Genomic DNA, 72,089 nt, shown 5'->3' with positions numbered 1-72,089 from the left:
TTTATTTATTTAGCTCATTTCATAGACAAAAGCAATTCAGTGTTCTTTACATAAATAAAATAAAATCCATTGGTAAATAAAAACAAGGTGCTTCAACCATAAAAATTCAATACATAAAAAAATGCAATCAAGAGAAAGCACAGAGTACGTTAATACATTATAAAAAAGGGTAAAATCATTTTCAAAATATATTAGAATGACTAAAGAAGACATAGGACTCCAGACTTACAGACTAAGATACAGGGTTCATTCATAGGCTCATGAATAGAAAAGTTTTTCAACCTGGACTGAAAAAGGTCTGCATGTAGGAGAAAGAGGTCTAAGAGTCCTGTTCAGTTTATATTCTATACATATCCCAAATGTACATACTGCCATTAATATTCTAGAAAGGTCACAGTCAGTAAATTTCTCAGAATTTGCACAGATGGAAGTCTCACCTGGAAAAAATATGGCAACACTCATTTTAACCCCACAAACATAATAATCCCACAAATGTAATAAGCCAAAAACGTAATAAAAATGTGCAGCTTTTAACGTAATAATCCCACAAATGTAATAACTTTCCCACAAGCGTAATAACAGTTGCCCACCACAAATGTAACACCTAATTACCCACAAATGTCATAATTATTACTTTTGTGGAATGGTAAAAAGCTTGAGTTTTCAAAATTATAACAACTTCCCCACAAATATAATAAATGAGTACCTCACATACATTTAAGTAATGCATGCAGGAATAGTCATTCATTTTAACATTTATTCTTGTTGTTTGGATACTTGCCATTTTAGAATGATCAAATGTTACAGTTACACCACATGGTACTAATTCCAGATTAATAGATGTTTAATTACAAATACAAGTGGAGGAACAAAACAGAATGGACAAAAATGTTGTCAACGTTTTATTATACCAGCTTCAACATGAACTGGATATTATTTAGTCTCATTAAATATAATAGAAGCCTGTGTTTGAACCATGTAAATAAAATGTCTGGATATAATTATGATAACAATGGAGAGGGTAGGAGAACACTGTGGGAAAATTAGGTATTATGTTTGTGGGAAAGTTATATTTGTGGGATTCTAACATTAAAAGCTGCAAATTTTTATTATGTTTACGGTTTATTCCATTTGTGTGGTTAACAACTAATTTCTAATAATATAGGAAGATGTGGTAAGGTCATCAGAAGAGCATGCATGAACATTTTGCATCCATCCATCCATCCATCCACCCATCCACCCATCCATCCATCTTCGGTCTTCGGTCTACAGAAGAGTCTACATTCCATGCATCATGAAAAGAAAAATCTGACTTTTAGGAGACATGTGTCTGGGATCAAGTTCAATATGTATATGTTTTCTGTCCTATTGTGAATAAATATATGGATTCATGAGATTTGGAAGTCATTGCACCCTGTTTTTATTTACATTTACACAGTATTGGAACCTTTTTCAACCTGGGGCTGTAAATTACACAATGATCTACCCATACATCAGCTATTATAACCTTCAAAAATAAACTGTATTTTCTCTATGCAAAAGCATGTCACCATAATGATAACATTTTCAAACCACTTTACCAATTATATTCCTCTGCTCTGATCTCTAAGCTTTTTTTTTATCCACACCATCCTCCAATTAGGTTTTTGTTTTTCAGTATATTCCCAGTTTACTCTCGGTCTATTATCAAAATGTCATTGTGTTTAATTACCAAATCCATTTATTTAATGCAAGATCAGTTAATAACCTTTATCCTGTTGTCTTCAGAACAACATTTCCAGATTCCAAGGGTTTCCATGGAACACTTTACCAAGTCATATTAGAAACTGCACCTGCTTAAATTAACACAAGAGGCAAACCACGGATAAACGGTATTGACCCTCAGGGGGAAGTTCACTAATTCACTTACGGGTGTTTTTGCTTCTTCCTGCACTTTTCTTTTTGATGTTATTTGTTTAACTACAGTTACTGCATTTATTAAGTTTTTCCTACAGTTCCGATATGTATTATTTCTATATGCAAGTCTAAAATGAATTGTGGGCCTAAACCATTCAGTGATTTTAGAACAGAAGCAGTGTAAAGATTTCAGAATTGGAGTAACATGCTTTATTCTCTTAATCCGGGGCCAAACCTTTGAATGAGCTGCAGATGCTTTATGTTCTTTTTGGAAAGTCCAGTTAGAAGACCATCATAGTAGTCGAGTGGATTCAACATGAAGTCTGAACAAGCTTTTCTCCACTTTTTTAGGATGTGAAACTCTTAATTCTGCTTAAATTTTCTAATTTTATTATGAGTGGTATTCCAGTGCACTCAATGGTGTAGTGGTCCCTGGAGAAGTAGATATACTCTCAATATTTGCCTTTTCTTTTTTCTTTTTTTAATTAAGTAGTCCACAAAAGACACCCTGTTTTAGAAACTGTGACATGTAAGACTATTTAGTTTCCCCAAAAATCTGTCTGTAGTGAAATATTATTTTAATTTAGATAGTTGAAGTCTTAAGTTTAATCACACATTAGTCAGTAGTTAATGTTTTAAGATAGGATTCCTTTGTTTCACTTGAGAAGGTTCTTAGGATAGTATGGGTCACATCTTAATCAACACAGGACTTAGGTTTTACCTTAGGCACATTCTTAAATACACATTCCCACATAGGATTGTAAATCACAGGAGATAAGATGTAAACACACTGTCAATATAGGGTTAAATAAAGCTGTAGTATCACATCTGTTTGACTTTAGAGTCTGGTAACACCAGCCCATCTTTGGTGACCCAACCCACCCAGCCCATAGGATCAGGCCATAGGTTGAAGATCAGTTTACAAGGATTATAAAAATTATGTGTGTTGGAATGTCTGGATCCATTTCCTCCTTTGTGTGAATCCTTAGTACTAAGTTATGCTTTGTTTATGATTAGATCAAGTCAAAATAAATTTATACAAATGAGACCGAGACGAATCCTGACTTATTCTTGGAGCTTCCAACAAAAGAACATGCTAACAGTTGTATTTTTGTAAAATTATCATGACTCAAGCAGGAGGAGTTTGTAGGTTTTACTGGTCACACAAGCAGCTGCATGAATGCAAATGTATTCAACATGAGGCAAACGGTGGACGGACGTTTCGGACTTGGACGTTTCGGCCTAGGACGTTTCGGCCTTTTGAGGGTTAGGGTTAGGGTTAGGGACTGCAAAAAGTGCAGTCCGAAACATCCTTGTCCGGAACGTCCTAGGCCGAAACGTCCAAGTCCGAAACGTCCTACATTCGAGGCAAACATAGGATAACGTTAGCCTTTCATAACGTTAGCCTACTCTCACAGTTTAACTATTGGTGACAAAATCTCTTCTCTAAATGTGCAGTCAAATGCTCCAGTAGTTTAAAACAGTGACTCATTCTGAAACCACTTTACAACTTACCTCAGAATTATGTATTCCAAGAAAAGTAGGTTCTCTCTATATGTGTCACTCTCTGCCAAGGAGGTTATGTTTTTGCCAGCGTTGGTTTGTCTGTCTGTCTGTTTGTCTGTCCATGTGCAAGATAACTCAAAAAGTTATGAATGGATTTGGATGAAAATTTCAGGAAATGTTGATACTGGCACAAGGAACAAATTATTAAATTTTGGTGGTGATCGGGGGGACCACTGATCTGCCTTGGTGGAGGTCTGCGCTCTCTGAGTGCTTTTCTAGTTTTAAAGATGTTTATTCTGCCTTTCTCGTTTACATTTCCAACTAGAAAAGCACTTGGAGAGCGTAGACCTCCGCCAAGGCAGGTCAGTGCCCCCCCCCCCCCCCCCCCCCCCCATCACCACCAAGATTTAATAATTTGTTCCTTGTGCCAGTATCAACATTTCCTGAAATTTTCATCCAAATCCATTCATAACTTTTTGAGTTATCTTGCATGCGGACAGACAGACAGACAAACCAACACCCGCAAAAACATAACCTCCTTGGCAGAGGTAATAATCACACATTTTTCAACAAGACGTGCAGTGACCTGTCAATCAACTGGGTTGGCACTGGCACCTGAGGTGTCCAATCAGGTTCCAGAGAAGGCTAGCACTAGTTAGCAATATTTTCCTCGGCATGACCCACCCTATTCTTCTTCTGATTGGCTCATTATTCCTCATGCCTGAAGTTAACCAATCTAATCAGTGAAGGCAGCGAGTACTAGCCAATTAGAGGCAGGGTAGGGCAGGTCATGGGTTCACCATCCTAGGAGAAAAAATTTGCAATTTGGTTCTGATGCTAGTGAATGGTGCACATCGGGGGGATTTAGAAGTGGGTATATGCAATGCTGACCAAAAAATAAGTAAGTATACATCTTATACTGCTGTATACCCTGGACTACACCACTGAGTGCACTCCTTTTTTTTTTTTTTACAGCATTACTTTTCTAAAGACTGTTTCCCTTACCGCTTTGACTTTACTGATGTGAAATTTCTCTTAAAAGTTCTGTTAGCAAAGTTCCCACCATTTTATGAATCCATTTTAATTTTTATGACTACTCAGGTGTTTTTTTCTAACTGTAAAGTCAAATATTGTCAATTTCATTTCTCCATTCCTGATGTAAATATGCGACAATCTGCTGGAATGTCCTGTTAATAAAGATCTTAATTTTACACAGTCGTGCCACCAGGGATGTAGACTCTGTTATTGGCACTCTAAGTTATTTATTTTTCCATTACCTGGTAGTGTTCATCTAAAAGTAAACAGCCCAGTGTGACTGAGAGGATTTTTTTAATGGACTCTAATAAAATGTACCTTAAAATTGGATTAAATGTAGACAGGATTCAAGTGCAAAATGTTTCTATGCATCAAATAGTTTTATCTAATATAACATATTACAAATGCAGATCCCATGATGCACTATGCATAAAAGCATAGGCTCTTTTTTTTTTGGCTTTTGACAAGGTGAAAGCTCTGTTTGAAAATGCAAATTGAACTCCGGGATTGAAAGGATGAATAAAAAAAAAAAAAGCAATTTACTCCATCAATTTACTGCAGTTTTGAGAATATTATTAATCAGTACAGCTTGGGCCAGGCTCCAGTAACAGGGCAATATTCTGAAAGTAAACAAAACTAAATAAGACATCATCACCCTGGCATCCTGCAGCTGTACAGTAAAGATTGTGAAGAGACCCAAGTGACCTCTGCTCCAGCCAATTTCAACACTGTACCTCCACGTCTGAGTGGAATTATAATTAGTGAAGCAGATGCAGCGGTAACTGCTGTGTCAGGTTTGTCAGATGGTTTAGGAAGAACGGGGTCATGCGGTCGAAATTAATTAGATTATAATTGGAAATAAAGATGTTTCACTGATGCTCGGGATACTTAACAAATCTACATAAAACACACAGTAATCAGGACCAACATCATCGAGGTTGCTATCTGGAAGTTACAGCCGTAATTATAGGATGTGTAGTAGCACAGCCAGACAAGACCGAGGCAAATGGTGAAGTGCTTCATCATATTTGAGGGAGCTTCTTGTGAATCCCAGACAGCCTGTGCTTCTACATTTATTTAACATGTTTGCTGTAAAGGTTGAGCTGCTCCCACAGATGTGTCAAGGATGGTAGAGACAGTAAAGATTCATGACTCTGAGATGTGACTGGAAAAAAAAAAATCATCTAACTGGTTTTGTTAAGCTGTCTCAACAATTTACCTTTACCATCATATACATAAGCCAGTATAACCCATAAAGACCCAAACAGCAACTAGTGCCCAAAATCATTTACTGATAAAAAATGTTTAATAATGTCTGATCCACGTATCTTATCAAAACATGTAAATAATTGGTGTGGAATGCTGTTTCTCATCTTTTCATGCTCATCAGATATGACACATTTGGATGTTTAGAGGCTCTGTAGCGTACGAGGAAATACTGTCATCTTGTACAACATTGATTCACCAGTAAAACCCATGGAGTTTAACAACTGACAGTGGTTGTAGATGCTTATTTTTGTGTTCCGTTATTGATATCTTTGCTTAAAAATTCACTTTTTTTTTTTTTAGTTTTCTTTGTTTTTTAACATGATAACCCTCAACTTTAATCTGAGCTTCCATGAACATCTACATAATCAGTAAATTAAATACAGGAAAATACATGATTGTCACCGAAAAATACAAAATACATAGGATACTATTATAATATATGATGGTAAAGTGTTTAAGAAAGGTTCAATCTAGAGGAAAATTTATTTGGGAACTGCCACAAAAGTAGCACTGGGTCTGTATGGGATAAGAACATACAACAGTGTCTGTACGTCTCTGTATTAAAGGGGCTACATGCAATGTCTCTACTTTCAAGTATTTAATAAATAAATAAATAAATATATAGAATTAGACTGTTTAGATTTAGTGTTGAAGTTCTGCCAAATATGCCAGTGTATTGGGTTGTAGAAATATGAACGAAATGTATTACTTCACAGTTTGACCGATTTATGTGACCACTAGAGGGAGTAGTAGTAGTAGTAGTAGTAGTAGTAGTAGTGAGTCACTCTATGGGTCTCCCATGGTGACAAAAGCTAACACCATTGGGTCTTTGACCAAAGTGTCAAAGTGACCAAATGGGATGAGAACCATGAAGAAACAACTTTTAGAGTCAGTGACAGTGGTAAAAGCTCCACTGTAACAAATTTTCTGTGGAATTTACAGTAAACATCAGGCAAAAAAGTTGCCAATAAAGTGCTGTAAAATTGTTTGCTAATTACTTTAAAAATAATTACAGTATATGACTGGATATTTTTTACAGGGTTTGGTTGTTTATAAATTACAGCAATGTATTGTTGTTTTACATTAGAAACAGCCATTAATTTTATTTTAGTTTTTTTTTTTTTTAGTTTTGACTGCTCCAGTTCAGCTGTAGCTGGGCTAACGGTGCTAACAGAGCTAACGGAGCCTGGACTATCAGAGACATTTCTGAACGGGGCTAATGCAAGCAGCTAACGTTAGCTTAACTTAACCAGATTTTTGCCAGCTAACATTTTCTAAAATGATGCATTCTGAGTCCCATAACTCGTATATTCTGTATGAAACACAACTAAGATAAATAAAAAAGTGTGAAATATCGTCACTCACACAAATAAAGAAACATTATTCTCCCTAAAATGCTGGTTTTGACATGTCTACATTGCACACCGAGTTAAAATAGACGTCTACATGGTCAAATTATGTCGGACAAAGTCACTACTTGAATCGCATTTTAATTTCGTGGGCTAATAATGTCTTACTTACACTTTATTGAGTGGATGGATGTGGGGTTCGCTCCCTTGTGTCTGCCTTCATGTCCTCTTTCGCGTCTTCTAATACTGACAGTGTGTAATTGTGATTTGTATCGTTTACAGGCAGGACCAAGTGAAAACACAAGCATCCTGTAATTTTACAGTGTGATACTGTGAACAAATGCTTGAGGTTAGAGAACAAGAAGTTACTATAATTTTTTACTGTAGAAATCACAGAAATTTGTTACAGTGTAAAAGCACTGTTATTTTCACCACTGGACACAATTCTAAATTAAAAGAATGGAGTTTGATGCTAAATCGCAGTGTTTCGTCTTCACAGGTGAGTTTGATTATGAGGTTTATGAAGTTATTACATGATGTTATTGTCTTCACTAAGTTTGCCATGTATTGATCCACAGGTTAGATTAAACTGTGACAGTTCTGACCTTTGGATGATTCCGAACAGATCTTTATACAGGTATTGACAACACAAACCATATAGAAAAACTGAAGTGATCCGTGGTTTTACTGTGGCTGTTTTCTGTCTAAAAACAGAGCTAAGAAAACAGAGCTATAATGTAAACTATCAGCTGCAGCATGTGACGATTGTAAGACAAAGTGTTATTTTTACCGACTGTCAAAATGAATTTGTATTTGAGGAGAACTTGATGATACCATAATAGAGATGTAGATAAACAATGAGCTTTATACTTTTTTCAGTGAGTGATACAGTGAGTGGACACACAGCACTGATTCATTGGTTTTTGTAGTTATCATAAGTGTGTTCTGGTACATCACTTCCCCCTGCTGTTGAGAGTTTAAAATATCAATAGTACATATCACCCTTTTAAGATTATCACCACAAAATCAAGAACAAGCTTGTGTTTTATTCATAAGCATGAACAGAATAATCTGTCTGGGGCATTAGGGCAAGGATTTGGTCTGTCTTTGCTCCCTCTCAGATCCATGAATACCTTTAGGAATATATAACAAGACAAGCGTGCATCTGAAAGGTGTTTGACGAGACAAGGCCACATAATTACTTAAAACCTGTCTTTGTTGATAGTTATACAATAGAAAATGTGTGATTAATTAAATGAGCAGCGAAGTGAACCTGAGGTCTCGGATGCCCTGCGGTGTCTGAGAACTACACACAATCCAGCTAATATAACAGCAAACTGTTTATTTTATTAAACATGTTTTTTTTTTGTTTTTTTCAAGCCCTCATGAATGAAATAGCACTCTCCCCCTGTAGGATGCATTCAGATACCTCCTATTGAAGTGACGTGTGAAAAACATGGATTGTCATTTTTTCCCTGTACATGGTTGTTAAATATGTATGGGAGGAGAATACTGGAAGTCATTGAAATTCTACTTTGGCAAAAAACCGAAGAGGAAAAAGCCTGAGTTTTCTGTTTTCAAGGACTTACAAAATATGACACTGAAAACTATCCAGATGGACTGGAAAACAAATTAGGTTAACAAGCGTTCTATCCCAGATATAAATGAGTAAAAACAAATACAGTACGTGTGTGTCTCTGCTTCACTGATGACAGAAAATAAAAATTAGACACAAAAATTGTTTTAACATCTTTTTTGAGGTTAACACATCAAACATGGGTGTATTTTATCTTATTTTCAGTTACTTCCAGCCCTTGATTTCACATTAAGAAAATACATTTCTATTTTTTGTACTCTCTGCACACTTAACTTAAAATATTCATTGGTTTTTGTTGAACAACAATCCAAGAAACATCCCGTCTGCCCCACGGATATTTTCACAATTCACATTCACCTACTGCTGATACTGTTTGATTTATGCTGTGCTGTATGAAGCTACAAACACATCTAAAAGATAAAGATAGATGTCACTGTGGAGGAGGATGGGAATCCCAGAGTTAGATAATTTCTATTGCATTGTTGAGCCTCTGCAGGCAGCAAATGTTCAAACCTGTATCCTCAAATGAGGTCAGTCTGTCAGTGTTGCGTGAATGTTGCAACACACCAGGAATATCTTAAGATCTGCAGATACATCACAAGGGCAGCGCCGCTTATAATGAATGAGACATGATGGCACAGGGTTTCTGATCTGTGGCACAGCAGTGTTTTCTTACTGTTTATCTATATTTAAAGTACATTGAGTAAATATCAAATAAGTTTAGTTTCTTCAAGACATCACCCCACACCTAAAATATAAGAGACGCACAAATAATCACACAATATACCTGCATTCAGGACTTATTTGCAAACTGTTTCACACTTGAAATATCTCCTAAGTTTCCAGGTACAACTTTCCACCTTATCCAATCTACATTTATACGTCCTTATCGTGGCCTAACCAGTGCGTACGTTTATGTTGATGAATGGCTCGGAACATAAATCTTGGCGTACACAATAACGTCTCCAAAGCAGCGTCGTAAACACCTGTGACTGCTCCTTACTCTAAACGTGAGCAGCATGTGGCTACAGGACACGGACGCTGAACAGGGATGAGCATCTGTGAGTATGTGTGAAATCCACATGAAAATATGTTGTGGAGTAAATAAGTTTTGACACTCTAAATGATACTGCTCATTTACTTAACATATACTGACAGAGTATAAAAACAACACCTATTTTTTTAGGTAGTTGTTGAACAGAAAGTTTGGAAACTATAGGAGGATGCATTAGTTTATAAACACAGTAAAGAAGGATTCAGTAACAACTGAAGATCTGCAACTCTTTCTGACATGACTTCCCTGCATTAAACCTTTCTTTGGTTTCATCACCCTTTATCACCCCACCCCCTGAAGGGGAGATAAGGGGTATTGTTTTTGGTTCAGTTTGTTTCTTTGTTTGTTAACACTCTAGCAGCAAAACTATTGGTTGAATTCAAACCAAATTAGGTTCATAGATTGCCAGTGACTGAATAGATCTGATTACATTTTGGGAAAAGTAGGTCAAAGTTCACAATTTTTATAAATTAACCCTTTCATGCAAGAATTATGAGAACTTTAGTTGAAATTTTTGTCCTGAGTGTATTTATTCCTCTTTAGGCATGAAAAAAAAAAAGTGATTGAATTTTTTTAATGAACCTATTTTTCATGGGGTTACAAAAATGTCCACTTAGCTGGACACCATGAGTTTAATTGTTAAAGCAAAGAAACATGCATTTAAAACTCATCATCAGAAAGTGAGATAATGTGTGAACACTATTAAATAATCTTTTAATGCTGTTAATCTGACGTTTTCTCATATTGTAACATATTCTAATACTAGTTATTACTCACTTCACGGACATAATATAAAAAAAACTTTTTTGTTTAAGAAAACTGTTAATTACAGTTTTATAACAATTAGCAACAGATTTACACTCAAACATGTTAGTGCAGATCAGGTTTATCAAGAACAGCAAAGTAGCAGTAATGGTATGTTCATGTATGGGATGGTGCATGTGTTGGCTGATATAGAACTAAAGCACAGGTGTCAAACATACGGCCCGGGGGCCAAATCCGGCCCGCCAAAGGGTCCAATCCGGCCCATGGGATGAATTTGTGAAATGCAAAAATTACACTGAAGATATTAACAATCAGTGGTGTCAAAATCATTTTAATTCAGGTTCCACATACAGACACATACAGTCCAATTACAGTTAAATTTCAAGTGGGTCAGACCAGTAAAATATTGTCAGAATAACCTATAAATAATGACAACCCCAAATTTTCTCTTTGTTTTTTTGGTGTAAAAAAAGTAAATTTACATGAAAATGTTTACATTACCCAACTGTACTTTTATAAAATATGTGAATAACCTGAACAAATGGAAATGTCTTAAGAAAAGTAAATGCAATTTTACCAATATTCTGCCTGTTACTAAATGTTTTATGCAATTGTAACGCACATGCGTAAATGATAAACTGATAAACCGAGGCATAATATTATTAAAATTGCACTTGTTTTTCTTAAGAAAATTCAAGTTGTTCATGTTATTTAGATTTTTAAGGAAACTTTGTAGATGTAAACCTGATCATAATATAATTTTACTTTTTTCACTGTTATTATTTTACTGGTCCGGCCCACTTGAGATCAAACTGGGCTGAATGTGGCCCCTGAACTAAAATGAGTTTGACACTCCTGAACTAAAGCAACAAATATATAAGAGAACAGCTGTAGAAAAGCTGTCCACTGTGGTGACCACTATGAATGAAAGGGTTAAAAAAAAAAAAAATCCCATGTTCTTACAATGGGCGAAATTTCATATGTCTATAAAAACATACATTTTGTTTCAATTTACTTCAAACTTGGCACATATATAGAGGCAATTCATATGCTGACATCAACACACACATAGACATGATGACATCAGCTGGATCGCGGCCAAAATAAGCTACAATATGTGCAAGGGGCGGGGTTTGTCGTGCCTGGCACTACTTATTATCCTTTATTATTGCAGTTTTCAATAAAAATCTGGTATTTTCCTATATTTAATTTACTGATCATGCAGACGTTCATATCAGCTCTTAATAAATTCAAAAGACATTACACATATCAAATCAGAGAAAACTGCAGAAAAGGTGTTTGTTTTTTGTTTTTTTCTCAGTAAAATACATTATCAACTGAACAGAAAAATTATTCCGTAGAACAACTGACACCTGTCAAATTACATGGGTTTTATTTGTGAATTAATATTGCAAAAAATTACAGTGTTTTGACGTTTACTACAGAGTCTCTGAACAGCCCAATGGGTCCTATCTGATGATAATGAAACACTGAGAAACGGCATTTTAACTGAATCATTTAAATGTATTATTGGCTATGAAACATTTTAGATCAGTAGACAATGTTTAGGTGTTTGGGGGTTAACACATTTTTTTCACCTCATCACTCAAACATATAATTGTTGACTTTCTAATACATTTTTAAGGCACATTTCAGATTCCCTCTCTTCATAGATATGACTTTCTACACCTCAAATTGACCGTTTGACCCAGTCTCGGTTGACAGATCTCATTGTATTGAACCGTTGCTGGAGATGTTTGGATGACTGACGTTCATCCTTCAGGATCCAGATCCGGTGCTTTGACCAGACTGAAGCAATCTGAATCGATGCCAGTGTTCCTCTCTGCTTGCATCAGCCCATGGTGTTTTTACCTGACAGTGATGTGGATCATTTCATGAGCTTTACAAACAAACCCGACTCCGTTCAAAAATGGTCAGAGAGGACTGTGAGCTCAGAGGATGAGTTGAAAATTCCGGGTCAGACATCAGATAGTGTTTTACGTTGAGTACCGAACCACTGGAGCTAAACAAAACCTAAAAAAATTGTCATTTGGCAGATTTTCATCCAAACTAATAGGCCTGATCCCCAGTTTGAGAGCATTTCATGTACACTATATGGACTAAAATATCATGAAACATTGAATTCAGGTGTTTTATTGCCAACAGGAGGCTGGAAAATCAAACAGACAAATATCACATTATTTTATATTACAATAAATATCCTTGCAATAACAGTTTTATTTCATCTTTAGAATTAAATTTGTTTACATTGTCATCTGGTTCAGAGTTTTATTTTACTTAATTTTTTAACAACATAAGTGTTTAACCCATAAAGACCCAGTGCTAAGTTTGTGGCCATTTCCAAATATTTTTTCTCTGTACTGAACCTTTTTTAAGTGATTTATCACCATTTATTGTAATATTATTCTCTGTATTTTGTTTTTTTTTTTTCTATATTTAATTTGCAGATGATGTAAATGTTAATTAAAGACCAGATTAAAACTGAAGGTTATTATATCAGAAACAGACAAAACTGAAGAATATGTGACTTTTCTGTAAAATCTATCAATAACTGAATATAAAACAAGTGTCTCCATCAACTGTCATTGATTCAACTACATGGGTTTTACTGGTGAATCAATGTTGTAGAGCAGGGGTGTCAAACTCATTTTAGTTCAGGGGCCACATTCAGTTAAATTTGACCTGAAGTGGGCTGGACCAGAAAAATAATAGAATAATAACCTATAAATAATGACAACTCCAAATTTTTGTCTTTGTTTTAGTGTAAAAAAAAAACAAAAAAAACATTAAATTATGAAAATACTTACTTTTTAAAAATATTTAAAAAAAAAAAAAAAAATTAAATTAAAAAAAGTAAGAAAATTTAGTGCAATTTTAACAATATTATTCCTCAACTTATCATTTCTACATGTGCATTATGGATCAGATCTACAAAGACACTAAACACTGAGGAACAGGCAGAATAATTGTTAAAATTGTGCTTAATTTTCTTTAGACATTTCAGGTTGTTCATATTTGTTCAGGTTATTCACATTTTAGTGTTACAGGATAGTTTGTAAATGTAAATATTTCCATAATTTAAAGTTACTTTTTGCACTAAAACAAAGAAAAAAAATAAGATGTTAATTCTAGATTTTTTTTTTTTTTCTTTGGCTTAATTCAAGATTTTTTTTTTACTTAATTGAAGATTTTTTTTTTTTTTTTTTGGCTTGATTCAAGTTTTTTTGGTTTTTTTTTTTTGGCTTAATTCAAGAATTTTTTTTTACTTAATTGTAGATTTTTTTTTGGCTTAATTTAAGATTTTTTTTAACTTAATTGAAGATTTTTTTTGACTAAATTCAAGATTTTTTTTTTAATTAATTGAAGATTTTTTGGCTTATTTCAAGATTTTTTTTTTTTTGGCTTAATTGAAGATTTTTTTTCTACTTAATTGAAAATTTTTTTTTTTTTTTACTTAATTGAAGATTTTTTTTTTTACTTAATTGAAGATTTTTTTTTACTTAATTGAAGATTTTTTTTGCTTAATTCAAGATTTTTTGCTAAATTTGAGATTTTTTTAGCTTAATTGAAGATTTTTTTTACTTAACTGAAGATTTATTTTATTTTTTTTTTTTTTTAGTTAATTTAAGATTTTTTTTTTACTTGAGTAATTTTTTTTTTTTTTTTTTTGGCTTAATTCAAGATTATTTCCTTAGTTCAAACTAAATTTTTTTTTTTTTTTTTGCTTAATTCAATTCAAGACTGTGGAATTTTTGCACTTGGCAAAAACATCCCAGGGGCCGAACTGGATCCTTTGGCGGGCCGCATTTGGCCCCCGGGCCACATGTTTAACACCCCTGTTGTAGAGGATGACAGTGTTTCCATGGAAACTACGCTGCTGCAACTGCATTTTACACCAAATATTTTACATGTATTGACAGGATTAGTGGGTCAACAGGTAATAAACATTTTACACTAGATAGTTTTGGTCGACAGCGGATGTTTGGGTCTTTATGGGTTAAAATGTTCTACCTGTAGATTTCTGAAATTTCTGACACATTCTAATCATAAATTAAATAAATAAATAAATAAGACTAAAACAGACTCAAGCACAGTTTTTACCCACAAGTGGTTAAATGTGCCCCCCCCCCAAAAAAAAAACTGAACAATGTGTACTCCAGAGTAAAGGACAGTGCAATACTCACCCTATCTCAGTGCAATAGCCACAACACATGCACCTTACTCCCTGTATACATCCTATTAGTTGTACATACCTCTTATCTGTAGAATAGAATTAGCTTTGTATATTTCTTTTGTATATTTTGTTCATTTCAGAAGTTCTAGTAGTACTTTAGTAGCATATGTGTATTAATATTTTATTCTGAACCCTTGCACATTCCTACTTTTGCTTAATACTCTGTGGAATATTTTATTCTAAAACAGTCCCTTTTCCACTAAGTGTTTTGCTGCTAAATTGAACTGAGATGCTCAACTTATTTTCATTGTTCCTTTGACAGTGATAATAAAGATCTATTCTAAGTCTAATTCTAATTCTAAATAAACATTTGATAACACAGGTAACTGTTTGGTTTCTTCAACTCTGAGGAAATATCAGCCTTTAGACTGAGAAATACTGATCTGGCTTTTATTAAGATAATTATTATGTGTATATATTGTGTATATTATTGATAATAATGGGAAATCTTACAAGCTGTGGATGTGATGTGTCCCAATATTATTGTCCATACAGCGTAGGTTTATTTTCATCAGAAGAATACATGAGGTGCATTTTCAGTTCTTTGAGTATATAAACACAGGTTACAGTTATCTCACCGGACATACAGCAGAGATCTCAGGTGAAGGATCCCTATATTATTTTTACTTCACCTTGAGTACTTATACGGCGTTGCTATTATTACCTCTGGGCAAGGTAAAAGCATTTATATAGTATAGTACACAGAAATTATGCTGCTCTGTGCTTTGGATATACAGACAGAGTGAGACTGGTTTTGTTTTTTTCAGATTTCACTTCCGCTCCTCTGTCTTTTATTGGGTACCATCATTTTCCTTAATTATTTGAAGTTATTTAAAATGTCAAACAAAAAATTACTGCTTTAAACTGCTGTCGGAAACGTCCTCGTGATGTAAACCAATTATACAAAATGAGACTGGAAATAGTTTAATCTGTTAAGGCACTATTCTGTAATCAGCTTCCCACTTTGACAATCAGTCTGAGTGTTAACAACGTACAGAAACGTTTTGCCTTTTCTCCTTGATTGGAAGAGATTCTCAGCTTGATATGAAGATGTGATGAAAATATGATTTACAATTTACAAATGTTTTCTTAAGTGTTAAACTTGGACTATTAATAATTAGTGGGTTTTTGTGGGCATTTATTTTGTCAGAATTCAGCCTTTTACCATTACTTCTCTGATTATCCTTCCAAAGGTGCTAAAACCTGCAGGAACCATGTTAAATCCAGAGGCAACAATGAAAATAATAGTTTAAAAAAACTAACAGTTTTTTAACAGTTCAAGTTCAGTATCTATGCGTCTCCCCCTACTTACCCCTTCTCCCCCAATCTCTCTCTTTTTCTCTTCCTTTACCTTTTCTCTTTAACCCCAACTGGTCAAGGCAGATGACCATCCTCCTGGAGTCGGGGTCTGCTCAAGGTTTCTGCCTGTTAACCCTATAACGCTGAAGGTATCATATTTGATACATGAGTTTTGAAGCCCTCTGCATGATCAGTGTGATATTTTTTGTCTTGAAAAACCTAATGTATACAATTAGATACATGCAATACATGGATAATCCACCGGGGGGGAGGAATTCATTCATCAGAGGCCTTTCCAGTGACACTACAAGACTGTCAGGAGGCAGAATTTTGCCAATTTTGAAAAGGAATTACCAATTTCTTAGACATGTTTGTGTCATTTTATGTTTTTGGTTTTTTTTCCTCAAAAATAATAATATTTGAGCATTGAGACCCAATGTATCAAATATGATACAAAATGGAAAATCATACATGAAAATTGATATTTGGGGAAAAAAAAAATTGGGGGGTGAGAAGGACCAATAAAGGCTCAGTTTCAAAGAACTGGAATTTTCTGTCAATGATTTAATGGTTCAGGCTTTACAGGGATAAAAGGACATTTTTAAGGTCATCAAATGGTTGCTCCTGGAGGATTCTGTTGGGTTCTGTAAATTGGCTTGAGAGTCTGGTTTCGACCAGCCCTACAGGGTGGATGAAAAGTAACTAGTCATTAGAAATCGCTTATAGAATTTTTAGTATCACTGAAGTCATGATGAATAAAATTTTTAAACAGACAACACTAATGGGGATTTCTTATTATCTTATTTCTCATTTCACAGATCCAGCAGGTTCTCAGTGATATCCCAGATGACATCCTTCAAAAGGTTGCACTGCAAAAATCAAAATCTTACCAAATGTATTTTTCCTCATTTCCAGTCAAAATATCTCATCACACTTAAAATAAGACATAATCACCTAAAGAGTAACTTTTCAGTGAGATATAAGAACTTAGTTTTAGACAAAAGATCTTGAAAATCTTATTTTAAGAAATCTTACCAAGATAATTACCTCCGCCAAGGAGGTTATGTTTTTGCAAGCGTTGGTTTGTCTGTCTGTCTGTCCGTGTGCAAGATAACTCAAAAAGTTATGGACAGATTTAGGTGAAAATTTCAGGAAATGTTGATACTGGCACAAGGAACAAATGATTAAATTTTGGTGGTGATGGGGGGGGGGCACTGATCTGCCTTGGCAGAGGTCTACGCTCTCCGAGTGCTTTTCTAGTTTTCACTTGTTCCATTGGCAGATTTTTTTTCTCTTGAATTAAGCAAAAAAATCTGCCAATTGAACCAGTGAAAATTATCTCAGAAGGATTTCTTGAAATAAGATTTTCAAGATCTATCATCTAAAAATAAGTTCTTATATCTCACTGAAAAGTTGCTCTTTAGGAGATTATGTCTTATTTTAAGTGTGATGAGATATTTTGACTGGAAATGAGAAAAACACACTTGGTAAGATTTTGATTTTTGCAGTGTGTTTATTTCATCCCTGGACGTTTGAGGAAACTGGTTGACACCACCGGTGCTTACGTTGAGATATAAAGTTTTACTTTCATATTCCCATATCATTTGTTTTAAAAAAAATTGTAATAGGAAGATGGATTTTATTACCAATTTTTAATGCCTAGTTACTTTTCACCCTCCCTGTATATGTAAAGTGTCATAAGATTATGATTTGGCGCTATATAAATAAAATTTGATTGATTGAATGGCATCATTCCCAGAAACTTCCGTGGACACAGATGTCCTCGCAGCCGTTCATGGTTAGATGACACTGTCCAGAGTGTTTTTGTGTTTCTGTCCCTGTATTAACCAGGGAGGGCTTTTGAGTTCAGACAAGCATCTAACAAACATGCTAATCTTCATTGTCATGCAAAATTACGTATTCCTCTGCATCCTCTTTTGATAGTATTCTCTTATGAGCCGGTTGAGTGGCCTAATTAGCAGTATTCAATAGACAATTTACTGGCAAGATGACATTAGCCTATTGGCACATATTAAAGATTTATTTGCCAGTTGGAGCAGAAAAAAGTGCAGCAGGAAAAAGTGAAAAAAAAAAACAAAACAGTGTAGCACATATTTAGGGTGTTAATAGCAGATATTGTGTGGCAGGATCAAAGTAAACAACCCCCCGTACACTGCAAAAATCTAAATCTTACCAAGTGTATTTTTCTCATTTCTAGTCAAAATATCTCATCACACTTAAAATAAGACATAATCACCTAAAGAGTAACTTGTCAGTGAGATAGAAGAACTGATTTTAGACAATAGATCTTGAAAACCTTATTTCAAGAAATCCTACCAAGATAATTTTCACTTTTTCCATTGGCAGATTTTTTTTTTGCTTAATTCAAGACTTTTTTTTTTTTTTTTTGCTTAATTCAAGTTTTTTTTGTTTAATTCAAGAGGAAAAAATCTGCCAATGGAACAAATGAAAATTATCTTGGTAAGACTTCTTAAAATAAGATTTTCAAGATCTATTGTCTAAAAATAAGTTATTTTATCTCACTGAAAAGTTACTCTTTAGGTGATTATATCTTATTTTAAGTGTGATGAGATATTTTTTTCTTACTAAGTGTATTTTTCTCATTTCTAGTCAAAATATCCCATCACACTTAAAATAAGACATAATCACTTACAGAGTAACTTCTCAGTGAGATGTAAGAACTGATTTTTAGACAATAGATCTTGAAAATCTTATTTCAAGAAATTCTACCAAGATAATTTTCACTTGTTCCATTGGCAGAATTTGTCTGAATTAAGCAAAAAAAAAAAAAAAAAAATCTTGAATTAAGCAAAAAAATCTGCCAATGGAACAAGTGAAAATTATCTTGGTAGGATTTCTTGAATTAAGATTTTCAAGATCTATCGTCTAAACTTAAGTTCTTATATCTCACTGAAAAGTTACTCTTCAGGTGATTATGTCTTATTTTAAGTGTGATGAGATATTTTGATTAGAAATGAGAAAAATGCACTTGGTAAGATTTTGATTTTTGCAGTGTATGCAAAACAAAACCAGCATTTAATGTTTAAAATCTGATTCAGACACAACATGGGTAAGGACTTAAAGTCAAATTCAGTCTCAGATCAATTAAGCTCTGAGAAGATTTTGTTGATGCTAAAATTTGATCTCCTTTAAGCAATTAAAGCGGATAAAAGCCAGACAAGTTATACTAATTTATCTCTATTTTACCCATCTTATAAGGCTGTGTCCTCAGTGTGATTTACTGAATGGGGCAAATGAGAAAAGTGAGAGAAAATATGTCACATTTAATGACAACTCCTGTACATGAACCAGTCTTTTGAGCTGTGTTTTTGCTGTCGCAGCACCATAAATCGAAGCTAATTGGGCAGTAGAAGCTGAGCTGGTGCAACAGTAATATGACTGAGGGATCATTGGTTTAAAATATACGGTTGTAGGAAATGCTGGTTAAATGAATGTGAGGCATTCGTCCTTTGGCAGAATATACCACTGGTGTAAACACTGAACAATACTTGGTACGCTGGGATGAGTTTTTAAAACACAGGTGTCAAATATGTGGCCCGGGGGCCAAAACCAGCCCGCCAAAGGTTCCAATCCGGCCAACAGGATGAATTTGCAAAGTGCAAGTTAGGGCATCAAACTCAAAAATAATATAATAACCTATAAATAATGACAACACAAATTTTTTTTCTTTGATTTAGTGCAAAAAACATTAAATTATGAAAATGTTTTCATTAACACACTATCCTTTAACAATAAAATGTGAATAACCTGAACTAATATGAACAACCTGAAATGTCTAAAGAAAATTAAGTGGAATTTTAACAATATTCTGCCTGTTACTAAATGTTTTGTGCCTTTGTAGATCTGATCTGTAATGCACATATATTAATGATAAGTCGAAGCCTAATATTGATAAAATTGTACTTACTTTTCTTAACAAATTCCATTTTTTTCAGGTTATTCACATCCTTTTTGTTTGGATAGTTTGTAAATGTAAATATTGGCATAAATGAATGTTATTTTTTGCTCTAAAACAATTTGGAGCTGTCATTATTTATTGGCTATCATGCTATTATTTTACTGGTCCGGCCCACTTCAGATTAAATTGGGCTGAATGTGGCCCCCGGAAGAAAATGAGTTTGACACCCCTGTTTTAAAAGGTGCCTAAGGGTCATGGTTGGGATACAAAGTAATGTAGCAGGACTGAGGCACTAGAAGTATGCCTTTCAACAGGTTCTTATAATTAACACATCAACACCTTTGCAAAATAAACCCACCAGATGTTTTTTTTTTTTTTTTATTAAATGCTGTCTTCAATTAAAAACATGTAAAATAACTAATCAGAGGAAAATATTTGGTAAGAGTGGAGTCATCTATCACATCTAATGAATATCTCTTATGCAATTCAGACTGTTTCCCATAAGCTTGGATGTGTCAGTTTATTCAAGGTCCTTGCAATGTAACTGACATAAATTCAGTCTTTGGTAATGATATTCATTGAAATATTTGGAGGCATTCCACTGTCTTTCATATGGTAAGTTATTTGGTCCATTGTTCCATGGTGGATATGGAAATGCATTTCTGAAGTAATATTCTCTGCATGTTAAGGGCCACTGATTAAAGTAGATAAGTGTTGGAAACTTAAACGCTCAGACGCCTGCACTTTTTAGGAATTTTACAGAGACGCAATGATACATGAGTGAAAGTTTTCATTTCCAATGCAGTAATTTTTAAATGTAAGATAAACAAATCTTTGAAAAAAAAAAAAAAAAAAAACACTGGATGTGCTGCCTCTGGGATACCAATTTGTTTTCAAAGCACTTGTACATCCTGATTGTTGCACCGATAACACACACACACACAAACACACACAGGGATCAGTCCACACACAGACTTGTCTTCATCACACAGATGATTCATACACTGCCGCTGTGGAATTGTGCCTTTATTGTCTGGGCTGATCAACTTGACAGACAGTAATGAAATGAATGGCAGTATATATCCCAGCACACTTACATGCACAAACACACGCACGCGCACACACACACACACACACACACCCCAGTCCATACTCCCTGTCCACAAGAAGAGAAGGAATGGAATTCATTATCAACAAATTAATTAGTCTTTAAAGTCTTGCACAAACTTATCAGGCCTCTGGTCTTCCTCAGACTTAAGGCTGGTGCCCTTTCTCTGTTTCCTAAATGATATATGACATTTTCTTCTTCAGACAGGTGCTGTGCGGCGTCTCTCACAGCCCCTGACTCACATCCTCCTCACTCCACTCAATCTTACTTTGTGCCTTTTAGGCTGCACATTCTCTTCCTTAATCCCCATGATATAGCTTACTTGACATTCTCTCATTATGTGTTGCACTGCTGCTGTCAAAGCTAAGGACCCTCATATCCTGCACCATCACTCAGAGACCCTGTTGGGTTTTCAAACCTAGTCGGCTGGGCCATCCTAGTGGTCTATGAAACACACTTCCTAATCTGCTTTTCCCATCTTTGATTGGTGTCATTCGTCTACCTCTTTTTTTTCCATCACCTGTCATTCTTTAAGTACAGTGTCCAAGTCCATCTGGTTAAAAAGTTCAAATTAGAGCTGCGTCACGGTGACAGTAAAAGTATGACAGTGTGATTTTTAATTCTGACTTGTGCTTTCGTGGCCGCACCGTGAAATCCATACCATCTGACAGACAGCATGTTAGACAGAGCTTTAGAGCAGTGGTGAGAGTGCTCCTCACTTGCATTGAATAAAAGATGGCTGATACAGAAGAGCTGTAAGTGATGAAGAATGCCTACACCTGCAATGGATTTTTCAACCCGTCTGGCCTGACTCTCCTGACATTTAGGCTAACAGCCAGAGACAGTGAGCAAACACAATTTTTCACCGTAGCACCAGTGTAGAAAATGATGAAGTGTGTACAAGCTCTTAGAGGAAAAGGACATTAGCTACCAGCAAAGGCTGCATTTATATGATATTATTATTGATTTGTTAAAACCCATAAAAGAGAGAAAGAAATGAGAAACATCTGGTTAGGGCCTATTTCCATTTAAACATATAGAACCTAAACCACAGGTGTCAAACATGTGACCCGGGGGCTAAATGCAGCCCGCTAAAGGGTCCAGTTCGGCCCCTGGGATGTTTTTGCCAAGTGCAAAAATTCCACAGTCTTGAATTGAATTAAGCAAAAAACAATTAACTTGAATTAAGGAAAAAATCTTGAATTAAGCAAAAAAAAAAATACTTCAATTAAGTAAAAAAAAAAAAAAAAATCAGTTAAGCCAAAAAAAATCTTCAATTGAGTAAAAAAAACCTCTTTAATTAAGCCAAAAAAAATCTTCAATTAAGTAAAAAAAAATCTTGACTTAAGCAAAAAAAAAAAAAAAAAAAATTTAAGTAAAAAAATCTTGAATTAAGCCAAAAAAATCTAGAATTAACTTCATTTTTTTCCCCTTTGTTTTAGTGCAAAAAATAACATTAAATTATGAAAATATTTACATTTACAAACTATCCTGTACCAATAAAATGTGAATAACCTGAACAAACATGAACAACCTGAAATGTCTAAAGAAAATTTAGCACAATTTTAACATTTTTTCAGCCTGTTCCTCAGTCTTTGTAGATCTGATCCATAATGCACATGGAGAAATGAGAAGTAGAGGCAGGATATTGTTAAAATTGCACTAAATTTTCTTACGTTTTTTAATTTAAATTACAGTTTTTTCAGGGTTTTTTTTTTTTTTTTGATAGTTTATAAAAGTAAGTATTTTCATAATTTAATGGGTTTTTTTACTAAAACAAAGACAAAAATTTGGAGTTGTCATAATTTATAGGTTATTATGTTAGTATTTTTCTGGTTCGGCCCACTTCAGATCAAATTTAGCTGAATATGGCCCCTGAACCCCTGCCCCAAACCACAGGTCTCAAACATGTGGTCCGTGGGCCAAATCTGGCTCACCGAAGGATCCAATCTGGCCAGTGGGATGGATTTGTGAAATACAAAAATTACACTGAAGATATTAACAACCGCGGATGTCAAAATCATTTTAATTCAGATTCCACATACAGACCAATTAGATGTCAAGTAGGTCAGACCAGTAAAATACTATCGTATTAAACCTATGAATAATGAAAACAACAAATTTTCTTTGTTTTAGTGTAAAAAAAGTAAAATTACATGAAATTGTTTATATCAAAAAACTGTTATATTACAAAAAATGTGAATAACCTGATATGCCTTAAGATAAGTAAATGCAATTTTTTCCAATATTCTGCCTGTCATTAAATGTTTTGTATATTTGTAATTGTAATGTAAGTTGTAATGCACATGTGTAAATGATAAACTGATAATCTGAGGCAGAATATTGTTAAAATTGCAGTTGTTTTTTGTAAGGCGTTTCCAGTTGTTCATGTTATTCTGATTTTTGTAGACGTTAACATTACCATAATTTAATTTTACTTTTTTCACTGGTATAATTTTACTGGTCCGGCCCACTTGAGACCATATTGGGCTGAATGTGGCCCCTGAACTAAAATGAGTTTGACACCCCTGCCCTAAACTATAACAAGATAATATGATTTCTAACTTTGTTTACAGTGTCTGCATCTGTACATGCCATTTATAATTATCTATGCGCTAGGACACAGGTGTCAAACATGCGGACCGTGGGCCAAAACCGGCCCTTCAAAGGTTCCAATCCAGCCCATGGTATGATTGAAGATCTTAACAGTCAAGGTGTTGAACTTGTTTTAGTTCAAGGGTCAATTTTAACAATGAACTGTGAACAACCTGAGAATGAAGTGCCATTTTAACAATATTTTGCTGTTATTAAGGCTACGTTCAGACAGTCTTAATGCACAATTCTGGTTTTTTGGTGAAATTCGATTTTCTTGTGTGCTTGTTCATTTTACACATAAAATGCGACTTCTGTTTTGAGTATGAACCGAATGCGACCCTGAAATGCACAAAAGAGGTCCTGACATAATATGTGCCCACGCAGGCACGCACTGTGTTTACGGAAGAAAGTATGGAGGGACGCAGAATTGTGACGTTCGTTGTATTTCAATGACGTAAATGTTGGATAAAGGTGACCTGGCCGTTCAGACCAAGGTTATAATAGTTTTGGATTTTTCATTACAGTTTAGTTTTACTTAGTTTTGACTTTTTTTTCTCTAATTCAGTTAGTTTTAATTCGTTTTTAGAGCAGATTTGCTAGTTTTATTAGCTTTCATTTTTTTTCGAAATGCTTAGTTTTAGTTTAGTTTTAGTTTCGTCATCTCTTTTATCATCCTTACCGTCATATTCAAATAAATCCCAGACAGGACTCTGCTGCTCTCTCTCAACTTTAGTCTCCATGTTTCCAGGTAGAGTGGGGACCAGAAGACGACTCTAAACGACAAGTGTCGAGAAGTGACAGACTGTGAAGTGCCGTATGGTGCCGCCAGCTAAAATTGCTCGAGCAAAATAAATCGATTTCGTATCAATCCGACATTGACAAAGACGAAAACTAAGGGCCGTAATTTTTATACGTTTTAGTTTTGTAAGGACACAATACAGTTTCGGTTAGTTATCGTTTTTTTCTTTTAATTATAGTTTTTATTTATTTCAGTTAACGAAAATATTTTTTCAATTCTAGTTTTCGTCATTTCGTTAGTTTTCGTTAACAATAATAACTTTGGTTCAGACTGAAGTCGCATTGCAAAATATCAGATACGTATCAGATTTAGGACCACATATGAAAGTGGCCTGGGTCGGATTGGAAAAAAATTTAAAATTTGAACAACATTTGCCTGCAGTCTGAACGTAGCCTAAATGTTTTGTGCATTTGTAGATCCAATCTGTAAATTGTGTTAATAATAAGATGGCACATCATATTGTAGATGTTATTCTTATTTTAGTTCCAAATTCAAAACCTCCTCATTTCAGTAATATTATGCCTGTTACCAAATGTTTATGTAACATTGTGTGTAATGCACATGTACAAATGATAAGTTGAGGCATTATATTTTTAAAAAATTACACTTTTTTTCTGGTTATTCACATCTTTTTTGTGAAAGGATAGTTTGTAAATCTAAATTTTTCCACAATTTAATGTTTTTATTGCACTAAAACAAGGAGAAAACTCAGAGATGTCATTATTTACAGTCTATTATGCTATTATTTCAATGGTTTGGCTCACTTGAGATCAAACTGGGCTAAATGTGACCCCTTAACTAAAATGGGTTCGACACCCTTGTGCTAGGATGTTTCTCCAACCTGGACTATGTGTAACTACACTCAGTAACTTAAAGAGATTACCTTTGTGCCAGTTATAGCTCTTTGAATACAGTACCGAATTACTGGGGAGAGAGAGACACCCTCTGGTTTGTTTCTGCAGCTACTCCATATGTACATGCAGGATATTTGAATATTTCTGTGATTAATATTTCAGTGAAATCAAACATGTCCCCTCATTTACTGTTATTAATTATTAATGCAGATGTCATTTCAGGAAACATGATGGATGATTTGTCAGGCAGAGCTGCACCTGCTTTTGTTTTTTGTTTTTTTTTTAAAGCTGTGCCAGTGTTGAGAGCGTTCACTCCAAATGGACATCTGATTATTATCAACAGCATGTCATTAGAGAAGAAGCAGGAGAGAGGACAGACAGAAATGAACAGATAAACAGAGAGAAAGGGAAGGGACACAGAGTAAACAAGGCCATCCGGGAAATAAGTCCAGTCATTTCCATTTGTGTTCCTCCGAGCCGGGCCGTAACAAGCAGTGCATAAAGACGAGCCTGTGTGGGTGGAGTTCCTCTTAATCATAGCTATGAATGTTCAGCAGAAAACCCACTGGGAGGAGAAACTTGTTAATTGAGATCTTGATCCTCCAGAGGTGTTGGCTATAACTTCAAGCTCTCCATTTTTTTTCCTGATATTTTATTAGTTCACGCAGGCCACACTCCAGGGCACAATATAATGAGGTTTTGTGCATTGTTGATATTTGCTACCAGCCACTATGGAGAATTATTTGCGTCATATAACAGTCGGAATACAATTACAACCTGATTTCAGATATTTTGTTTAGTCAAAAGTAGTTTGAGATTCAGCCTAATTTAGTACTCTGACATGCACTCTGCACCGTGACTCCCCAACCCCTCCTACACACATACACGTACATACCCACCACCCTCCTCTCTGTGGATAATATACATTCTGTACATCAGGGGTCTCAAACATGCGGCCTGGGGGCCAAATGTAGCCCGCCAAAGGTTCCAATCTGGCCTGTGGGACGTTTTTGTGAAGTCAAAAATTCCACATCTTGAATTGAACCAAGCAAAAAAACAAAACAAAAAAAAATTAGCTTGAATTAAGGCACAGATGTCAAACATGTGGCCCGGGGGCCAAATCTGGCCCCCCAAAGGTTCCATTCCAGCCCGCGGGATGAAAGAGCAAAAATTAACCTGAACAGTCCAGGTTGTCAAAATCATTTTGGTTCAGGTTCCACATACAGACCAATGTGATCTACAGTAAAAATAACAACACAATAACCCATAAATAATGACAACGACAAATTTTCTTTGTGAAAAATGTGGAAAAAATTTAAGTGAAAAAACTAACATTACACTGTGAAAATATTCACATTTACAAAACTATTCTTTCACAATAAAATGCAAATAAATACATAAATAAAAACAAAGACGAACAACCCGAAATGTGCAATTTTAACAATATTCTGCCTGTTACTAAATGTTTAGGGAACACTGTGTGTAATGTACATGTATAAATAATAAGTCAAGGCATAATATTGTTAAAATTGCACTAATTTTTCAAATGAAATTTCAGTTTTTTCAGGTTATTCACATCTTTTTTTGTAAAATGTTAATATTTTCATAATTTAATTGGGGTATTTTTGTACTAAAACAAAAAGAAAAACTTAGATTTGTCATTATTTATAGGTTGTTAAGTCATTATTTTACTGGTCTGGCCCGCTTGAGACCAAATGGGACTGAATATGGCCCCTGAACCAAAATGAGTTTGACACCCCTGAATTAAAGAAAAATGTTGAATTAACCAAAAAAAAAAAGAAAAAAAAAACTCGCCGATTAAGTAAAAAAAAAAAAAATCTTCAATTTAGCCAAAACAAATCTTGAATTCAGCAAAAAAAATCTTGAATAGAGGAAAAATTCTTGAATGAACAACTTCAATTTTTTTTCTTTCTTTTAGTACAAAAAATAACAGTAAATTATGAAAATATTTACATTTACAAACTATCCTGTAACAATAAAACATGAATAACCTGAACAAATATGAACAATCTGAAATATCTAAAGAAAATTAAGCACAATTTTAACTATTTTCTGCCTGTTACTAAGTGTTTAGTGTCTTTGTAGATCCGATCCATAATGCACATGCAGAAATGATAAGTTGAGGCAGAAAACTGTTAAAATTGCACTTATTTTTCTTAAGAAATTTCAGTTTTTTCAGGTCACATCTTTTTGTTTGGATAGTTTATAAAAGTAAGTATTTTTCATAATTAAATGTTTTTTTCTCTTTACACTAAAACAAAGACAAAAATTTGGAGTTGTCATAATTTATAGGTTATTATGTTATCATTTTACTGGTCCGGCCCACTGGAGATCAAATCGGGGTGAATGTGGCCCCTGAATGAAAATGAGTTTGAGACCCCTGCTGTACATATATATTCTGTATATATTGTAATCATCCCATTTGCACTACTGTCCATAATAGACATTCAAGCAGATGTATATATATGTATGTATATATATATGTATATATAGCATTCATACCACACTTCCTGCACACACTGTATAATGTGTCTAATATGCTATCATATGCTATTTTAACCTGTAATATATAATATTTAATCATTGCTAAGCATGTCTGGTTAGATGCAAACTGCATTTTGTTGCTTTGTACTTGTGACATGTGCAATGACAATAAAGTTGAATCTAATCTAATCCACATTTTTAATAGTGTCAAATCCTCCAGAGTATTAGGTTTATCTCCATGTGTCTAGAAGTCTTTTATAATGTCATAATGTCATTGTTTCACTTTGATATATGTACACTGAGTTGTAGAATTTATCAGTTCATATCAAAAAAAATTTAAGAGAAGGGAATTATAATTTAAGAGGGTTGTTTTTGTTTGAAACATGTAAAGTAAGAACAAATGTTAATTAAATATTGCTGTTTCTGTTATAGGTATCAAATTATGGAATCAATTGAAGGATGAATTGAAATTGTGAAGTTTGTTGTCGAGTTTTGAAAAGCTTTAATTTGTTAAATTCTCAAGGGCTATGAAAGTAAATTAATCTCTAAGTGATTTAAGAAACTGAATGTAGACTAATGTGTGTTAATGTTTTATTTGCTCCAACTTCAGGTAATTCAAAAGATGGGAGTAGGAGAAGTAGAAATAAGCCTTCTTCCTTTTTCGGTTACCAATTGTCTAAATTGTATGTTCTTTATATGTATGTGTTTTGTACATAACCGAAATAAAAAATATTAATTAATTCATCACCTTCTTAAAATGATGGTCTAAGTCATAATTTTTCAAGTTATTAAAAATCAGAAAAAACTGAAGCAAATATCCTCCTGAGACCCAGCAATGCATTTTTGTCCTCTAGGGGAAACAAGTTTCACAGTTTTACTTACAAAATGTTGTCCATCACAAAGGACATTCCATTAGAAAATAAATAAATAAAAATAACTCAAAAATGTATCTGAATAAACTTGCATTTTCCAATCCAGACTCAGGAGGATATATAAGCATGTGATATTTTTTAGTTCACAGAAAAACCTGAAAATTATGACTTAGGCCATGATTCATCTCTTACAACCTTTAGATTAATTAGTTAAAGTATTTGAAACATGTGTAATTCTCTTTCAGCATTTTGTAATTAACGTGGTCAAGACAGATAGCTCTTACTCCTACCCGATGTTTTCAAGCTGATCTGCAACCAGAGACTGTTGTGAAAAATCCACTCTGTGATGAAGGTTTCAGGTGAATCACAGGTGTTTAAAACAGAAACTCATATTTGATTGACGTCAGACTGATGCAACGTGAATGTGAATCTACTGCTCTACTTCCTGTCACATCAAGAAAGCTTGGACAAGAAGCTCAAATTTCCATAACAGTATGAAACTTCAGGTTATTTACTGTATGTTATCATGTAGTCTTTTCATTTAAGAGGAGAACTGCATAAGGAAGCTTTGAAAGGGCTAGACGTAGCATTTATACTTTCAAATATAAAAAAAAAAAAAAAATCACCTACAATTATCATTTAAGTGTTTAGAATAAAGAGATCTCAAGTCATGTGAAATATGATGAACACAGATGTATCTTTCACATAACTGTAGTCTTAAGTGTGTTCTGTTGTTGAGTTAATAAATCTGTCTTAATAGTCTTAATTTTCATGGCATTCCCATCACTCATAATTTAAACATAACACCCAAACCCATCCACTGTCATGCACCCCCTAATTATCAGTACCAGTATTCACAGCAGATAATGTCCCAACTTCTCTGTATCGCAGATGTTTTACTCTGTTTGTATTTCAAGTTTCCCATTAAAGCTGCGCATTATCTACTGTCTAATTATGATTCTGTTTAACAAGTCACAGATCTGTGTGGGAGAATATACTGGAGACTGGTTTAATAAAAAAATAGATGACACCAACCAACATTTTCAGCAGATCCTGGCATTTGCTTTAGCTTCGAAGTTAACCACAGAAAAGCAGCCAAAGAAATACATGCCAGAATGAAAGTTAGTGTAGCCTTGGCTGAATCCTACTTAAAAGAGTCCTATTTATATTCGAGACAGGCTAAAACACACATTGCCTGATTGCTTTGATCCTGACGGTTGCGTGGATTTTATGCGTTTCATTTATATGGACATACATGCTTTTCTCAAAGTCATGTCTGATTGAATATTACAGCCACAGATTAAACACTGATACCTTAAGAACACCTTCAGAATTTGGATATATCAGTTAACTTTTTGCAGTTTTACGTCATTGCATTTTTTTTTTACGATATTTTAATAAGTTTATGGTAGTTTTTTGTTTTTTTTTCTTCACAAATCAGACAGTGACACCATATAATTCTGTAAAAGGTCAAGGCATTGGTTTATAAGCTTTCATTCTTCAATTACGCACAGTTTGCAACAGTCCAACAGGTTATTTTGCAGAATATTAAATTTGACTTACTGCTGTTTTTTTATGATCATGACACTTGATAACACTGACAATAAATAACAGATTTTCTTAAAATAGGTTCATGTGCATTTATTCAGTTTCCAAGCCTAAACTTATGTAGTAACTTACGCGAATGTGTTTCCCAAAACTACCTGAAGACACAAACATAATCCATGTAAACAAACATAGATAAACAACACTAATGTGAGTGGTCGATGCTGTTATCATTAGTGATCGCCCTGTGGATCTGAACTGAGAAATGGGTGAAAAAGTCCATGTTGGGGCATCTGTCAAAGTCAGTTTTAATGCTCAGCTTTCATCTGCCTCCAGGTTGATGTTGTTACCAAACTTGGCATAGAGCTGGACCTTCAGATCCCCCAGCACTTGTTGTATCGCTGACACCCGGTCCTCAAGGCCTTTAACCTCCTGTTCCAGTGCCTCCTGCAGACCACCGAACATTTTAACGTATTAGAATTATGCAACACTAACTCTAGTTTTAATCTATTACATTTATGTCACCACCAGAAACTAATTCTGAGGGCAGTGAAAACTACAAGAAAAAAACCTGCACATGCAACAAGGACTACATGAACTCCAACAGATGTAACATGTTGACTTGTCATTTACGGTCTTGAACAAAGTATTAGTGTGGGATGGCACAGACTGCTGTGCTTTAAAGAAGAAGCCAATAACACAAAGCCAAGTACAAACATATAAGAATGTTTAAGGTCAACTCTCCTCTATACAATGAGCTGACGGAGCTATAAAGGTTGTCTTCTCCCAGAGATGCACAAGAAGGAGTTCTAACATCGGTATGTGTAAACTGGTGTCTGGCTGAAGAATGCCAGTGAGAAACTGTGTTAACTCCAGTGGTGCTGCATCTCTCAACACGAACTTCTACAATGAGCTTCCTATTAATAGGCCAACAATATTCATTCATTTAGCCGTAAGTTAGTTTCAAAGTGAAGAGCTCAAATATGTGATTCAGCCATGTGGAGGCAAAAGACAGAGATTGTACATCAAAGTATTTTTTCATGACTGTGAAATATTCAGACTGGACTTTAAAACTACAGGAAAATGTGTCAGATAAGTAAAACATTGCAGGTTGTATGTCAATTTGGCTTGGTTTATTTTTGCCACAAGCTACTGAAATAGGTGTTGGTTCTGTTTTATAAATGATGCACTGTAGATGCATGAGGTAACCAGTGTATTCCAGGTGTTATGCCATCGGAGCCACCTGCTGGCATTTGTCACACAGTCGGTGACAAACTTTTTTTTTTTTTTTTTTTTTCCGGAGCAGACTAATTACAAACACAGTGATTACAATACGTAGGAAAAATCCCTAGTTACCTTTTAGTATATTGCTAATCAGATTTTGTGAGAAGACACTAGACTTCTCCATTTACTGTTGGATGTTTCTTAGTCTATAGGGGGGGTAAATACATGACTGACAGCATTAATTACCAATCACTGATCAGATTCCCTTAGATACAACCTGGATGTGATTCTACTGCTCTACCCCTTGTAAATGGGCCTTTAATTTATATAATATCATTAAAATATGTCTGATCGCTTATCTTTATATTTAGTGTTTTGCTTTGTCCTGAGAGGAGAGAGATGTAGGATGAAGGTGTTATCTGAATGAAACGTCTCAACAAATTCCCGATGAGAAATTTGCTCTCAGGTACAAACAGATGTAACAAGTAGTCAAAAAGTTTGTGTTTCAGTAAATTCAGATTTCATTACTTAACAATTCTGAATTTGCATATCTTATACACTTCATTATTTGCTGATGTACTGTTTGTCGAAATTCTCAGCAGATGTCACAATCATATTTTTCACATCACAAACACACAGTTTTCTGAAGTTAAGATTGCTCGCTGAATCTTACTTGGCATGCTTGCAGGCCCGTGTTACTATAAATTGTAGTGATACAATATGATACATGATATATCAACACAAAATAGGACAGTTTTTTTTTTATTCTGCAGGGTGTTCTCTACCATTAATAAATGATTAAGTGTTTTTGCACAGCACCTAAGCTGCAGAAAAAGACACTTGACTGAGATTTTATACTGTCTCAGCTTAAATAAACAGCAATGTTTCCTGAAGTCATGTCTTAAAAGTGCTTGGTATGTCAGTTGCAAAATTGGAATTCATCATTGAACAGCTTTTTAAGCATTTCATTTACTTCAAAATATTTTAACACTAGAGGTCCAAAATTGTGCATAAATACATTTTGTAAAATTATGACAACAAAAATACCACCTGAACACCTAAACCCTCCACAAACCTTGGGGAACCCTTTACTATGAAAGTACTGCAAAAATACATTTAAACATACTACATGAAAAATAAATTCTTTCATTTTCAGAATCGTTTGACTGCTGTGTCCTTCACGCCATGCTCTACTGAGTCTGAAAATGTTTCACTGAAGGTTTTTTTCTTTATACCTATAACTCAACAACAGCGTATGACAGGGACAAGCTTTTTCTATTTCAAAAGACTGTGCTGGAAGGACATTACATGAATACTGAGTACTGTGGACAGCTTAAATCAATACCATCTATGTTATACACCCACCTTGGCTGCCTCCAGCATCTCTTGTGTTTCTTCCTGTGTGTGACTGATAAACACATCTCCAATTTGATAAGGGATTAACAGAGCATCATCATCTAACATCATCAGGTCATCACTGGCATCTTGTAGATTCTGTAGGGATTTCTGTATAGAGATATTCGACACATTAGAGCCTCGATGAAAGTTTTAAACATATATTACACATTCAAATAAACAGCCAACATGTTTTTAATGAACCTTACTAAGTGACGGTCACCTGAACGCAACACACAGTACTTACTTTCTTTGCCTCTATTTCATTTTTAAGTTCAGTCATTCGGCTTGTATTCCTGGCAAATTTATTGATCTTCTGCTGGTCCTCAAAGGTGACATTCACATCTTCAACCGCCTGCAAAACAAGAACAGAATTACAGCACATTAACGGCATAAACGTAACACAAACGCATCCCAAGCCTGTTCGGTTCCTATCCGTCATTTTCAGGATATTAGCATGCTAACTTCAGCTAGCTAGCGTGCAACAAATAACCGCTTAACCACTATGTAGTCAACATAATAGACGGTCAATGTCCTGGTTTCGGTGTCACTGTAATTACCATTACTATGTACCCTTTCTTTAACTCTGTGTAGTTTAAATCATTCTTAAATCTCTTTATGTTTGCTTATTAGCCGGCTAGCATCATGTATCGATAGCTGCACGAGGGCGTGACCAGGAGTTAAAACACACGTAGCGTCAATAATAATGTCGGTTTTCACACGTGGGTATATTTGAATTTTCTCTGTATCTGCACCTGAAACACAAATAAACTGCTTCTGTTGTAAAATGGATAAATTATTTTCTGTTTTACTTACTACAGGTCCCTTCATGGTGGCAGCCATGTTGGCTTCTTCGACAACACCAATAACAGGAGAATTAACGGAGCAATGGAGCATTACCGCCGCCTAGTGGAGGAAAGAGTCACAAGCACTGACACAAAAAAGAAAAAAAAAAAAAGAATGAAAGTAAATTTTGTTATTTGTTATATAAATGGTGTAGTTTGTTTGTGTCTTGTTTGTGTGGTCTCTTTCATTTAAACAGTGTGGTATTGAACTGAAGGCTTAATTAAAAGCTATAAGATGAGACATTTACAAAAAAAAAAAATCTCATGTTTAGCAAGAAATAAACACATTTAGTTTATTAACATTACAATTAATTACACCTATTAACGGCCAGACAGGCTTATAATATATAAAACTTGTTTTCATATCATCCGGAACTTCTGTTCTGTAAATATTTCTTCATCAAACAATGCTGCACCCAAGCTCAAATATTTACCCATTCCATCTGTAAATCTAGAGATCTATCATTACAGTTTAGACTACCTGCAAAAAATGTCAGCACACAAATAATAAACAGGTGCACTTACACACCTGCAACTAGGAAATGTCATTAACATATATTTTGCATTGAATTAATCCTGAGCCAATTGTTTCATCTCCTATTAAAACCAGTGGCATTTCTGCGAGGCCTCTTGCACTAAAATAACAGCTGTCATGCGTTGGTAGACCATGAGGAGATTACTTGAGGTCTCTGAGCTGCATCTGCTCAAGCTAAGCTTTGCATGAAGGCAGGAGTGCACAGTCCAACTAGGGGAATCCAACACCCACCTCTATGTGCACGCTATAGGCTACAATGGGACATTGTGTTCATGAATTCCAGACATTCTCATAATAAATTTAATAAATATGGCATAGTTTTACAGTTGATGTTTGAACAAGCCTCTATTTTACAGTCAGGTACTTCATCTGATTTGCATAAAAAGTCTTAGATTGTTGGATGTTTGGATGAATAAACAAGCTGCTGTTATGTGGGAAGAAGCTCTTGTCAGCTTAATCGTAACACGTCTACTAACAATAGTAACAATCAGAACTTAAAGGTGAAACTAATAAAAGCAAGAAGAAATTGGTTCAACTACTGTTGTAGACTTTCTTTGATGTCCAAAAGTGTCACAGATAGATCTGTGTTTACTGATGCATTGACAAGCCCTCAAAGACATTTAACCATGTGGAAGATAATTTCAGTACAGAGCTCTTTGTCTGTCTTGATTAACTGTGATTAAAAGAACATACTTCTTTTTCCCCTCTTCCTTTCTAACACATCATTCTTTTTAGTTTATTAAATCATATCAGATCAAGGCAGGCGATATGTATGTTAAGATATATATGTGTTTGATAAAATTTTTTACACATTATTATCAAGAAATTGCATCTGAATCTTAGAAAAATTATACAAATCTCCTTGAAAATATCCTCCAAAATAGTCATTTTAATGCAAAAGGCTCATATATGTAAACATGTTTGCCAGTGCAGTGGAGCACCAGGTCAATATCCTTCTTACACATCCTGGTCTTTCCCCACTACACAGTGCACTGCCTTATCATCTTGTTCTAGATTAGACTGCAACCTCATATGGTATTGTGTTCTTGCTTTTTGTGCAGAATTTACAGAGATATGACCAAGGCTTTATCATGTGATTTTTTTTCCTTGAGAGAAGCAATACCTTTTGGGTCATATGGTGTGCTTTTCCCTGGAGATAATCCAATTGATCACCTAAAATTGGTCCCACCCATTTTAAAGCACACATAAAATAGTCTGTTAACAGTAGTACATGTACACAGTTGGGCAGGACCGGCCATCTCTCTGACACTATCCTTTTTTTTTTGAGAAGGATATCACTCAGTTGACTTAAGGAGGTGTGACAAGGTAAGATACTTAAATGATGCTGAAATTAAGAATTCTCTCAAATTAAATCGGTACATTTTTGCAGTAGCTCTTTGCTCATCATTGCACTGTGACATATTGTTATCCAGGAGTTTAGCTTTACCTTTTTAACACATTTATTTCAGCAGAATTTGTGCAAAACAGCCTACAGATCTGCACAGAGACAAATATGGGGAATGAGAATTCCACGAGCATAGATGTAACCCAGGTAAAATACAGATTACATCACTGATTGCTACACTTGTATTGTTTTTGTCTTTATTAAGGCATTCCAATTAGAAGTAAGATGCATATACTAAACATAAATTGTACATAATTGTAGCTCAACAGTCAAAACACATGGTTCTCTTGTATAATTATCCTTATTTAATATGTATTAAGCATGTATATTTAAGTAGTGGGCAGCACAGCAATATTTTTTAATCTTTCTTTTACTATAGAATGGGAAAATTCCAGAGAAACATGAAAATGGAGCAGTAAATGGCCTTTCTCTGAACATCACACCTAATGGACTAACAGTTGATGGTAAGTACCTTCATTTTTTTTTGTATTTTTAATGTTTCTTTATTAAGATAAATAACAGGAAACTAATGCAATAGTGTATGTTTTCTATAAATGTAATAGAAATACACATGCTTAATATATAAATACATACAGGGCATGAGATCAGAGTCATTATATGTATATAACTAATGCTAACTTAATGTTATAATACCTGGTAATTACAAAAATACAATTATAAGGATCTGAAGATGAAAAAATAATAGATTTTTTTTTTTCCCCTCTGTTTTAAATTTTAACAGGATTTATCTTGTTTTGCACAAGTATGGGAGTATATTCTGTATGAGTCACTGACATATCTATCCATGTCCATATTGGATTAGTCTCCATTGGACTCATAATGCTGTGTAAACACTCTGACTTCCAGCTGGACTGGGTCTTGATTCTTGCAATGCAAACTTAGGCGTAGTCTCAGACATTAAGAAGGCGCATTTATTTGACTTGTCATGGGACTGTTTTATCCCTGCACTGATGATAATGCCAGAGGATTCCCACTGGCGCTGGGAACTTGCCTATAAGAGCTTTTGTTTACCTTGGTCATAGAGATAGGCTTGATATAATTCTTTAGATCGACTAGCCCATGTTTGCTTCATGGATCACTGCACAAGTAAGTCATCTGCATGAATGTAGTGTTGTTGCAAAGAACCTAACATCTAAATCTACAGTGACCTGGGATAACAGGCGTCAGTGCACATGTCTAACATAAATGAGATGAATCATGACACAAAAATCATTTAACTAAAATTCAATGTATGATTCAGTAACATTAAGACTGTAAAAAAAAACATGCATATTTATGTTTATGCAATTAGAAGAATTTATTGCAGTAATTTTAGAGTGAAAAAGTACTGACAGTAAATTGGAGAGTAATAAAAGCTTCCAATCCTGTTGAAATGAGACAGTGTGATTAACCTGTGTTTCAATATTTCAATCACTGACTCTTCTTTTCAGTCACTGATGAAACTGTAATGCAGCAAAACGTGGAGCCCACATCACAAGACCCTCCCGAAGAACCGAATGAGAAAAATGATGTGGTTGTGGAATCTGAGAGTCAACAAACTGACACTCCAGTTACCTCTGAAAAACCAGAAATCACCCTCCAGATGGAAGAGGTTAAGACACCCAAGGAAGGAAAAAAAATCAGTTTTGGCAAAATATTCAAAAAGAAGACAGAGAAAGTTAAGGTTGTTCAGGAAAAAGAAACTTCAAGTGAAGATCAAACAGATGCAAGTCCTCCTGCTGCTGATCCAGAGCCAGTAAGTTCACGTTTATGTCACCTTCACACATTACTGTAATAAGACAGTAAGAAAATAGTAACACCTAGACCTGGTGACACACAACTCTGTTTAGCTGATGATCATACAATGAGAAAATTCTGTAGTATCTAATGTTTTGGGGTAAAAATCTTAGTGACACACGAGACAGCATCATTTGATAGATCTTTATACAATGTTGTCCAACCTCTTTATTGTCAGTTCCATAAGTACTTGGACAGTAAAATATGTAGTGGCTCTTTGTCCATAGCTCAAAAAAATGTAACAAAAAACAATCAAATAGACACTGGAGCATCTTCTAGGACTCATCTTTATTCGAGTCATGTGAGATAATAAAGGCCCATACTATATGATGGATTTGATATGGGATTCTTTACCATTTTGCCTCAGAATTGCGAACAACAAAATAGCCTCTAGCCTCTCTCCCATCTGGTAAAAAAAAAAAAAAAAAAAAAAAAAAACATATTCGCTGGTGTTCACCAGACCCATCCCACTTGACCTACATATTTAAATTTCTGGGCAGCCCATTAAAACTAAACATAATTAAAACCAAAGAATTAATCTGCTAATTTAACAAATAAACTTGAATGTAGATTGTGCAAATTAACATTAGCAAAAACAAACTTAACTAGTTAATTATAAAAAGAACAAACTGCAAATTGTTCCAAAAATATGTGTTCTGTAATTTTGCCTCTGTACGCCACCACAGTGGATTTGACATGTAGTGAGATATGGATTTTCAGCTTTAATTCATGGGTAAGACAAGAACTTTTAAAGGTAAAGTAATGGGATGTTCTTCAGTGTCAGTCACCTGATCACAACCCAAGAGAAGCGTGTCACTTACTGAAGCATAAGTGAAGGCAGAACGACCAACAAACAAGACACAACTCAAGGTGGTTGGAGGAAACTCCTGTAGATGATGAAGACCAGGGGTTCCAGACTTCAGGCAGACATCGACTGCAAAGGATGTTTATTCAAGTACTAAAAACCGTCTTCGTATGTATAATGATCTTAGTTTATTCAATTACTTTTGAGCCTTTGGAAATGGAGAGAATACATGTAAAATGGTTGTAATTTCTAAATAGTTAATACTATATTTTTGTTAAATCCCTTCAATTAAAGCAGAAAGTCCACATTTCAGTCACATCTGGATTGCTTCATCTCTACTGCACTGTGGTAGTGTACAGAGGTATCAATAGTAAGTATGCCACTATCCAAATACTTATGAACCTGACTGTATATGTTTAAATTAGGGCTGTCAAAATTAACGCGTTAATGGAGATTAATCCATCATCATGATTAGTCTGATTAAAAATGTTCACACAATTAACCCATCTGCAGAATGACTCTGAACGTCTCTGCCAACGCATTTGGGGAAGTTTGTCCAAGTAGAGTTAACATCGAACATGAACAAATGGGTAGTTGATCCAGTAGTGACTGGCAGCAGAACCAACCTATAAACATGGAAGACGCTAAACAGCACGTTGGCCCTCTGGATGGAAATATGAGGACAAAAAAGAAAAAAAAAAACAAGACACAACAGTCAATTGACATAAAGTATTATGCACACTCTGCAGGAAGTAGTTTTCTTTTCACCAAAGCACTTCCAACTTAAAATACCACATTAACGCATATGTTAGCCAGGGGTTCTGATATCAGCTAACGCGTCGTCCAGCTTGTGACAAACACATTAAGCGCATACATATTCCCTTCTTTCTTGAGCCTGTTTGCTCATGCAAAATAAAACACGTTTATGGACAAGAGTTTCACAACTTTATACAAAAAAAAAAGAAAGAAAAATGTCCAACACAAAGGACATTCCATAAAAATTTTAAAAACTGCATCTGAAAAAACTGTTGCATCATGATGTTTCCAATATAGGCACTTATTTAATAAAAAACAATAAAAGCTTGTACTTTGCTGACATTTCCTGGGTCTTAGGAGGTTAAAAACAAATGATATTTAATCGTGATTAATCAAAATTAATCCACACCAACCCCGTGATTAATCTGATTCAAAATTTTAATTGTTTGACAGCACTAGTTTAAATCTATATCAAGCACAAGAGCGTCTATTTTTATGTATCAGTGTTACGTAAAATTGCAAGGACAGTTATTTGTCCCAAAAGTCAAAGACAAACTGTACTTGACCTAAAAGTAAATATTGATTTTCATGATGAAGGAGTCAAGCTTGAGCAGAGAAGCTGCCACTTTGACCACCATCAAACACAGGGAGGAGTTTGGACATCCACGTTAAAAAACTGAAATATCAACACAAACAAGCAGAAAGATGGAAGATAATCTGAGTATTTCTAACTCATGGAAGGGACAATTATGACAGAGATATCAACAAATATGGAGGGCATTGTAAGTGAAGATCCCTCAGATGCTCAGGCTGATGGGAACAACAACAAAGTGTATGAGAAGATATATATTTTTCGGGGGAAGTTAAAGTTCATGCAATCCTGAGGAATCAGTCAATATGGAATCCATCACAGAAGATCAGCCACAGTGGAAAATAACATTGTTGAGAACAGTGCCATCAGAGGGTGCTTCCAGTCTATGTAAGGTCATGGTAGATTGTATTGAGGCAGGTTTTTTTGCTTTTTCGGCCTTCATTGACGCTGCTGCTATGAACACATCACAGTAAATGAAGTAATTACTGCAGACAATAGCGCTGGAGCTGGAGACGTGTCAGGTGATGCAGTGCTGATTGAAACCGCTGAACCTGAGCCTAATGCTGTCACTCCTGAGGGCGGGGGAACAAATGGAGTTCCATCCTTAGACAAAGAACCAGGGACTACGGTGATGGGAATGATTCCTAAAGATATTCATCAGGAGCCGAAACCTGTACCTGAAAACCAAGACCTGAAACCTCAACTGACAGAGATTCTAGTTAAGGAGGAATTTACCCATAAAGATGCCACTGGTGAGGATGACGTTACAGTGAAAGGTGACCAAAAAAAGACAAAATAGAGCTCAAGCCCAGGGATGCACCATCAGAAACCAATGGGATAAGACTGACACCAGAGGAGAACTTCCAAAAGATACCTCAAAGGTCGACTTTCAAGACAAGCCTAAATCTGTTCCTAAAATGATTATCACAGAGGTTTGTGAACATAGTGATGCTGATATTGGAGCACTTGGAGATGAAGAATCAGAGCCCATTTCTGGAATTATGAGAATATATGAACCATAAACCCTCCATTTCAGCCCAAGAGGAACCTCTAGAACAGTGATTCTCAACTGGTGGGTCCTGATCCAAAAATGGGTCGCAGGCTTTTGTTTGGGTAAAAAATAATGTTGAGAAACCAATCCTGTGCTTATTTATGGAGCTGAGCGCCATCCATTCCCACTTCTCAACAGTAGGTGACACCAGACATTTCACAGCATAAAAGAAGACACACATTTTTTTACTCTTATCATGGTGAAACTCAGGTAAAACACCGACTGCATTAAAGATGGTTTTACCTACATTGAGGACCAAAACCTCAGTGTGTTTAATTCTTGAATAAGTGACTGAATGCGCTTTTAATTTTTAACTGAGTGCATTTTTTAGTTTTGGTTCAAATGTACCTAATTTACTGTTAAAGGGGTCATATTTTGCTAAACCCACTTTTATTAGTCTTTGGTTCATTTATTTGTGTATTTGGATCCTACTAGTTCAAAAAGTTGGAATTTGAACCCTCCAGGTGCTGCAAAGCTGCCATCATATTCATTTTGGCAAAAATCGAGTGGATTTCTACAACCTGTTTTAATTCCTGCTTAATTTGTTCCGTCTACAACTAGTTATGTCATGACATTTGCACATATGAGGTCAAGACTTCCGATGAACTTTTCTCAGAGTACGCCATAATTGTTTGTCAGCAGCAGCGGTTGTAGTCCATACTGAAAATATGTCCAAAGTTTGAGCCGATTACCCGAGCATAGCATTTACAGTTTATGTAGACCACAAGGAAATGTTTGAAAATGCATAATTCCATTTTTTTTTCTTTAAATGCAAAATATCACTCCTTTAAAGGGAATATTTCCATATTTAGCATCGCCACCTGCTGGTCAGTTTGATTTATCATTAAACTTGTCTACTGTGTTGGCATTTGTGATATTCTGTATTATCTCAGGTTCGAAACAAACCATCTTTTCATTAAATGAATTTGAGAAGTTAACTTTTTCAATGTGGGTCATGGCTTGTCATTGAGGGGTGATAGTGGGTCCTGAAGCCGGACCAGTTGAGAACCACTGCTCTAGAAAAGAACATACTGTTGCGAGCCACACTGGTAGGGTTATAGAGAGAGTTTATGCCAAGTCGTGTTGTTTACAGTGTCACAGTGTCATGTGACTGTGCGCTACCTTACAAGTTATAAATACGTGTTAAAAGCAAGTTGTTGTTATGTGTTATGTAGTTATATGGCTCATGTTATGCCTGTTGGGGAGAATAGCTGAGTTAATTGGGTGGAGGGAATATTTCAGCTTGACACCATGACTGAATGGTCTGTGTTGCTGCCAAATAGTCTGTGCTATTAAATGTGCTTGAAAATGATAGTAAATCAATCTGCCTTCTAGTGGTCATGCAGTGAATTGAAGTCTGAGAAGAGCAACCAAAGTTCTCTCTCCTATGACTATTCTACCTGTTGGAGCCAAAATACATTTTTCTTTGTTTATTCCTCTTTTTTGTTTTGACCCTAATTTAATAATTGTTCAGTGGGTGTGGCTGTGATGATCACCACATGTGCAATTCATCATAGGTGTTGGTATGGGTGTTGTGAGGTTACATATACCTACTGTGTGAGGTGGGCAGTGAGTGTAAGGACAGCCCCAAACAATTTTCTGACCGTGAGACACAGAGTAAATTAACCCTTTCATGCATGAATTATGAGAACCTTAATCATGATTTTTTTTCCCCCCTCTTTTTATTCCTCTTTGGCATGAAAAAAAAATGCAATTGACAGCTTTTTATGAACCTATTTTTCATGGAGCTGCAAAAATGTCCACTCAAATGGATACAATGTTAATTTTTGAAGCAAAGAAACATGTATTTACTGATATACAGAGAAAACTATGAAATATAAACACTTTTAATGCTGCTAATCTGATGTTTTCTCATATTTAAACATACTCTAATACTAGTTATTACTCACTTCATGGAGATAATATAAAAAAAAAACAACATTTTGTTAAAGAAAAAATGATAATTACAGTCTTATGACAATTGATTTACAATCAAACATGTTACTGCAGATCAGGTTTATCAAGAACAGCAAAGTTACATATGCATAAGTGTCCACTGTGTTGGCTGATATGGAACTAAAACAACAAAACCCATGAATATACAAGAGAACAGCTGGAGAATAGCTGTCCACTGGAGTGACCAGTATGCATGAAAGGGTTAAGTTGGTCGGCGTTTTCAGTGTTTTTTTATGTTAAGCAGCCTATTTTGTTTATTTATTAAAGGTATATAGAACAGTGATTGTGACCTATAATGAACACTTGGACTTGATATCAGTGAATAAATGGATTGGCATATCCAAAGACAAAGAAAACCATCCGGACATTCATTCATGCACATGTCAAAAAATACAACAGGTTGAACTCTTCCACACCATAGTAGTGGCTAAAGGTAAAGCAACTACACAACCAAAACATCACAGTACTGTTGCTCCACATGAGACTGATGTGGAGATAATTGTTAAAAACACTGCAAATGATCCCATTGCTCCAATCTCCCTAAGGCCTAATGAAGAAGAGTGTCACTAATCTAAAGCAACTACTAAAAACCTGAATGGTGAATCCATGACACGACTGAAGATGAAATTCTAGAATGTATAACACACCAAAGGCCCAGTTTTAGCAGTGTGTCAGGTAAGGACAATGCTGAAAACCCCCGTAAGTACATGTGCTGAAAACCTCCCTCAGGCCACTGTTGAAGGAATCATTTCAGTAACTGTTGTCGACGCTGACTGTATGACGGCGACATCAGGGGAGCTGGTGCCAGACAGAGAGACCGAAGAGAAGGAAGACAGTGAATCAGCAGATTTCACACTGTTGCAAAGGGCAGAAAAAACTGAAGAGACCTCAGCCACAAATGCAGACCGGGGGAAAAAAAAAAAAAACATGGCAGTTTTACTTGTCGGGTAGCAATCATCCTATACGTTGGTTTTTAAAGAACTGGTTGGCTTAAAGAGAGTGATATTACTGTTCTCATTCATGTAGATCCACTGAAAGAGCAGCAGTAAAATGTTAAAAAGCAGAACGAAGATTAATGGGTGGTACAAATAATAAACTATAATAGAAATAAAGTGTATATTCAAATCTGTTTACAATTATGTTATAGTTTTGAGGTGAGGAGGATCATAACGGGTCAAAATAGCAGCAAATATAACAGTGACAGCAGCGGATATCATGTGATTGCATATGTGTAAACTACAACTTCTGCTTTTTGGTAATATTAAAGCTCTATGTGTTGCTTATAATCATAAAACTCACATTGTAAGAGAAATACAAAAAAATAAAATAAAATAAAATCAACTAATTCCCAGTTTCAGTACTTGATCACTGACTAGTTTCAGAAAATGATCATAAACACATGTAGATATGTTGAAAAACTGGATGGAAGTCTGAATACACTCATTAAAAATAGATGTTTATGATTATAATTATGATTATAATGACACTCACCATCACACACACACCAAGGTATTTGAGTTTGTCTCCCGGGGCATAACTCTCACACATTGTTGAATATCAATGAGTGAGGGGTGGGACACACACATTAATAAAAGAGTGATTGTTGACAATGCCCCGAGTAGGCAGAGGCATGGTTGGAATTGTGCGCCCATCTCAATGCTGCGATTAAGACACTCACTGCTTGCATATCAGCTCCACCGCTCTAACATATTCTCAAAGGCTAATTCTTTGTGATGGTGTATAGGAAACAGCTAACCTAAAGCAAGAATCAGAATCATTACCGGAGCCAGAGAGGGTGACTGCAGACCCTGGTCCAGAAGAGGAGGGAAAAGCTCCTGAAAGTGACAGTGGAAACAGCCGAGTTGAGGAAAACCAGGAGGAGACTACAACAGAAGAGAATCCAGTTATGAACTTCTTCAAAACACTAGTAAGTCACACATTTACAGTTATATGATCATTTATGTGCAGGATGTATTTCACTGTTGTTCCTTCTTGAATGAAATCAGGAGTAAATCCACTCTTGTTATCTCCAACTATGAAAGGACGACAAGCAGTTACTCAAAAAACAAACATCTAAATGAAGTTAATGTGTGATTGAATTATTGCTCAAGTCTCACTGAAGTCAAGATGTTTGGTAATCTGCTTGATAGAGTGGAGATCAGTGATAACACATTACAAATATGTGTTTTAATGTCATTTGTCTGTGAATGTTATTTGGTGTAAATACACTTTAATCCCAGTTAAAGGTATCAATAACCAAAATCAGCCCTGATGACAGTGCCTGATAGAAAACCTACAACAAACAGCTATTGTATTTCCTCTTCATCATGCTGTCTTTTGGATTCATGCCGTTTTAAAGAGTTACCATTGGCCTAGCCTCATGCTAATCAAGTCTTTGAACATGCGGGAATGTGGTGGCCTATTGTTCAACCCATAGTGTGAGCTCACAAGGGAGGCCTGTGCAGTTGGAAGTTGAGATTTGTGAAGATAGAGCGAGGGCAGGCCTACGCCATCTCCGGAGCACAATAGCTGTCACAATGACAGCGCATGTACTGTATGTGTTCTGTCAGGGCCCTCAGTGTTCACTCTGTCTCCCTGCGTTAGCATATCATAAAGGCCTATGTCAGCACTCATGAACGGCCTCTGTTTTATTCTAAATAATTATTTTCTGTTGCTGCTGATTTTTGTTTTTTTTACTGCCAGCTGTTTGAAATAACATGTTGCCAAATGCTTACATATTTAACACTGGAATATTAGGCATTTTGAAAACTATTTACGATCATAGTTTTTTCCTTGTTGCACAGGTGACTCCCACTAAAACATCCAAAAAGGAAGCAGCTGCTCCTGATGCTACAAAAGATCAGGTGAACAGATGCTCACATCTTATATAAAATGGTCTTAATGGTTTCACACATCGAATTATTTTTGCTATTCCTGTTGTATTTTTGACAGTTTTCATGAGTGATTGATTTCGCCCTCTTTATTTTGATTAATAATTTTATCAATTAATCTGATCATGTAAATTTTTTGATTTTTGTGCTACTTATTTTGCAACAACAATAGTGTTAGCAGGAGTACATTTCAGTATGTCTCCTCGTACACTATTCCTAAGCTTTCTGTTTTAATATTTTTTGTAAAAAAATAAATAAATAAAAAATCTTAAGGATCAGTGACTCATTTGCAGATTTTTGTGTTTGCTTCAGCTTTAAACTTTATCTAATTGCTTCCTTTTTCTGTTGCAAAATAGTCCCAGCAGGAGAGCCAACCAGAAGCAGCTGCCACTGTGAGCACACACTGCCTCCGTGTTGAATTTGTATCACAGATTTTGGCATTTACTGCATATGCTTGGGGTTCAGTCCATACCCTAAAATAAACATTTGATAATTGTACTTCACACATCACTGAATTACAAATAGCTTGTTGAAAATCTGTACTTGCTTTCCACTGTTCTTATCATCTGTTGTGATGTAGTGTAAAATTTGTGAGATACCAGACTGGATTTAAGGATCTCTGTCTGTCTGAAACAGGCTGCACAAGCATCTGAACCACCTGCAGCACCCAAAGGAATGTCTATCCCACCGCCTCCCCCACCGGAGCCACCGAAGCTGGAAGTCAAAGGAGAGCCAGCTGCTAAACCTGTGAAACCCACACCAAAGGAAGAACCAAAACCTGCTGCGAAAGCAACCGAGTCCCCAAAGGGAAAATCAGCCAAAGATACTCTGAGCAAATTGTTCCGCTCAAAGGTAAATAACCCACACACACCTAGAGCGAAATTAGAAGATATGATTCAGATTATTTAGGTCAGTCCTTGTTTCGTATTATTACATAGTGTGAATTGTATGTGAATTTGAGGTACGGATAGGGTTCAAGGCATCCAAAGACAAGGGTTCTTCAAGTGGAGCCAAAGCCGCGACCACAACAGCAGCAGTGGTACAGTAGATGATTCTATTTCCAAACTGACCATGGCTCACCCTGTCACTAACTGAGCAAACGACGGCTTAGCCTGGAGGTGGCAGAAACTGAACAGTGTGCTTACTATAAATTGGGCCTCTGCAGGATCTGTATATGGCAATGCTGCATTTATCCTGATTTGACACTTTTATATTACATTATTTTTGGTCAATAGTCAGATTTTTGAGTTGTTTTTCTTTAAATGCCTAAAATCTATACAACTGTTTCTACCACAGTCCATTTTTCTATTATAAGCATCACATTCTCTAAACTGAAACGGTCTTAGCAATTAATAAACTTTTGCATTCTGTATATTTCATTACTATAATAACATATTGCACATATAACTCCTCTCTGGCTTTAACTCACAACAAGGATTCCTTCACTGTTCTGCAGAAAATGGATGCACCAGAGCCAGCCTTAGAAGTTGAGGTACAGCCAGTTGTAGAAGTACAGGTAATTAGGGATCATGCACATACGGGATATATTTAGAAATGTTATATTGGTGTATTTTTATTTAAGCCAGAATCTTCCTGTGCAAAATATTAATGGCCATTCTTCAGGGCATTTATTTAACCCTTTCATGCATGAATTATGAGAACCTTAGTCGAGATTTTTTTCCTGAGTGTTTTTGTTCCTCTTTAGGCATGAAAAAACAATGCAACTGATTTTTTTTAATAAACCTAGTTTTTTATGAAGGTAGATTTGTTTCTTTATTGCTTTAACTAAAAAAATTTGCTAAAAAAAAGTGTCTGAATGAAAAAAAAAAAAAAATACAATCCAAAAAATTGCATTTGAACACTTTTTTTCCTTGACTGAAGTGATTTTTTTTTTTTGATGAAAATATTTTTTTTTTTTTTGTTAAAGCAATAAAGAAACAAATCTACCTTCATAATTTTTTGTGGAGTTCCAAAAATGTCCACTCCGCTGGACACCATGTGTTTAATTTTTGAATATCAGAAAGTGATATACAAAATCAAAACATTTTTAATGCAGCTAATCTGATGTTTTTTATCATATTCCCAATTTTTATTAGCAACTGATTTACACTCAAACATGTTACTGCAGATCAGGTTTACCAAGAACAGCAAAGTTACAGTAATGGTATGAATGTCAGTGTATGGGATGGTGCATAAGCGTCCACTGTCTCAGCTGATATGGAACTATCACAACAAAACCCATGAATATACAAGAGAACAGCTTTAGAGTAACTGTCCACTGGAGTGACCCCTATACATGAAAGGGTTAAACACTTATACACAAGTAGTTTGCATCTGTGTCTTGAGTGGTGTATATTCAAGTCTCAGTTTCAATCTCCAGGAGACACCAGTGGAGGTACCACAGCCAGTTGTAGAAGTGAAGGTAAATTAAAGGTGGCCGGTTCATTTTCTCATTACTAATCATCATACTGTTAATTGTATACTTATATGTTCATGATTTATTTGCATTTGCTTAGATTGAAAATAATGCAGACACTCAGGAGACAGCAGCAGAGGTGCCAGAGCCAGTTGTAGAGGAGGAGGTAAATTAGCTAGAAGTGCTTGTGAATTTTGATTTTCTTCTCTAAACAGGTTTCTCTGACAGTTTGATGGGACGTTATATCAAATATCATAAACAGCATGAGTTATATACTGTATTTCCTGAGTAACCATGTAATTTTGGCATGTCCAGTTGTAACTCAAACTATTTTATGGTTGAAGAAATGAGGGAATTAATCAGTTTATGTAATCATTTATCACACTGCAACACTGATTATTAGATTTTATTTATAATTTCCATCATGACAGATGAATATACCCATCATCTGTCGCACTGTGTTTACTTTAACAGGGGCAAAAGAAGGGTTTTTCTTGCATGTGGTGGAAAAAGTCCAGTCAGTGGTTTTCTTATTTTGTCCGTCTTTGTTGCAGAAATCATGGACTGAGGGATTTTTTTTTCTTTTCTTTTCTTACGGGGGATCAATCTCTATCTTAACCTGATTTTCTGCTTCTTGCCTGCTCGATCTTGTTTTTTCACCTTTCACCCTCTTTCACGTACAGGTGGAGGCTAATGCCCTTGCTTAGCTGCTCTCGACACAGTCATGCTTTTAATCCATAATTCATCATATGTATTTCCTGTCCTGTTTTGCTGAAGAAGGTGGATTCCTCTAAAGCCGGCACCCTGGAGGCCGCCGCCAAGCCTGAACCACCACCACCTGTTCAGGAAGAGAAGAAAGCAGACACAAAGTCATCCTTCCTTTCTTTCTTCAAACCTAAAGTAAGAACTGATTCACTTGTAGTCTGCAAGCATATAAATAACGTTTATATGATTTATATCTGTGGAATAATTACAGAAAGTAACAGATTAATATGAATTTGAGGTACTGTTAGACCACATGACCACAAAAGTCCAAGCAGCCTCTACAAGTGGAGTTCGGCTCCTAAGGAAAACTACTGGAGGGGTAAATAGTGTAAAATTACCTCTGGAGAATAGATGCATTATTAACCGGAGTGATTCCATTCATTTCCTCATGTATTAAAATGTGCTCTAAAACATCTGAAGTGTTTTCCTCTGTTTGTCCATAGTTTTATACTCATAACACATATCAGTGCTTCAATGATAATCCCTTGTGATGTTGCTATCACTAAGGCAGTGATTCCTGACTGTATCCTAACAGCAGATGTGCATCTTAATGCTAGATTTGACAGCTGATGCCTTCCATCTGCAAGCCCATCAAACATTATCATGTACTGTTAATGACTGGGTTTTGATTTTGATTGAGAAACTGACTTTTTTTTCCATTTTGTACGTCTAGGCTACTGAACCTAAGAAGTCAACCCCTGCTCCACCTGCAGCAGCAGCAGCAGCAGAGGCAGCGCAGCCGGCGAAAACAAAGGAGGAACCTAAAGCAGCTAAGGCGTCTGAGGCAGCTGCAGACAGCAAACCGGCGTCAGCGGCCCCCCAAGGTGCAGATGATGCAGCCAACATCCCCAAAAAGCTGGAGAAGAGAAACTCCATCCAGCTGTTCTTTAAAAATCTGGTAGAGTATCTTTTTACATCCTATTAAGTACTGTGTTCAGAGTGCAGCTTTATTCCCACTAGATGGCAGCAGAAACATATTATTGTCAGATTATGTTTCGAATCAGACCTGAAGGCCATTTCAGAACCTTCTGTACCCAAATGCATTATCGATTATTGAATAACTGGCTGATTTTACATTTTGTGTTGAGTTTGATCAAATTAATTTTCTTTGAAATGTAATTAAATGCATGTTCTTCCCGTGTCTGGGTTCTCTCCACCACCATCCAAATACATGCACTGATTGGTTAATTGGTTAATCTAAACTGCCCATGGGTGTGAATGTGAGGGTGATTGTTTGTTTGTCTCTGTGTGAGCCCTGCGATGACCTGGCGACTCGTCCAGGGTGTACCCCACCTTCACCCATAAGTAGCTGGGATAGGCTCCAGCGATTCTAGTGAGGATAAAGCGGGATCAGATGATCAATGGATGGATGTGATTAAATGCAAACAGTTAAGATCAAACAATTTCAGCACAAAAAGATCTAATCAAGAGGAAGCAGAGTTAAGCTTTTTAACTCATCACTAGTACCAGATCAAGACTAATGGGCTGCTTATAGCATCTGGGGGGCAAACAATAGTTCAATGCCTTGCTTAAAGGTATAAGCCACCTTCCAAACCACCACAGCTTCCTCAAAGGTTAAGTAGTTAAGCCCCAGAGAAGACTGAACTCACAACCCCAGGTTTACAAGACCAGTGCTCTAACCACTGAGCTATGAAGCTAGCCATCATCCTTTCACTTGGGTAAAAAAAAAAAACAGAAAAAATGCGACTGTAAATGAGACGTTTAGATTTTTCTCTTTCCACCACAGGGTCAGAAACGTCATTCCACAGACGCTGGGGTCCAGACAGAGCCGGCAGTTGCTGCTCCATCAGCTGAGAAGGCCAAATGAAACCAAAAAAAAGAAAAAAAGAAAAGAAAAAAAAACCATCCCATATGTTATGTTATCCTCTGTACAGACACCAACTCTGTTTCTTTCTTTCTCTCCCTCTGTCTCTCTCTTTCCCATCACTCTTTCAAACCCCTACTGAACATTACAATTATTTTTACTTAATTTTTAGTTTTTATTACAGTTAAATCTTGTATTGAGTAAAAGAAAGTGGTGGAAAGGATAAGAGCAAGTGAACAGTTAAAAAAAAAAAAGAAAAGAAAAGAAAGTGAACTGATGGAAATTTGACATGGCCTACTTAATAGTAAGGTTGTTGAGATATACATATATATTTTTGGATCATATAAATGTCTTGACAAGTATTGCATGTAGGTGAGAAACATTTTTCTATAATGTGGCTTCTTTCTCTTTTTGCCGCTAATGACATACTGGGCTTGTGTAATTTAACATGCTTTGCTTTCAGCAGTTAATGAAGTTGCCCAAGACATTTAAACACATTGTAATATTTCTTATTTTATCACAGAAAAACACACTTGTGTGTCTATAGAGAAATTAATATGATATGATGTGGGAAAAGACACTCAGAACTACGTGATAGTAAAATTAACAGATAATGGAAGGGTAAAAACAAGGTGTACTTACAGGTTATTTTCTCTTAAGATACAAGTGCACACATACATATCAAGTTTGGTTTAACAGTCATTTATTGGGCCATATAGGAGATCACAATCTTTACTTTTCTGTTGGGATCTGATTGTAAGTATTCATGTTACAGATAAACTAATGCATCTGGATTTACAACACAATACGGTTGTAAATCAGGTGAATGTCCTGTGGTATGTTTTGCAATAGTCATAAATCATTTGATTAACTTTTAATTTGATTGCAGCACTTTGTTTTATGATATTTAATGGATGTCTTGCGTTGTTATATGTGGCATATGTGAAATTAATATCATGCTTTGGTTTGCGTATACTATATGTGTATGTGTACAGTATCTTCAGATATCTTGAAGACAATAAATATCTTCACCCTTTGTCTGTTGTTCATGAGTTAAATGATGTCGAGAAACTATCATCAATAGCTGGGTGTTACCTTAAATGTACATATGACTCAGCATGAATAGGCAGGGAAATTTTACTTCATACTGTTGCATCAGATTTAACCCCTAAAGATCCAAAAATCCACTAATCTACTGATCTAAAATGTTTAATTACATGTTGATCCATTCATCTTATCAGTACATGTAAATAACTGGTTTAATATCATCTTTTCATGGTCATCAGATACTCCATAGTGAATGTGGAAACACCGTCACCTCCTACAACATTGATTCACCAGTAAAACCCATGGAGTTTGACAAATGAAAGTGGATGGAGACACTTGGTTTATGTTCACTTATTGATATCTTTGCTGAAAAAAGCAAGTTTTTCTTCATTTTTCTCTGTTTTGATATAATAACCTTTGAATATACTCAAGAATATCTACATGATCTGTGAATTAAATATAGGAAAATACGTGGTTTACACTGAAAAAATGCAAAATACAGATGATAATATTATAACAAATGGTGATAAATCACTTGAGAAAGGTTACATAGGGACAAAAAATCATTTGGGAACTACCACAAAAGTAGCACTGGGTCTTTATGGGTTAAATAATGTTTACCAAGGTGTGGCATGTGAGTCAGGTAGTTGGATTGTCACTGCCGTGTTGGGTTTAGAGGGAAGTAATGTGAGACTTACTCATCTATGTTTTTATTTGGACGCTGACAGAAAAGTGACAATAACTGACCACGCCGTAGGTTATCATTTATTACGCAGACAAAGGGCTGACTGGTGGACAGCGCTATACTCGAATACTGATTCACGCTTTTCAAAAAGACACACCTTAGAGATAAATAACATTAAACAAGATCTAAGGAAATGTAAACTTCAGGTAAAAGAGAGCCTCAAATCATCTTTGAGTATTTATGATGTAATTTGTGTGATTGATAGCGCAGAGTGCAGTCTTTGCAAGGATGTGTTTTAGATGGTAACGTCTGGGCTCCAGCATTCACCCACCATTAAGTGATGATCCACAGCCCCTGAAGGCATAACTCACAATGCTCTTTTGTTATCAATGAGACACACTCTTCTTACATTACCCTCTGTAATAGGTGTGATCATTCTAAATTGTGCATCAAAGTAATTGCCATAGGAGAAAAAGTGAGGTAGAGCTGGAGTAGTGTAAAACATTTGGTCATTTCCTCTAGGGATTCTTCCTAATTAGGATCAATGGGATGTTTTTGCAGGAATGGGAGAAGAGGCAAGCTGATGTTAAATACTAAACATACAATTAACCCTTAAAGACCCACAATTATTTTTGTCACAACTTCCAAATGATGTTTTTGGTCTTTCCCAAGGGATTTACCAACATTTATTGTAATATTATCCTTTGCATTTTGCATTTTTCAGTTAAAATCAGGTATTATCCTCTACTAATCATGTAGATGTTCATAAAAGCTCAGAGTAAATTCAAAGGGTATTATATCAAATTAGGAAAAATGAGGAAAAAATGCTTTTTCAACACAATATATCATTAACTGCATAAAACAAGTGTCTCCATCCACTGTCATTTGTCAAACTCCATGGGTTTAACAGGTGATGCAGATGAGGACAGTCATTCGATGTTCACTACAGAGCCTCTGAACGTCCAAATGGGTCATATTTGAGGACATTTTACCTCAGTTATTTACATGTATTGATAGGATTAGTGGATCAATGGTATTAAACATTTTAGATCAGTAGATTATTTTGGTCAGTGGTGGATGCCTGGGTCTTTGTGGGCTCAGGTATCAGATAGAAACCTACTGCATATTCAAATAACCAGTCTGTATAGTTCAGAAAATGCAGACGTTGTCTTAGAAATCAAAAGCACATCAACATTTGCATCATCTCCTGTCTCAGCTCTCCTCTACCCCTACTTTTCTTATTGTTTGTCTCAAAAAATAAATACCTGCAAAATACGTAAAGAAAAAGCACAATTGGGTCAAATCTAAAGTCCTTTTTGCATCTTTTTGGTCATGCTCTCATGCATTTAGTTCAATACACAATACAGACAGCAGTTAGCAGCTGCATATGTATGCCAGACTCCATGAACACTTTTAATAGAAAGGATCAACAATGCTTTTTCACTGTGAAGATAAGGAACAGGGTGGTGCATAAAAACGGAAGCAGTTGTACAGTATGGATTTAACGGTGCAGACTACACCACACAAGGCCTGCTTGCCCACCATGTTGCTGCAGTTCATCCCAGGACAATGCATGGGGCTGTGTGAATGCACTGAGCTCAGAGGGGGTGGAACAAGGGAACAGTGGGCAGGGAGGCCTGACAGGAGGCCTGCTGTCAGCATTAATGTGCATCACAGCACTGCTCACTAGTAACAGGTCTGTTGGGGAAACATAAGGGGTGAAACGATTCCAGGGACCGATGTGAAGACACAGTAATCGCAGATTCGCGGGTAATCTGTTGACAAACGAACACTAGTGATGTAGACTCTACAGGACAGTCTCATTCACTTTGGGAAAATGGGAATCAGCAAATCCTGCAGGCCCTATGTGTGTATGTGCATGTGTGTGTGTGTGTGTGTGTGTGTGTGTGTGTGTGCGTGTGCACGTGTGTGCGTGCGCGTGTGTGTGTGTCTTTGAAGGGCATTCTGATGCAGATACTCTCAAGTGATTTTTGAGCTGCTGTGTGTGAGTCTTTTCAGTGGAATTCTACATCCTGTCGGAGGAACAAAAGGTGTCTTTTAGAAATGCTATTTATGACTAAAGACACTTTGATGCCATTCAAACTAACGAAACACTCCTGTTATGTGATAGTCAAAAATGTGTTTAATATTCATATCATTGAGGTGATCTAGAAAAGGCTCCTCTGTATGATAAGGAAATACTTTGAGCTTCAGAATTACACATTATATTGTTGGACTGGCAAATTTTCAGATGTGTGCTCCCATTTCTAGTTTGATAATGAAGAGTAACTGTAGAAAAAAAAAATCCTTTCATCACCATTTCCAAAAATATTTCATTGATCTCAAAAAGAAAATAAATATTTCAAACATGCAGAAGTTGCATGCTTTTGGCAACTGTTAAAATTTTCCTGATGATCAACAGCACAACAGCTGGCTGTGCTGAATAAACATTACAGACCACGGGTGAGAAAGGAGATTATATATTATCAGTGTCTTTCAGAAGCGGCACCGAGATTATGAAAGAAGCCAGGCTGTGAATCTAGAGGAGAACAATGCAGTCAGCTGCTCCTGACACGTCAAGACAAAAACAAGCCACTGCACTCTTTCCCCATCCATTGATACAATTCCTATCAGGGTGTCTGTCTGGTGAATACATAATTATTTATTCCAGTCCTCAGTTTGTGCTCAGAGATGCTACTTTATCTTTAATTATAATTTATTGCTTTGAGTTATGCTATATGCATGCATGTCATTTTTGTAAAGAAACAATTGCAGACAATGAGTTTGGTGGATTTAGGGAGAAGAAATTACATTAGCATAATGTCAAACAATAGGACAAAGTTAATTAAATCAGTTAAAAGTAAACAATGTTTGCCCACTTGTTGCTGTCATTACCACTACAGAGGATGAATGTTAATTACAGAACTACAATAGAACTGATAACAGAATTGCTATCCAGTTTTATATATTTATCTAACACATATAGAAAACTAACATCAGCTCCAGATGGTGTATTTTTCTTTTTGTAATACATCCCTTTGGAAATTTCATCATCTTGAGGCATCACACTGTTGCTCCAGATTGATAGCCTTTCACAGAGTCTTTGTGGTCACAGAACAATAGGAAATGAGCGGGAGGCCTCAATGTGTCACATGTGGTGCTTTTGATTAACATACTAGACTTGTTTGTGTAACAGGATCTTGGGGTGAGTCAGGAATAGCAAAAATTGAATCAGAATATTGTAGGGGGTGGGTGGGGGGGTCATAAATGTTTTAATTTAGGACGGTACATGTCAGTTATGGAATCTAGGCGAATAGTAGAATACTTGTTTTTGCATGTTTTGCTATTTGTCACAAGGCTGATATGTTATCCAAACTATGGCTCTGCCCATAAATTGGAAAGATAGGATTAAATTAACATAAAACATTATATTTATGTATATTTGAGTTAATACATTACTTTGCATGTGTCTAATGTGAGAGGTATTTGATGTGGTTTATTATCTGGCAGCAGAATAGAATTACTTTTATTATGGCAGTGATGCATTTTATGAAGTCTGCTTGCCAAACCTGCAGGGCTGCTTCTGTTTTTTAATTACTAAGTGAGCACAGCAGACCTGTTTGCTAACACATGAGTGTAAGAAGGATTTCAAGAGTACTTTTTTTTATTGTAAAGACAATCATTGCCTTTACATGAGGGAGTTGTGAGGGATGTTTTCTCCAAATGGATCCTTCCAGCCTTTTGTTCACTGTTTCTTAGCTAGGCGTGGTTACTGGTAAAGTTTCTTTTGCTGTTTGTTTTATTTATGCGCACAAACATTGCTGCCATTCTGAAGGAGGGTGGGTATGTGTGTTAGTGAGAGTACACACACACACACACACACACACACACATGATGGGATCCTCTGGGTATCTGTTGATTGTATGGCTTTAAGACACTATCAATGGCTGGTGTCTTTGGAAAACTGGGAGTGTGGAGGAGGGGTTGTCGTTCAAACACTGGGTGCTACTGTAGGTGTCATGATGGTGTTTACGTGACGTAAAACATTGGAGTTTCAGTTCAGTTTTATAGTGATTTTTTTTTCACAGCAGCTGTCATGTTATTGTACATTTTTGTAGGCTAACATTCCTTTTTCTCTTAACTATAAAACATACCAAACTGTCTCTCATTAGATCAGCCTGGCAATAAATCAAGTTGAAACAGCATGCTACTATATTTAATATGTTGAAATAGGAAGAACTTGAAATTTCTTATGACTCAACCTCCTTCTGCAAAAAAAAAAAAAAAAAAAACCTCATGTAACTGTGAAAACTTCAAGGCACCCCTCCCCCATCCCCACATGGTAGCTGATGCATGACGTTGAGAACGTGGAAGGGCTGCACTTTAGGTAGGTTCAATGCAGTATTACGTATCAAACGGCATTGTTGTGTAGCCTGTGGATATAATAAACACACACTTGAGTTCAGAATAGTGGCAGAGGAGCAGCTGTGACACTTGAAAACAGGTAAACCAGAATCGTGATAGCAGTGAGTAGAAAAGTGAAATAGCTGGAATCCACTGTATCCACTTGTAAAGGAAACCGAGGTAAATTACCAAATCTGCACATGACACTGATTCGCGATGAAGTTGCAAAAGTATAATTTAAGTGAGTTATTTGTAAGAGTTGAAACTTTTTCAGCCTGACTCAAAAAAAAACAACACACACACACACACAACAGTTATGAGTATCTTATAAGTGAGTCGCTATTGTGTATTAATTGAGATCATGTAAGCTTTAGTCTGTTATCCGTGACCACGTGACCAGTCTATGAGTTTTTTTGGTGCGGCCGTGCACGCGCTCCATCTTCCCCTTGAGAATGGGCTTGTGCGCGCGCCTCAGAGCTCAACAGCTGCACAGTGAGGACCCGCAACCCCAGCAAGTCCAACAAATATGACCCACAATCAAACAATTCAATAGGTGAGCCGTCCACTGGCAACGCCGAACAATTCAGGAGGCATCTCACACAACTACTAGCCTAGCTCCTGAATTCAACCGCTCGTAGAATCAGTACCTTTTATTAATCCCGGAAACTCTGAGTTGGTAGGTATTGTTGGTGAGTGTCTACAGTTTGGTCGAAGTCGAGACAACAGAAAGTGGAGTTTGCTAACGTTAACGTCGTTAAGAACGCGAATGACCTTACTTTGAGTTGATGGCTTACTATAAAGTAGCGACGCTAGCACATTGTGAACTTATTTGTGTCGGAGTTGGTATGAATCAAATGAATAAGCAACCACAAGGTAAGCCTAATGGCAATTTGCACCAATCATTTGCATTGAAAATAGCGTTATGCCCTAACTTGTCTGGTATCGACTCAAATGTTAGCTAAATTATTGTTAGCATCTCTCGTATTGATCTACATCTCTAATAAGTAAAGTAGTCACGTGTCCTGTATTTATTATGCACATGTAGAAATGTAATAGCTATTCACTTCAGGAGAACACTGACTTTTAATGAACTTATTGGGAAGTTATCACAGTAGCTGTTAGCCTAACTGTTACTTTGTGTGTTCCCTCATAAGTACATTGACTTAATGATGTGCCTGCTTCAATAAGCAGGCTAACTCGGAGCTAGTTTACTGAGTCTTTTCACACAAAGCAGAAGGGGGAAAAAAAAAAAAATCACCGTTGTTCATTCCACAGTTGGCAGGGAGCCACTGGATTAAAGTTAGGAGTACCTCCACCAGCAGCTATAATACTATTAGAGGAGACACTTGTAACTCATCGTCTGCTTAATATACTTGTTACCTTGTATTAATCACGGTCGAGGAGACGCTAAATATTAGGATAAGTGAATTTTAGTCATGCCACAATACCCTGTCTTTATGTGTTGATGTTGCCACCATATTGTAATGTGCCTTAAACCAATGAACTTGCTCATCCAGTTACTCCACTTGTAAGACAAACAAACGACTTGTAAGATTTGGGTTTCTTAACCATTTGCTTTTTTTTATTATTATTTACTGGAGATTATGCATCCAAGAATAAACGACGTACTGTTATCAAAAATAAAATAAAAAAAAAAAAGAAAAAACTAATTGTGTTCTTGGATGGTGCAGAATATTTATTCTATTCTTATTCTTTATTGTGACGTTTTAGGAAACAAGATAACTTTTGAAACCAAAGATAATGTTTCTTAGGCGTCTGAATAATGATTTAATGTTTTACAATACTATCAATCAAGACCATGGATGATAATTATATCTATAGTTGAAGCCTGATCTGCAATAAAGTAAGCTTTAAATGAGAAAACGCTAAATATTTTAGTAATAGTTAAAGCTTCTGTTTAACTGTGGTGTGTTATTACCACTTCTCATATTTCAAAAACTATTTTAAAAAGTCTAAATGTTCTCTGTGATGAATGAAGGAACCTCTGCATAAGTAGCTGGTTTATTAAAACAGCAGTTCATTACTTTTAAATAAGGCAAAGTATCCATTACAAAATATGTTGATGACTTAAAAAACCTGTTTATCAGTGGGCTGTGCATTGAGGAAATGGGTTGTCTGTGCTGTTGATTGCTAAAAAGATACATTTCCTGTTTCAGTATAAAGGAAAGCATTTCTCTTTCTTTGTGTTTTAACAGATTTTATTTTTCCTCTCTTGCTGATCCTGTTTTGATAGTATGCAAAGCCTTATTACATTTTTGTCATTGTTTCCAGGTTTCCTTTAACCTGTACTGGGTGTACAGCATTGCTACTCCACCTAGAAAAGGACAATGCCGACTCACTCTCTGCTGCCGTTTGTGGAGAGCCCAGATGGACTTGCCCAAGACATTTTGATAAGTAATAGTGCAAGCATTCCAGGGCCTGGCTCAAGTATGACACCTCATAGCACCTATTTCGAGAAGGCTGTGTTGCAGTCTGGAGGAAGTGAATCAGTATCTTGTATGTTCTGTGACCAGACCTTTTCCGATCAGGATGATCTAGGACCCCATGTATTAGAACAGCACCCTTCCACTTTCTTTGAACCAGCTGTGCTTCGAATTGAAGGAGAATTCAGAATTCCAGGAGAGAGAGGTCGACCTAAATCAAGTAGCCTTCCTGCTGAAAAGGAGGTTCACAGCTGTATTGTGTGTGGTCAGGTATCACAAGATGCAGGTGAGCTAGAGACACACATGAGGAAGCACAAAGACTATTTTACTTACTGCTGCAATGTCTGTGGACGGCGGTTTAGAGAGTCATGGTTCTTAAAGAACCACATGAAGATGCATGTAAAGTCAGGAGCAAAGAGCAAAGCCCAGCAAGAATTAGAAACACCAGTTACCATCAATGGAGTTGTTCAAGACCCTGCAGTAGAGCCTGTACCCACCGTTTACAAAATGTGCATGGTTTGTGGGTTTTTCTTCCCTGACCATGAATCTTTGGTAGAACATAGTAAGGTACATAATCGAGAGGTGGAGCCTGACAAAGATGGACACAAGGAGAACATGGATGCCACTACTGAACCTCTGAAACAGGAAACATTTCTTCATGGTTTAAATCTTCTGCCCTGCTCAGCAGATAGTATATTACAGCCTACGAGATCCTCAAAATGGATTCCCCAGTTAGATCCATTCAACACATATCAAGCATGGCAACTCGCTACAAAGGGCAAAATAGCAGTTGGACCTAATAATATTAAAGACATTGGACAAGACGCCAGCACTGACAATGAAGACTGCAGTTCTGATAAGGAAGAACTGAATAATATTTGGTCTGAAGGCCAAGGAGACAAGGCTGCAAGGGAGGTTCTCGGGAAAGGCCTCCGCTCTCAGCAGCAGACAGCAGTAGGGAGCTTACAGCCAATGCGCAGGTCTCTCATACAGAAAGACAAGGACAAAGAAAGACCAACTACATGTGAAGAATGCCAGAGAACCTTCAGGACTTATCACCAGTTGGTTCTCCACTCCAGAGTGCACAAGCGCGATAGGGGTGGCGAGGAGAGTCCAACTTCCTCTGTTGATGGGAAACTGTCAAGACCCAGCTCAGTGGACCAGACAGAGGAAGGCTCTGAGGAGGGATTTGAGGAAGCTGCGATGACAGAAAACCTGGCCTCTGGTAATTTTAGGGTTTAATTCACACTTCACTTGTTAGATTACCAAAAAAAAAAAAAACCTCCTACTAAGTGCTCCCCCTGCTGACAGGAGGGACAATAACACATTTGTTGTTGTATTTCATTCTGTTAATTCATTTGTCTTTATTTTAAGGTGAAGATGGTCTGGATCGATCCAAAGTTAGATCCAAAGAATGCAGTTACTGTGGCAAATCATTTCGCTCCAGCTACTACCTCACTGTTCATCTGAGGACTCACACAGGTATGTTCAAGTTAAATGACTATTATGAAATTGCTTAAATCACCTGAAAACAGTTGGATTTTCTATTAGTTTTCAAAGTTGTGTATTTCACTGAAGTGCATTGTTGTGGGGTCTAGAGGTCCTTCAGCAAAATGTTTTTTACATTATTCATTACAAAATATATAATTTAGTATCATATTTTCTATTTTTTATAATGGTATATGGGCTCAAAAATTAGAAAAGCATCCGAAACATTAAAAACCTTAAAAACAAATCATGCTGAAATGCCCCGTGGGACCAACTACAACCATTAGAGCAGAGATAAAGGGTTTAAGTTAATTTTTATGCTCTCCACATTAATTTTAACATAAATTTGGCTTAAATGATGATCATAATAACTTAAGTGCTGCACCTAAGCGTTATAATCCTAGGGAAAGGCTGATATAATGAGACTTTTTTTTTTTTTTTTTTTTAATAATAAGATCATCTTTTTGTTTTAGGGGAAAAACCCTTCAAGTGTGGTTACTGTGACTACGCTGCAGCTCAGAAGACTTCACTGAAATACCACCTGGACCGGCGTCACAAGGACAAACCTTACATGGAGAACCCCAGCAGACCTGTGCCTTTAGCACCCTCTCCTACAGACGTCAAGCAAGAAAATAACAATGAAAACCCCTCCCCAACTGGATCCAAGCTCTGGGTTGGAGGCTCATACACCAACGGGACATCAGAAGACAGATTTGATAGCAAGCTTGGCAAATCGCTCATCCAGATGAACACAGAGTATGAGAAATTAATTGCTAAGTCTGCTGATGATGTGCACATAAAATTCCCCGCACCTGTTAACCTGAAGGTGGAAAAGGAAGAGATAAAAGACGAGAACGCTGAGGCCCCATTAAATTTGTCCTTAAAAGTGTCTCTCTCCATTCCTGCAGAACCTAGAAATGCATTAATTCCAACTGCCTGTTCACTGTGCGCATATAAAACCATGTACCCGGAGGTTCTGATGATACACAAAAAGCTGACTCACAAAGACAAGTCAGACACTGCCAAAAAGAGCAGTTTTGGTAGTGCGAGACAGAAACGTCACACAGGCTGCCCCCCTGCCCTCGATGGGAAAGATGTAACCCCGCTGCCCATGATTAATAGAAGCCACCCTCGTCGAACCAAGTCCCCGCCCCCTTTACCTGCAAAACCACAGGAGAAGACACTTCCCAGTAACACAAACCCTGGACCTAAAAGATCCCCTATGTGTGCACCTTTACGTAATGTTGTCCCGGATACAAAGCGATATAGACAGACCATTGATCCACATCCAAGCCAAGAAGCTTCAAGGTATACAGAGCTCATGAGGAAATCCAACACAGGCAGCAAGTATGTAATGGACAGACCAGCCCCTCCAGATAGAGTGGGAATTGGTGAAAGGAGTTACCCAGTGAGAAGCGGTGTTATTTGGCACTCGGACGCCACCAGGCTGTGTTTGTCAAGCCGATTTGGGAGCCTCCCTCAGATGGATTTTGGTGAAACCTCCAGCAAGAGATTAAAGTACACCATGCCCCTAAGCAGGGAAGCTGAAACCAGCGAGAAGCCCGGCTTTAGAGTGGCGACAGGGGACGGATCGACCAGGATGCTTATCTCAGGGAGAAGTGTGAAAAGTGCAGCACAAGCCTCGTGTCCATCTGAGGTTTTGGGTCCAGTAAAGAACACTCCCACTGCTATGGGTGGAAGTTTGGACCCGGAGTGGATGAACTTGCTGCGCTCTTGTACACCCAGTGACCTGGCAACTCTGTATCACAGCACACCAGCAACCCCTGGTCATGGAGGTCTGGGCAACCAAAGAGCAGGTAAGTATTAGGTTAAAAAGCACAGGGGAGGGGTTTAAAAAGGTTAAAACAGGGTTATCTCATGTCTGCATATTTCAGCAGTTTGTAGATTTATCATTAAAAAGATTTTTTCTCAGGGGGCAGAACTATGCTGTACCAACACTTGCCAACTCTGCCCAACCTACAGAGGAGAGAAGCATCAGGCCCATTCCCTAATCAACGCTATGGGACCACTGACAAAAATACCTGAAGTGGCTTAAGGTAAAAAGGTTGAAATATTAGGACTTTTCTTTTTTGGATTTTCAACCTCTAACACAACCTTTGACAACTTTTGCCTGGTACTTTATATGAATCCACCCATGTTAAGAAATGCAAAAATCTTTTTCTCTGTCTAGAGTCAAACTGAGCTGCTACCTTATTTAGTAGAACATATTGTAAAATGAGTTTAATGTACAGATTAATAAGAGAGATGGTTTATGCTCAAAGTGTCTAGGCTCCCTAATTTCATTTTCCAATACGAGAAAAAGTGTGTTGCATAGACATTTCAGGGCTTTGGCATTCATTTTACATATTTTCTTTGAATAAAAGATTAGAAGATTATCGCTTCTCAAATGTATTCCTCCACCGATCTGCACTGTGATAACTTTTCACGAACGGTTACTTATCCATATTTGACCCACACTAATGTTAAGAGGATGTAAAAGTAAAAAGTGTATGTGGGATAACAAATGTGTTAGCTTTAGGTGCATAAAATTATATTAAGTAAAACTGTTAGATAAAAAAAAATACAAAAAAGGAAAAAAAAAATTTGTGTTACATTTGCTGCTCTGTTCTTGTTGACATACAGGCTGCGGTTCAGCATTATTCTACCTTTTTCCTTTTCCAAAGCACTGAAGGGGTGGGATTTTCAGTCAAAGAACTTGATGGCTTTGACCCATTTGGTTAATAAACAGGCCATAGTAACAAGTGCTGTGCATGTGGAAGTGGTCTACCTCATGTTGTGCTCTACACACTGTTATTTTTGTAGAGCTGCTGTAAATATCATGTCAGCTGAGCCTGCACACCTAGTCACCTACTGACAAGTGACAGATATTTTAAGTTGGAGTTCTACATCTAGATAGATATGTTTGTCAGGTAACCTGGGAGTCGACGTTATGTAAACTTTTGCTCTTCTGCTGAGGCCATTATCCAACCTGTGGTACACAACTTGTAACATAATTTGGGTTTGTCGTATATGATATGCTTGTATTAAGTCGACTTTTAAACACAGAACTGATTGTGAGCATTGTTCTTCTGAAGTGGCGACAGAAAGGCCTGAAATCAATCAGCCATTAAATGTGGTAAATTTCACAGAGTTCTGTTGACGTGTTAAACCGTCACGTTGTATTTTGATGGAACATTTAGTCACTGTTCAGTTTGCTTTTCATACGCAGAGTCTGAAAAGTGGGATTTTTGTTTCAAGAGGCAGGACACAGCCATGGCTGGTCATCAAGTAGCCTTTTCTGTGTCACATGATTTAAAAAAAAAAAAAAAAGGATAATAATAAAATAGCTGTGTTGATGAGTTGCTCAATTAATTGTACACTGTGAACAAAAACTGTCTCAGGTTATTCATTTACAAGCTATTTAGTCTACTGTGTAATTTAACATTTTCTGCAACTTTGAGAGGTTTGGGTTAAGTTATTTCTTTTTTGTTGTCGATTTGGTATTCACACAATGTGTACTTTATGTAAAGATGAAAATATTGTTTGAGACTTGTATGACACATTTCAATAATAAAATGGGAAGAAGAAGACATCTGTGGCGTTGTTTTGTGAATTCAGTGACAGCCGTCTGGCCAACCGCAGCCTACTCGACATCCTCCCCTGTAGGGAAGGAGACAGCGCAAGTTTTTTCACTGCAGTTTGAGAGTTTTACATGCTTTTAGCGATGCAGTAATTGGTACCGTTGGATAAAACTAACATGTATTTAATTTGGACATCTGCTAGCACGTCACAAAAGTGTTAAGTGTTTGCATTCATTAGAACAGATACTTTTACTCCGAAGTGTTTCGCACTAGACATTTTGTCCATTAACTGATAAAACAGAAATAATGTGATTCTGGATCTATATGTAATTAAAAGCATAAATAAAATAGAAAAACACAAATTGATGTCTAAGAGTGAAAAAGGCCTTGAATTCTCAGCAGACTGGAAAATATGAACAGTAATGCTCTCATTCCCCACTAATAACTTCTATTGAACACTAGAGGGCAGTATTTACAAAGGCTTGGATTTGGCCATGTCAGATTCTGCTTTTAATGCTTTGCACTACATGTTTCTGTAACAGGCCTGTCTATTGCAGTTCGTTATGGTACAACAATACATTACAACCAGGTTAAAAAAGGAATAGTAAAACTAAATAAAGTATTAATTTATTGCAAAATCCATATTTCCTGTGTGTTATTAAAAGCAAATCAGAAATAGTATAACTGTTCTTCTTGGTTTAAAACTCATATGCAGTTTTAACCTCAGTCCAATAACTTCACACAGTTGTTTCGTGTCTGTTCTCAATGAAGTCTGCTTTCCATGACTTCAGTGATTACGTTTGTGGTGTGGGTAATACTTCCAGCCTACACAGACCGCTACTGTTTTGGGTTTTTGTTAGAGAACTTTGGTAACAGCTTCTTCATCTGCAAGCCTGAGCAAAACACAGGTTGACTCTTCCCGTACCTATAAAAGCAGAAGACTGACACAACCTATCACCACTGTGCATTCTCTAAACAACAAACTGCCAGGGACAATCTACAGCGCATTGAACACTTAAAACTTTGATTCCCCCCCCACCACCACCACCACATACACACACACACACTCCTCCTTTTTTGAGTAGACCACATCTGTTTGCTGTCTGTTCCCCTGGGCCAGCACTGTGTAATCTATTGCATTAGCTCACATTAGTGCATATCGCCCATGGGCCTTGGTAATCACAAACGCAAAATGAGCATTTCACTTAGCATCACCCTCATATTCCCCCCACACTGTTGCAAACTTAGTGCAAACGCTTGGCATAGAACGCGAGTCGACATCAGCTTATGACGTGCCTCCTGCATCCTGCTCATGTCCAGGTTGCTTTAAGGGATTTTATGTCAAAACTCTCTTTATTACGCAGGGATATACTACCCAGTTTTTCTTTTGTTTACTTACGCTCATTTCTCTATAATTTTGGAGCCTCAAAAACATAAAAATGTATGCTTCTGGCCAGGCCTTCACCTACATATTAATGTCCTGCAGACAAACAGCCCTGCAGGCTTTTCTGTTTTACAGTCTAGAAGCTTAAAATCATTTTATTTAATATAGTAAAGCAGAGTGGAGATTTATAGTTCCGTGTTAAATATACAGAACTCCCCCTTAAGTATTTAGTCAATGACAGAAAACTGTTGTGACAAACTTAATTAATCTTCAGCTTTTAAAAAAATGTATTCCCTATAAAATGCGTAATTTTACACTCAGAGGTCTAAGTTTGCACACACTCCAATGGCCTTCAGACCAGGAGAAGTGAAGTGGACGCCCTAAAATGTATAAATTCACTTGGGAATTTCTCCTCAAAATCATTTGCATTTAAACACCTGAGGTCTTCACGGCGAAGTATCTTTCATAACATGATTTTTTTTTTTGCGATAAGGATTCACACAGCAGCTATTTTAGCACACAATTCAATACACAAATGGCATTTTCTGCTTGCATTAGCATCCATTCATCTGTTCAGTGTATTTTGTTCTAAAAGAGGTTATGTTTAAGAGAATTCTACATATGATTATCTGTGACTGATAGCAAACCGAGGATGTATTCCCAGTCTTTTCCTCTCCATCAGGGGCTTTTATAATCTCAGTTTTCTTTTCTTCTACCTCCTTGCTTCCATGTAAAGTAAACTTTATATTTTCCTCCCTTCCCCTTAAGTGCTCTCTCCTCTTATTTTCAGTCCTTTCATCACTCATAATTGTTGCCTCCAGATTGTCAACTTGCATGAATTAGCAATTGGGCCAACAAAGCGGATACGGTCAGTTGTTGAATATCCTGTCAGAATTTGAGGCAGAAAGTCTGTTCTGGCTGTGATTGCACATCATCGTCACCCCATTCCTCTGAGGAAGAGGAGCAATGTAATGGTTCCCACAAAAACAGCCTCTGGCCTAAGGAAAGGGATTTGGGTGTCTGGAGACAACAGGGGCCATATGGAGCGGGCTGAGATAGCAAGGCACATGTACAGAATAATGGATGACGTGTCATGTTTCATGTTGCTGAGAAGCCATCAAGAGACTTAGTTTGGGGAAATCAAAAGGCTCACGTACAGCAAAAGCGACTGTTGGACCATTTAGCATTTTTTTGGGTTTATTTTTATATTGAGAGGAATAAAAAAAAAAACTAAAAAAAAAAAAAACTAGAGCTTTAAAGAATGCATCAGCACTGAAGCATTTAAGTATTTTTATGTTTATTGAGGATGTTTGTTAACATAAGCATGATGATGAATCTATTTCGATTAGCCTATGTATGAGACAGCAGATGATTTTATCAGTATCTGAGCCAACCACCTGTTTACTTACATTAGTTGTTTTCAAATATGAGGAAAATAAATTGTAGGGTAAAGATGAAAACAAATATGATATGTATACTGTGTAAACTGGCTTCTCTTTTTATTTATATATATTGTGCTGTCAATCGGATTTCCAATATCTTTATGTTACATTCCTCGACCTACATTTACTAGAACCAAATATACAGAAAACAAAGTGTCAGTGTCAGGCATTCTGGACAAAGGGGATGTATAAATTGTATAACCCACTGCTCTCATGGAAATAAAACCTCTTCCTCCTCCTCCTCTTCTGTCCAGATCTGTCCTTACATGGGGTACTGTATACTTAGTGCACCCCCTACCTCTGTCCCACCCCCTCTATCTGCTCTACCTGCATGTGGAATCAGCCGAACACCTCACCTCTGTTTTTCTCTCAGTGTCAGAACTACACTTAAGTGCTGTTTCTGATACCCATGAGTAAGCCCCATAAAAGCTGCCCCATCGCCGCAGCGTTATTGTTTCTTGCGGATGATTGATTGATGGATGAGGGCTGACACTTCAATGAAGCCATTTCCACTGGCATCTCTATCCGATGATGTGCAGCGTATATTTTCCATCCACGCCTCATTGCTCGCCTGTGTCATTCCTGGAACTTCATTTACACCATGTTCCCTGAAGGACCTTTTTTAGCCCCATCTCCCTTTTTCTCTCCCTGGCTCCTCTTTTTATCTCTTTTTTTTTTTCCCTTTCCGTGCCATAAAATAATGCTATTTCTTGTCGACTCTGGAGGGGCCTGGAATCATTTGCAGGGAATGATAAAACCAAAGGCATGGAGGGGTTATTTACAGGAAGTGTAACACTGACAGGGTCCCACTGTTCTGCTTTTTTCACTGTCAGATGCCAGGTCCATGCTGAGACAGGGCAGGGCTATGATATACATTTCAAACACACTCCACCTACACTACATGCACACACAATCATTTACTGTTATCTCCACAGACCAAATAGGGACTTCCAGCAATGCAGATTCTACCAAGATGTCGTCCAACACTACCTGAAAACCATGTTAAAGAATATTAGTTCAATGACAGCGTGATTGAGGTGCCTTCTCTGAGACAATTGCCTGTTTTTGCTTATATGAGGAGCAGATGGTAAGCAGGCATCAGTGCGGCAGGCTTTCTGGGATGACAGCCATGAGATTCCCCCTCAGGTGCCATTGGAGCCCCTTTAGAAGAAGAGAGTGATTGGTAGGACATGGCACCTCCTAAGCAACTGTTTTTTCCTCAGTTTCTCCATCTTACAGTTCGCATCGACAAGCTGCAGTGCAGTGATTATGCATACAATGTGACCTAATAAATGATCTACTCACTCATATATTATCATAGACACAAAAGGGCGGGACTAAATACTGGTGCAGGAGTCTATCATATCAATGTATACAACATCTTGTATCGCACCGGTGCCAAATACCAATATTTTTTACTAAAACGTGCATCCCTGCCAATTTGATTCACTAGAGTCACTGTGTCTTGGAATGGTGGCGCACATGGACATGGAAGTGGTATCAATGTGTATGTGATAGAGAGAAAACTAAGCTACAACTCTGTGCACCTGTTTGTATATCACGTTGTCTCAGTTGTAAAATTTTGTGAAATTGGCAGCACAATACGATGAATAAACACATAATTCCTGCTTTTTGGCCCTTTTTAGCGCTTTCTTCTTCGGTTACACAGACATCATGTATCGCACATGATGGTCGTACAATGGCCAAAAAAATAAATACAAATAAAAAAATAAAATCCCACACTCTAATATTTCATTGGACCACCTTTGGTTTTTATTAAACCGTGTATTCATGGTGATATCGTTTCAATAAGCTTATGCAATGTCACGGCATTGATATCAATGTGGAGCTGCTTCTCCTGCCTGTTTTGTCAAAATAGCAGTGCACTGTTCATGGAAAATTACACAGGCCAAAAAAACCCACACTCTAATAAATACACTGTTATGAATAAAGTTGGAATACTGTTGTTTTCAGACACATTCATATTTTTATTCCTATTTATACACATCAGTAATCATCTTCAACCAGATGTAATGATTACACACTGAGCCCAAGTTACACTTTATCAAGAATAAACTACATCGTCAGAATTATTTCATGAGAAACGGTAAAAATTAGTGGTGTCAAATGATTACAGTTTTTAATCAAATTAATCACAGGGTTGCTGTGGATCAAGGTTAGAACAGTTTTGGATTTTTCATTATAGTTTAGTTTTGTTTTGACTTTTTTTTCTCTAATTCAGTTAGTTTTAATTATTAGTTTTAAGAGCAGGTTTGCTCGTTTTTATTAGTTTTTTTTTTTTTTTTTTCTAAATGTTTAATTTTAGTTTAGTTTTAGTAATAATTTTAGTTTTGTCGTATCTTTTATCTTCTTCGCCATCGTATTCAAATAAATCCCATACAGGACTCTGCTGTCTCCTAACTGTAGTCTCCATGTTTTCAGGTAGAGTGGGGACAAGAAGTGACGGACCGTGAAGTACCGTATGGTGCTGCTAGCTAAAATTCCTAGAATGAAATAAATCGCTTTTGTATCAATCCAACGTTGACAAAGAGTACAGTTTCAGTTTGTTATCGTTTTTTTCTTTTAATTATAGTTTTTATTTATTTCAGTTAACAAAAATGTTTTTTCAATTCTAGTTTTCGTCATTTCGTTAGTTTTCATTATGGATAATAACCTTGCTGTGGATTAATTTTGATTAATTACGATAAATACAATTAATTTTTCATCTATATTAATCGCATTTCATTTTGCATAAGCAAACAGATTCAAGAAAGAAGGGAATATATATGCACTTAACATGTTTGAGGCAAGCTGGGCAACACGTTAGCCAAAGTGCTAGCAGAATCCCTGACTAACATATGCCTCACGTTAATGTGGTATTTTAGGATGGAAGTGCTTTGGTGAAAAGAAAACTCCTTCCTGCACAGTGTGTATAATACTTTATGTCAGTCGACTGTTCCATCTTGGGGTTTTTTTGTCCTCATATTTCCATCCAGAGGGCCAACGTGCTGTTTAGCGTCTTCCATCTTTATCGGTTGGTCCTGTTGCCCGTCACTACCGGATCAACCGCCCATTTGCACATGCGTGACACTAACTCTACTTGGACAAACTTCCCAAAATGCATTGCCAGTGACGTTCAGAGTCATTGTACACTGTAGATGGGTTAACTGCATTAAAATTTTTAATCAGATTAATCATGATGATGAATTAATTTGCGTTAACTCGTTAATTTTGACAGCCCTAGTAAAAATATTTTACTCCAACTTAATGGGGAACAGCATATTTTGTTGGACCACCTTAAACTGTGATTACGACACACATTCGCTATGACATTGTTTCCGTATGTATATGTAATGTCGCATTTATTCGCATCATTTTTTTACTGAACCTAGACCTGACCCCAGATCATAACACTACCCCCACATTCTTGTACCGCAGGCACTAGGCATGATGGGTAATCACTATATCCACCCCTCCTCTCACCCTGATGGACCATCACTCTGGACCAGGACCTTTTTCCATCAAAACTCAGTCCAAATATTATGCTTGTATCAAACTGGTGGTTGTTGAAGAAATGAAAGGTACTCACTGCATCAGTTAAAGCACACGTGTCAAAAATGTGTCCCAGTGGCCAAAACTGGCCTGCCAAAGGTTCCAATTTGAATTTGGAAAGTGCAGTTAGGGCATCAAACTAAAAAATAATATCATAAAAATATATAAATAATGATAACACCAATTTTTTCTCTTTGATTTAGTGCAAAAAACATTAAATTATGAAAATGTTTACATTAACAGACTATCCTTTCACAATAAAATGAGAAAAACGTAAAATGTCTGAAGTAAATTAAGTGCAATTTTAACAATATTTTGCCTGTTACTGAATGTTTTGTGCCTTTGTAGATTGGATCTGTAATGCATACGTATAAATGATAAGTCGAGGCAGAATATTGATAAAATTGTCATCACATTTCTTCACAAATTTCATTTTTTTCAGGTTATTCACGTCCTTTTTGTTTGGATAGTTTGTAAATGTAAATATTGACATAATTGAATGTTATTTTTAGTACTAAAACAATTTGGAGTTGTCATTATTTATAGGTTATTATGCCATTATTTTACTTTATTTATTTTTGATCTGGTCCACTTCAGATCAAATTGGGCTGAATGTGGCGCCCGGAAGAAAATGAGTTTGACACCCCTGAGTTAAAGGGTTAAAGGACGTGCTGCAGTTGAAACATATTAATCATGTGATAATTATACAACAAGAGACTCTTACATACTTGTTTATTTAAATCCAGGTGATGACTTTTTTTTTTTTTTTTTGGTCCGGAAAGTGTATCAAGTATCACGGAAACTTATCAAAATAGTATCGTATTGTGAGTTTCTCTGTTATTTTCAGCCCTTACGACATGCATATCAATTACAGATTTAATAAGTGAATTACCCGTCTTACTTCCTGCCTGTCCTGGCTATAGATGTGATTATAAAAGCAAACTGTCTACTTCCAGGTTCGAAAGGAAATGCCTGTGAGCTATATTAACATGTTAATGTGATATTTCTGCCCAGCAATTGTGTGAAAACACATTTGAAGCATCTGCCTTTCAGCATCTCAAGATCGAAACATACCCTGTAGTGAACTGAGAGGGAAACGAGAGGACAGAATGCGCAGTTGAACACATGATGCATCTACCGTAGTAGCGTGTGTACGTATCTGTATGTGTATAAATGTGTGTGTTGGGGGTTCGATGTACTTGACCTTGGCTGCTATAGGACATTTTGGTTCATCAGGAAAGATGATTGTTTCCTTTAAAAGATATTAGGAGGACTATGTCTAAAGGAAACTGACATGGCTCCCTGCATCCCTGATGGTTTCCACTCCGTTTCTTTTATAGCCGCTCAATAGGTAAGGGAATAGTGTCCCACCACAGTATTTATATATTAGGAAGGTCTCCCCCTCCAGAAACAAGAGAAGGGCAGTGATTGGCCCCAGAGAATAATATCTCTCATGTCTACATTGGCGTGTCACCCTTTATCAATAATCACCTCGGCGTGCTGCTCCTGTTGGAGGGAGGCTGACCTCTGTGGTGATGAGGGTACATGGACAGTGGTCATC

At 36.4% G+C, this 72,089-nt stretch overlaps 3 protein-coding genes across 16 annotated transcripts; 2 read left to right on the top strand and 1 right to left on the bottom strand.

Annotated features, from left to right (window-relative positions):
- Positions 1 to 30,323: 30,323 nt before the first annotated feature.
- pfdn4 (prefoldin subunit 4) lies at positions 30,324 to 44,118 on the bottom strand. Its single transcript, XM_030138786.1, has 5 exons — positions 44,096 to 44,118; positions 33,679 to 33,768; positions 33,110 to 33,217; positions 32,833 to 32,973; positions 30,324 to 30,690 (listed from the first exon to the last, which is right to left on the bottom strand). The coding sequence occupies exons 1-5, from the start codon at positions 44,096 to 44,098 to the stop codon at positions 30,559 to 30,561; spliced, it is 474 nt and encodes a 157-aa protein (XP_029994646.1). The 5' UTR covers positions 44,099 to 44,118; the 3' UTR covers positions 30,324 to 30,558.
- Positions 35,480 to 51,537, top strand: bcas1 (brain enriched myelin associated protein 1). 10 transcript variants are annotated; one of them, XM_030138777.1, is made up of 17 exons: positions 35,482 to 35,568; positions 35,712 to 35,794; positions 36,027 to 36,111; positions 37,099 to 37,403; positions 44,349 to 44,531; positions 45,409 to 45,468; positions 45,852 to 45,887; positions 46,132 to 46,347; positions 46,457 to 46,534; positions 46,952 to 47,011; positions 47,876 to 47,917; positions 48,012 to 48,077; positions 48,689 to 48,811; positions 48,915 to 48,995; positions 49,350 to 49,574; positions 50,424 to 50,522; positions 50,556 to 51,537. In XM_030138777.1, the coding sequence occupies exons 2-16, from the start codon at positions 35,756 to 35,758 to the stop codon at positions 50,502 to 50,504; spliced, it is 1,680 nt and encodes a 559-aa protein (XP_029994637.1). In that variant the 5' UTR covers positions 35,482 to 35,568; positions 35,712 to 35,755; the 3' UTR covers positions 50,505 to 50,522; positions 50,556 to 51,537. The 10 variants fall into 10 exon arrangements, with proteins under 10 accessions (XP_029994642.1, XP_029994638.1, XP_029994637.1 ...); XM_030138775.1 differs by having other exon boundaries at positions 35,483 to 35,568; positions 50,424 to 51,537; XM_030138776.1 differs by having other exon boundaries at positions 35,507 to 35,568; positions 35,715 to 35,794; positions 50,424 to 51,537.
- Positions 51,538 to 56,594: 5,057 nt separating this feature from the next.
- Positions 56,595 to 64,157, top strand: znf217 (zinc finger protein 217). 5 transcript variants are annotated; one of them, XM_030139934.1, is made up of 5 exons: positions 56,595 to 56,620; positions 58,930 to 60,306; positions 60,456 to 60,563; positions 61,043 to 62,386; positions 62,503 to 64,157. In XM_030139934.1, the coding sequence occupies exons 2-5, from the start codon at positions 58,986 to 58,988 to the stop codon at positions 62,613 to 62,615; spliced, it is 2,886 nt and encodes a 961-aa protein (XP_029995794.1). In that variant the 5' UTR covers positions 56,595 to 56,620; positions 58,930 to 58,985; the 3' UTR covers positions 62,616 to 64,157. The 5 variants fall into 5 exon arrangements, with proteins under 5 accessions (XP_029995794.1, XP_029995790.1, XP_029995789.1 ...); XM_030139930.1 differs by lacking the exon at positions 56,595 to 56,620 and adding an exon at positions 57,112 to 57,190; XM_030139929.1 differs by lacking the exon at positions 56,595 to 56,620 and adding an exon at positions 57,126 to 57,313.
- Positions 64,158 to 72,089: the final 7,932 nt, after the last annotated feature.

This window comes from Sphaeramia orbicularis, chromosome 7 (assembly GCF_902148855.1).
Source record: "Sphaeramia orbicularis chromosome 7, fSphaOr1.1, whole genome shotgun sequence".
NCBI lineage: Eukaryota > Metazoa > Chordata > Actinopteri > Kurtiformes > Apogonidae > Sphaeramia > Sphaeramia orbicularis.
This window is presented reverse-complemented; position numbering and strand designations above follow the sequence as displayed.

What these genes read in the sequence shown, in the direction of transcription:
- bcas1 (XM_030138777.1), top strand. Translation starts at nt 35,756, where the DNA reads ATGGGGAATGAGAATTCCACGAGCATAGATGTAACCCAG. An exon ending in CGACCACAACAGCAGCAGTG is followed by an intron (nt 46,535 to 46,951) that starts GTACAGTAGATG and finishes ACTGTTCTGCAG; the next exon opens with AAAATGGATGCACCAGAGCC. An exon ending in TAAGGAAAACTACTGGAGGG is followed by an intron (nt 48,996 to 49,349) that starts GTAAATAGTGTA and finishes TTGTACGTCTAG; the next exon opens with GCTACTGAACCTAAGAAGTC.
- pfdn4 (XM_030138786.1), bottom strand. An exon ending in CCACCATGAAGGGACCTGTA is followed by an intron (nt 33,218 to 33,678) that starts GTAAGTAAAACA and finishes CTTGTTTTGCAG; the next exon opens with GCGGTTGAAGATGTGAATGT. An exon ending in AGATGCTGGAGGCAGCCAAG is followed by an intron (nt 30,691 to 32,832) that starts GTGGGTGTATAA and finishes GGTGGTCTGCAG; the next exon opens with GAGGCACTGGAACAGGAGGT.
- znf217 (XM_030139934.1), top strand. Translation starts at nt 58,986, where the DNA reads ATGCCGACTCACTCTCTGCTGCCGTTTGTGGAGAGCCCAGATGGACTT. An exon ending in GACAGAAAACCTGGCCTCTG is followed by an intron (nt 60,307 to 60,455) that starts GTAATTTTAGGG and finishes CTTTATTTTAAG; the next exon opens with GTGAAGATGGTCTGGATCGA. An exon ending in TCATCTGAGGACTCACACAG is followed by an intron (nt 60,564 to 61,042) that starts GTATGTTCAAGT and finishes TTTTTGTTTTAG; the next exon opens with GGGAAAAACCCTTCAAGTGT.